The sequence below is a fragment of the Bos indicus x Bos taurus genome, chromosome 15 (assembly GCF_003369695.1).
Source record: "Bos indicus x Bos taurus breed Angus x Brahman F1 hybrid chromosome 15, Bos_hybrid_MaternalHap_v2.0, whole genome shotgun sequence".
NCBI classification, from domain to species: Eukaryota; Metazoa; Chordata; class Mammalia; order Artiodactyla; family Bovidae; genus Bos; species Bos indicus x Bos taurus.
The window spans coordinates 2,271,535-2,334,724 of NC_040090.1; the positions used below are offsets into that span (position 1 = coordinate 2,271,535).

Here is a 63,190-nt window from a genome sequence, read left to right on the forward strand (position 1 = left end):
TTGATTCAGTTTGGAAAATTACTTCATATGCTGAATGTATAATTAACTCTAATAACTCTAAGGGCTTCCCTGGTGGCTCAGATGGTAAAGCATCTGCCTGCAATGCGGGAGACGGGGGTTCAATGCCTGGGTAGGGAAGATCCCCTGGAGAAGGAAATGGCAATCCACCCCAGCACTCTTGCCTGGAAAATCCCATGGACGGAGGAGCCTGATAAGTTACAGTCCATGGGATTGCAAACACCCATATTGAATGTAAATATAACCTATATTCAGTAAACTAGTATGAAATATAATTATCACTTGATTTTTGCCTTCCAGTGATCTGTAATAATGCTACACAATGGTATTTGTTCCTTTGCCTTCTCTATCTCTATGCAATTAGAAGCATTCAGCATCTCAAGGTTTATAAGACTGTGCTTTAATGCCTTAAGGCAGTCATGCTGATTCTAGCGGGACAAGCATAAGTTTATCTCACCAGCGTGTGTTGATGGGATACTAGAGACATTCCCTCTAGCCCTAAAGTCCATGCGACGAGGAATGTTTCTCTTGCTAGAATCATTTTGTTATTATTATTTTAAATATTTTTAAAATTTTAGAGTACTCTAAAATTTTAAAAACAGTTTACAGAGGTATTACTGACAATTCCCATATACACATTCCCTGACCCAGTTTCCCCTACTGGGACTCTCTTTACCATGTGTGAAAGGGAAACTCTGTCAGTCGTGTCCTTCTCTCTGTTTCTTCAGGTCAGAATACTGGAGTGGATAGCCCTTCCCTTCTCCAGGGGATCTTCCCAACCCAGAGATCGAACCCAGGTCTCCCGCATTGCAGGCAGCTTCTTCACTGGCTGAGCCACCAGGGACCTTTGTCAAACCTGGACATCAACATTGGCATTACTACTATTTAAGCTTCAGATTTTACCTGGATTTTGCAATTTTTTCCAACCACATTTTTTTCTCTTCTAGGAGACAACTCAGGAACAGCATTGAGTGGACATCTCACGGTTCCTTCATCCCTTCTTGTCTATAACAGTTTCTCAGTTTTTCCTCATTTTTCATATTCCTAAAGTTTGGGGGAATACTAACTAGATGTTTTGTAAAGTCTCCTAACTTGCATTTGTTTGATTTTTTTTTATCATCGTTAGATGAAGGTTGGGGTTTATGTGAAGAATAAGACCCCTTTTCATCGTCTTATATAAGGGGGTACATGTAAACAACATGATTTGAGGCTGTGATATTAACTTCAGTCACTGGCCCAAGATAGCTTTTCTATGTTATCCAGTGTCAAGAAAATTTCTCCCTTTTCTATTTTTTTTTTTTGTAAGCAGCTCACTAAGTCTATTTGATCCTCCAGGCTATGGAGGACTAAGGTTGACCTCCTGCAGAGGAGGAGAATATACCAATAAATTATTTAGAATGCTTATGAAGGGAAAAAATGATCTCTTCTTCACCACTTATTTATTTATTCAATTATTTGTTTATGTAACCATAGGAACACATACTTACTGTGCACTTTGTATTATAATCCAATATTATATTGATTTATTTATTTTGCTTAAATTGTTCCAAGTTTAGTCATTGGAAACTCTTTAATTTTTTTTCTTGTTTCCTTTTGACATGTCCCCTATCCTTTTATATTTGAACACTTATTTATATTTGAGAGTTACAAGACACTCAGGGTCATCTTGTATTTAACCTGCTCAGTCCCAGAATTAATAAATTATTTCTTCAAAGAGCTCTGCTTTAATCTATTGGAGGAAGATATTTAGAAAATAGGATCCAGGAGCCAGGAAGGCTCATTGTTACTGGGGTGCCACTTCTAGGCACTCTTAGAAGATAAAACTAGTAAATATATATGTACACTAACAAACATCTGGACTCCCCTGGTGGCTCAGTGGTAAAGAATCCACCTGCAATGCAGGAGTATGGGTTCAATACCAGGGTCAAGAAGATCTCCTGAAGAAGAAATGGCAACCCACTCCAGTATTCTTGCCTGGGACATTCCATGGACAGAAGGAGCCTGGTGGACTACTGTCCATGGAGTCACAAAAGAGTCAGATTTGACATAGAGACTTAATAACAAATATATACATCCAAAGGTGTGTTTCTTTCTATATCAATCTATCTATGTCTTCAGTAGTAGAAGGCAATGGCAACACACTCCAGTACTCTTACCTGGAAAATCCCATGAATGGAGGAGCCTGGTAGGCTGCAGTCCATGGGGTCAGTAAGGGTAGGACACAACTGAAGCGGTTTAGCAGCATATCTACAGTAAGCTAAATAATACATTCATCCTGCTGGTTCTTTCAGCCTTCTCCACTTACTTATGTGTGACTTCCCCTCTCTATTCCTGGCTTTCTAAGGGTTTTTATCATGAAATTGGATTTTATCAAATAATTTTTTCTGCAGCAGTTGATATGATCATGTTATTTTCTTTATAAGCATATTAATTTGCCAGATTACAGTGACTGATATTTAAATGTTGCATCAGCCTGGCATACATGGAATAAATCCCATTTAGTTGTTGTGTATAATTCTTTTTATACTTGGCTGGATTTGGTTTGGTAATATTTTGTTGAGGACTTCTGCATTTATGTTCATGAGAAATAGTGGTCTGTAACTTTCTTTGATTTTAATGTATTTTTCTGGTGTTAGCATTAGGGTACTTTCTATACTTTTTTTTTTTTTGGTCACTTGCAATTAAAAAACTTATTAAAACTTGTATTTAAATATTGTTGAATTAGAAAACCTGAGACTAGATCTCCACGTGCTTTTAACTCATGGCTTTTATCTTTATTTTCTTCCCCAGCTGAGTTGGAATGCTTTTGCTGGGACAAAGTTGACCCAACACCAAGGGTAATGTGTGACTCGGCCAAGGTAATGTGAGTAAGTAGAGACAAAGAAGCATGTCTTTTCCTCCTGTATTTAAGACCTAAAGTCCACAAACTTCTCCATATTTGGCGTTGTGTTAAGAAGCCTGGTTGTGACCCCAGGACAGCTTGGGAACCTGACCCCCAACCCCTTGGGAAACTGAGCGACCGCGGTGGCGGCGCCCTGCCCCTTCTGATGGAGTTTCCTCCGGCGTCACCAGCCCCACCCATCACGTAGATGTGGTTGCTGACACACGATCGTGGATGGACAGAGCAGAAGTCAACTCTGGCCAGCGTAACAGAAAGGAGTTTATTGGAAGAATAATGAAGTACTCACAAAACCAAGAAGAATGATGGCTAATTAAGTTCAGGAAATCAGTGTTAAAGAAAGGAAACCAGAAGGCAGTGTTTTCTAACACAGGCAAGATTAAACCCCTGACATAGTTTTCTTAAGACAGTTCCTCTGACACACCCATCACTTCTACCTTAGGCTGTCATAATCCCAGCTGAAGGCCCTTTGCTAATGTCAAATGCCACAGCACCTGATATCAACAAATTCTGACTCTCCCAACCTCCGTATGTTACCTGTGGCATCCCCTTGACTGAGATGAGTACTTCCGTTGCTGGCTGAGCAGTAAGCACGGTAAGTATAATGACAATAATAAGTGTAAGTGTAGTCGCCCAGTCATGTCTGACTCTTTGCGACCCCATGGACTGTAGCCTATCAGGCTCCTCCATCCATGGGATTCTCCAGGCAAGAGTACTGGAGTGGGTTGCCATTTCCTTCTCCAGGAGATCTTCCAGACCCAGGGATCAAACCTGGATCTTCCACATCACAGGCAGACGCTTTACCCTCTGAGCCACCAGGGAAGCCCAATGACAATAATAATAGCTCTCATTTATATAGTTTCTTAGAACATTGATGCTGTTCTCTGTGCTTTACATGTCTTAACTTATTTAATCCTCACAACAACTCCATGAATAGGTACTATTATTCCCATTTTATGTAGGAAATGGATGCTTACAGACACTAAATAATTTGCCTGAGGTCCAGGGCAGTTTGGACAGAATCAGGGCTTGAAACCATGCCTCTCTAGAGGTTCTCTAGGAGACCCTTGAACATGCTGTTGTATAGATTTCCACCAAGTTTCACATACTGGGGAATTATCAAAAATAGGAAAAGTTAGGGTAAAGAATGTCCATTTCTGGAAGAACAAAAATGGTATGGACCTAACAGAAGCAGAAGATATTAAGAAGAGGTGGCAAGAACACACAGAAGAACTATACAAAAATGATATTCATGACCCAGATAACCATGATGGTGTGATCACTCACTTAGAGCCAACATCCTGGAATGCAAAGTAAAGCAGGCCTTAGGAAGCATCACTAAGAAAAAAACTAGTGGAGGTGATGGAATTCCAGTTGAGCTATTTCAAATCCTAAAGGATGATGCTGTGAAAGTGCTGCACTCAATATGCCAGCAAATTTGGAAAACTCAGCAGTGGCCACAGGACTGGAAAAGGTCAGTTTTCATTCCAATCCCAAAGAAAGCCAATGCCAAAGAATGATCAAACTACCACACAATTGTACTCATCTCACACGCTAGTAAAGTAATGCTCAAAATTCTCCAAGCCAGGCTTCAACAGCACGTGAACTGTGAATTTCCAGATATACAAGCTGGTTTTAGAAAAGGCAGAGGAACCAGAGATAAAATTGTTAACATCTGTTGGATCATAGCAAAAGCAAGAAAGTTCCAGAAAAACATCTATTTCTGCTTTATTGACTATGCCAAAATCTTTGACTGTGTGGACCATAACAAACTGAAAAATTCTTCAGGAGGTGGTAAAACCAGAGCACTTGACCTGTGTCCAGAGAAATTTGTATACAGGTCAGGAAGCAACAGTTAGAACTGGACATGGAACAACAGACTGGTTCCAAACAGGAAAAGGAGTACGTCAACCCTGTATATTGTCATCCTGTTTATTTAACTTATATGCAGAGTATATCATGAGAAACACTGGGCTGGAGGAAGCACAAGCTGGAATCAAGACTGTTGGGAGAAATATCAATAACCTCGGATATGCAGATGATACCACCCTTATGGCAGAAAGCAAAGAAGAACTAAAGAGCCTCTCGATGAAAGTGAAAGAAGAGAGTGAAAAAGTTGGCTTAAAGCTCAACATTCAGAAAACTAAGATCATGGCATCTGGTCCCATCACTTCATGGGAAATAGATGGGGAAACAGTGAAAACAGTGACAGACTTTATTTCTTTTGGGCTCCAAAATCACTGCAGATACTGGCTGCAGCCGTGAAATTAAAAGATGCTTGCTCCTTGCAAGAAAAGTTATGACAAACCTCAGTTCAGTTCAGTCGCTCAGTCATGTCCGACTCTTTGCAACCCCATGAATTGCAGCACGTCAGGCCTCCCTGTCTATCGTCAACTCCCGGAGTTCACTCAAACTCATGTCCATCGAGTCAGTGATGCCATCCAGCCATCTCATCCTCTGTCGTCCCCTTCTCCTCCTGCCCCCAATCCCTCCCAGCATCAGGGTCTTTTCCAATGAGTCAACTCTTCTCATTAGGTGGCCAAAGTATTGGAGTTTCAGCTTCAACATCAGTCCTTCCAATGAACACCCAGGACTGATCTCCTTTAGGATGGACTGGTTGGATCTCCTTCCAGTCCAAGGGACTCTCAAGAGTCTTCTCCAACACCACAGCTCAAAAGCATCAATTCTTCAGTGCTCAGCTTTCTTCACAGTCCAACTCTCAATCCATACATGACCACAGGAAAAACCATAGCCTTGACTAGATGGACCTTTGTTGGCAAAGTAATATCTCTGCTTTTCAATATACTATCTAGGTTGGTCACAACTTTCCTTCCAAGGAGTAAGCGTCTTTTAATTTCATGGCTGCAATCACCATCTGCAGTGATTCTGGAGCCCCAAAAAATAAAATCTGACACTGTTTCCACTGTTTCCCCATCTATTTCCCATGAAGTGATGGGACCAGATGCCATGATCTTAGTTTTCTGAATGTTGAGCTTTAAGCCAACTTTTTCACTCTCCTCTTTCACTTTCATCAAGAGGCTTTTTAGTTCCTCTTCACTTTCTGCCACAAGGGTGATGTCATCTGCATATCTGAGGTTATTGATATTTCTCCCCACAATCTTGATTCCAGCTTGTTCTTTGTCCAGCCCTGTGTTTCTCATGACGTACTCTGCGTATAAGTTAAATAAGCAGGGTGACAATATATAGCCTTAACGTATTCCTTTTCCTGTTTGGAACCAGTCTGTTTTTCTATGTCTGGTTCTAACTGTTGCTTCCTGACCTGAATATAGGTTTCTCAAGAGGCAGATCAGGTGTTCTGGTATTTCCATCTCTTTCAGAATTTTCCACAGTTTATTGTGATCCACACAGTCAAAGGCTTTGGCATAGTCAATAAAGCAGAAATAGATGCTTTTCTGGAACTCTCTTGCTTTTTCCATGATCCAGCAAATGTTGGCAATTTGATCTCTGGTTCCTCTGTCTTTTCTAATACAGCTTGAACATCTGGAAGTTCACGGTTCACATATTGCTGAAGCCTGGCTTGGAGAATTTTGAGCATTACTTTACTAGCGTGTGAGATGAGTGCAATTGTGTGGTAGTTTGAGCATTGTTTGGCATTGCCTTTCATTGGGATTGGAATGAAAACTGACCTTTTCCAGTCCTGTGGCCACTGCTGAGTTTTCCAAATTTGCTGGCATATTGAGTGCAGCACTTTCACAGCATCATCTTTCAAGATTTGGAATAGCTCAACTGGAATTCCATCACCTCCTAGATAGCATATTAAAAAGCAGAGACATTACTTTACCAACAAAGGTGTATCTAGTCAAAGCTATGGTTTTTCCAGTAGTCATGTGTGGAAGTGAGAGTTTGACTATAAAGAAAGCTGAGCACTGAAGAATTGATGCTTTTGAACTGTCGTGTTGGAGAAGACTCTTGAGAGTCCCTTGGACTGGAAGGAGATCCAACCAGTCCATCCTAAAGGAGATCAGTCCTGAATATTCATTGGAAGGACTGATGCTGAAGCTGAAACTCTAATAGTTTGGCCACTTGATGCGAAGAGTGGACTCATTGGAAAAGACCCTGATGCTGGGAGGGATTGGGAGCAGGTGGAGAAGGGGACAACAGAGGATGAGATGGCTGGATGGTATCACTGACTCACTGGACATGAGTTTGGGTAAACTCTGCGAGTTGGTGATGGACAGGGAGGCCTGGCGTGCTGCAATCCATGCGGTTGCAAAGAGTCAGACACGTGAAGTGAGGGTAAAGAACTTCCACAAAAATGGAAGCTCCTAGTGGTCATGTTACAGTTTCCACATAGAAATATATTTGAATTTTTGTTTTGGTGGAGTCCCAGAATTGTTCAGCCTTGTCCATAACTGGAGGAAAAACAGCAAACATGCTACTGATGAATCCTTGCTTTGCGATTTTTGACACCTTAAGAAAGTTCGTGTTTTGACCCTCCTCTGTCTTATTTCTTGGTTTGTTACTTATTCACATGCATCCCCAATCCCACAACTATATGTTAAGGTCTTTGAAATTAACTCATGGTGACTTTTAAGTCTCCTTGGACTGCAAGGAGATCAAACCAGTCAATCCTGAAGGAAATCAACCCTGAATATTTATTGAAAGGACTGATGCCAAAGCTGAAGCTCCAGTACTTTGGCCACCTGATGTGAAGAGCCATCTCATTGGAAAAGACCCTGATGCTGTGAAAGACTGAGGGCAGGAGGAGAAGGGGACGACAGAGGTGAAAGACTGAGGGCAGGAGGAGACGGGGACGACAGAGGATGAGATGGTTGGATGGCATCAGTGACTCGATGGACATGAACTTGAGCAAACACTGAGACATAGTGAAGAGCAGAGAAGACGGTCGTGCTGCCGTCCACGGGATCAGAGTCGGACGTGACTTAGTGGCTGAACACCACCACCACAAGGGATAAATTATTTATTTCAGAGAAAATCACACTTTCAGAAATGGAGGCTCTTTTACAAAGAATATTAAGACTTTGTGTTTTATAGTATTTGATGAGTTTACCATGTACCAGGCTGTTCGAAGAACTTTATGAGCATCAACGAATACGTTCCTCATAACATCCATAAGAAGTAAGCACTATCATCACCTCCTTTTTATAAATGAGGGACTGACGTGCAGAAGGGTTATGTCGCCTGTAACAGTTTTGTTGTGAATTTAGGAAGTCATATCGCTGTGAGATAATGGAATTAATGCCCTAGCATAGTTTTCATTACTCCTCTCATGATTCTGTCTGATTCTATCAGGAAAGTTAGTGACAAATCTCTTCTAAAGATATCTGCACTATCAAAAGAAATAACGTCAAGTGATGTAGATATATCATGTTGTGCCTTCACAAACTAAGGTAGGTCTCTACAGACAGTTTAATTGCTTCTTCTCCAGGTGGAATGAGAGATGGTGGCTTCCCTCCTGGGTACGTGATCCCCTGATAACTTCATGTACGCATAAATCCATCTGGTTTCCATTCACTGGCCTGTAACATCGCAATGACTCTGACATCGTTTTAGATGGACCAGTCTGTTTGTCAGAGGCCCTTTGGCATTCTTCTATAAATCTTAAGGTAATAGTTTGTCCATTTTACTAAGTGGACTTATTTCCCAGGCATATTACTCTGAGCCTGTAACAACAATCAGGGATAAAACCCCAAGCTAAAATGTCCATGGTGAGTACGATAATCCTTTCTTGACATTGCTCAGCCCTTTAGAGAGTGCATGCAAGGATGTTCTCCTATTTGTCCTCACAGCAACATCCCTGTGTGACACATTTGAAAGTATTTTATCATCCTCACTTAAAAATTACATTTTCCTTATATCTCCCTGCCTCTGGAGAACTTCAGTCTTTGTGATGAGACATGTAGAAAAAGCTTCAATAGGATACTTTCTCTTTGAGTGGGACTAACAATTTGAAGGTCACAAGGGAAGTTGTGCCACTTTCCTTGAAAAGTAAGGTAAATTTCTAGATCAGTTCTATGGCCTAGTTTAGACTGTGGTCTTACAAGATGTGCTGTGTAAAGTTACAAAGGCAGTGTGTCCCCGTGAATTTCTTTGGAGTTTAAAATCCTGAGTTTTAATGCTCTCATGTTCCCAAGCTAGAGTCCAGATGTTTCAACAACTTTCATTAACTAATAAATGACTTTTCTCAAGTAATAGAAGATGATATTTTTCTGAGCACAATCCCTGTTTTTAGGGCGGCACTCAGAAAATGGTGGGTACTCAGTAAATGTTTACCAAAGCACTGAGTGGACAAATGAAGACATGAATAAGTCACTAAATGAACTCCATGGAACCACTATGAAGTACATGGTCCTGTGTTACTGGAGCAGTCTCGGGTGTAACTTTGCACGGGATTTTAGGAAGCCCGAGATCAAAAGATTTAGGCTTTTTGAATAAGAAATCTACATGAAAAAAAAAATGATTTACATTGTCGCTCAGCACATCTACCCACCTAATGCGTACAGTAGAAATAAAACTTTCATGGAGCCCTAGCGTATTTTTATCTGAAACATACCTTTACTTCCTGTGCTTTTCTATCTTCTCTATTAGTTTCAGGCACACAACACAGTGGTTTGATATTTGTATATATAGTAAAATGATCATCAGAGTAAGTCTTGATAACAGCTGTCACCATGTATAGATACAACTTTTTCAAATATGCAGTGTAGCATTATTGCCTGTAATGTACATTATATTCCCATGATTTATTTTGTAACTGAAGTTTGTCTCATCTGACTCTTTCACCCCCGTCACCCACCCTCCACTCCCCCGTCTCTGACAGCCATCAGGATGAACCATCCTGGATTCATCTTGTGATCTAAACGTATTTCACTAAGTAAGACTGACTCTTGAACAACATGAGATTTAGGGGCAGTGACCCTCAGCACAGTCAAAAATCTGCATTTAACATGCGATTGACTCTATTTCTTAGACCTCAGATAAATCATAGTTGCTTGGTTGATAATCTCATTCTTCACACTGTTCACCTCCAGAAAGACAGTGATATATCACTTTTTTCTCAGGTGATAATCTAATAGGAGAGCTGAGAAGATCAAATGAAATATTTATTCTTCTCAGACTACTTGGCATATGGTAAGTGCTCAATGAATAGGAGTGATGTCTTGCTTAGGAACGACAGTGATAAAAGTATAAATGGGGACTTCCCTGGCAGTCCAGGGGTTCAGATTTTGCCTTCTAGTGCAGGGGGTGTGGGTTTGATCCCTGGTCAGGAAGCTAAGACCCCACATGCCTCAGGGCCAAAATAACCTATATGTGAAACAGAAGCAATATTGTAACAAATTCAATAAAGATTTCAAAACTGGTCCACATCAAAAAAAGTCTTCAGAAAAAGTAATCTGCAGAGGAAGCACAACTTTCAACCGGTATAAAAATAAGCAATAGACATTAGCAGTATGTATGTGCTCAGTCACGTCCAACTCTTTGTGACCCCAGGGACTGTAGCCCGTCAGGCTCCTCTGTCCATGGGATTCTCCAGGCAAAAACGTGGGACTGGGCTGCCATTTCCTCCTCCAAGTCATCTTTCCTTCCCAGGGATCGAACCTGCATCTTCTGCACTGCAGGCAGGTTCTTTACCTGCTGAGACATCAGGGAAGCCCAAGCAATAGGTATTTTGTACATAATGAAGTGGTTGTTTGGAATAGCTGAGTGGGGTCAGGAACTAATGAATACAGTGCATGCCTTTACAGATGGCAAGATGCAGGTGAGAAGCTGCCAGTCTCAGGGTTATTGGGAACCTTATATTGATAGATACAATGGTCATCTAGGTTAAATGCACCCATCCCAGCCCATTTTAGTTCACTGATTCCTAAAATGTCAATGTTAAGTCTTGCCGTCTCCTGCTTGACTGCTGCCAATTCGCCTTGATTCATGGACCTGACATTCCGGGATCCTATGCAGTATTGTTAGAACTGGACATGGAACAACAGACTGGTTTCAAATCAGGAAAGGAATATGTCAGACTGTATATTGTCACCCTGCTTATTTAACTTATATGCACAGTACATCATACGAAATGCTGGGCTGGATGAAGCATAAGCTGGAATCAAGAGTGCTGGGAGAAATATCAACAACCTCAGATATGCATATGATGCCACTCTTATGGCCAAAAGCAAAGAACTAAAGAGCCTCTTGATGAAAGTGAAAGCGGAGAGTGAAAAAAGTTGGCTTAAAACTCAACATTCAGAAAACGAAGATCATGGCATCTGGTCCCATCACTTCATGACAAATAGATGGAGAAGCAATGGAAATAGTCACAGACTTTATTTTTTGGGGCTCCAAAATCACTGTAGATGGTGACTGCAGCCATGAAATTAAAAGATGCTTGCTCCTTGGAAGAAAAGCTATGACCAGCCTAGGCAGCATATTCAAAAGCAGAGACATTACTTTGCCAACAAAGGTCCGTCTATTCAAGGCTATGGTTTCTCCAGTGGTCATGTGTGGATGTGAGAGTTGTACTATAAAGAAAGCTGAGTGATGAAGAATTGATGCTTTTGAGCTGTGGTGTTGGAGAAGACTCTTGAGAGTCCCTTGGACTGCAAGGAGATCCAACCAATCCATCCTAAAGGAAATCAGTCCTGAATATTCATTGGAAGGACTGATGCTGAAGCTGAAACTCCAGTACTTTGGCCACCTGATGCAAAGAACTGACTCATTGGAAAAGACCCTGATGCTGGGAAAGATTGAAGGCAGGAGGAGAAGGGGATGACAGGATGAGATGGTTGGATGGCATCACCAAGTCAATGGACATGAGTTTGAGTAAGCTCCGGGAGTTGGTGATGGACGGGGAGGCCTTGTGTGCTGAAGTCCGTGGGGTCACAAAGAGTTGGACACGACTGAGCAAATGAACTGGACTGAGCAAATGAACTGGACTGAGCTATACTGACAGTGGTGTCAAGGCGTGCTCGAGTCATTCAGGTGACGGAATGTGCATGAGTCATTTTCCATGCATCAATAATTCATCCATTTTGCTTCCCTTGTTCTGAAGGTGAAACATCATTTCAAAATGCCCTTCATGGAGAACAGCACTGAGGTGAATGAGTTCAGACTCTTGGGACTGACGGATGCCCCAGAGTTGCAAGTCCCCCTGTTTATAATATTCACGTTCATATATCTCATCACTCTCACTGGAAATCTTGGGATGATCACGTTGATCCTGCTGGACTCTCGTCTCCACACCCCCATGTATTTTCTCCTCAGCAACCTCTCTCTGGTGGATTGTGTTTAGTGACTCCCAAGGTGATGGCTGGGCTTCTCACTGGAGATAAGGTCATCTCCTACGGGGGGTGTGTTGCTCAGATGTTCTTCTTTGTGGCCTTTGCCAGTGTAGACTGTCTGCTCCTGGCTGTCATGGCCTGTGACCGGCATGCCGCCATGTGTAAGCCTCTACATTACGCCAGCACTGTGACCCCCTGTGTGTGCGCTCAGACGGTCACGGCCTGCTACGTCTGGGGCTTTGCTGAGTCTGCCATCCACACTGGATTCGCTTTCTGCCTCTCCTTCTGCCGTTCCAATGTGGTCCATCACTTCTTCTGTGATATTCCTCCAATCCTGGCTCTTTCCTGCTCTGATATCTACGTAAATGAGATGGTTCTCTTTATTCTAGCAGCTTTCAATGTCTTTTTTGCCCTGATGGTAATTGTGAGCTCCTATCTGTTTATATTCTTTGCCATCCTGAGAATGCGCTCAGCAGAGGGACGGAAGAAAGCCTTTTCCACCTGATCTTCTCACCTCACTGCTGTCACCATCTTCTATGGAACTGTGATCTTCATGTACTTACAACCAAGTTCTAATCATTCTATGGACACCGACCAGATGGCATCTGTGTTCTATACAATAATCGTACCCATGTTGAACCCTCTCGTCTATAGTCTAAGGAATAAAGAGGTTAGTAATGCTTTCAGGAAGCCATTGAGAAGATGAAGCTTCTGTTCAGTACACAGATTTAATTAAAGAGATTATACAATATGTATTGCTAATCCATTATCTATTATTTTGTGATAAACTCCCAAGAAACTTAGTGGCTAAAGTAGTAGTTAAAGTGAAAGTGTTCATTGTTCAGACGTGTCCAACTCTTTGTGACCACAAAGACTGTATCCTGCCAGGCTCCTCTGTCCATGGGATTCTCCAGGCAAGAGTGTTGCAGTGGGTTGCCATTCCCTTCTCCAGGGGATCATCCTGACCCAGAGATTGAATCCAAGTCTCCTGTATTGCAGACAGATTCTTTACCACTTAAGCCACCAGGGAAGCTTAAAACAACTGTTTATTATTTCTCTTAGTTCTATGGTTGGCAGGATGTTTATTTTTCTGCTTTCACATGGACTCATGAGGATGCCTATTTTCTGCATGGTTAGCTGGGCTGAAAGTTTAAAGATGTCCTTATATATCTGGATGCTGACTCTGGCACTCTCTATCTCTTCTACACATGGTCTTTGATCCTCCAGAGGCTGGAAAAGCTTTCTCTCATAATATTTTCAGGCTAACATTCTCACAGTGTGATAGCAAAACTAAAAATCTTCTTAAAGTCCAGACTCCCAACTCATGACATTTTTTTTTGACCATGTTATACTAATCAATGCATGTCAAAAGGATGGTCAAGATCCAAACATGAAGAAAAAGACTCTGTCTCTTGAGGAAAAGAACTGCAAAGAATTTCTACCCATAATTTATTTATCACAATTAGGTTAAACTTCTGTAACAAAGAGAGACAAAATACAGTGGATTTTAAACTAGAACTATTTATTTCTCAAATAGTGGTAGCTAATGCAGCATGGTGAAAATGAATTATCTAGACAACTTGTGTGTCTCTGATATCCTGGGACCAAGTTCATTCCACATTGTCTCTTTCCACCATTGCCTAGAGTCTTGAAAGTCTGTCTTCATTATAATTATTATATCTAGAGGAAAGGAGAAATAGGTAAACTAGAGGAAAAATAATTTCTTTTCAAGAAAGTGATGTAGATGCTGTACACATTATTACTGAATACATTCCATTGGCAAGAATTTACCATAAGCTGTAGCAACATGAATGTATTTGGGTAGTTTCGGCTCAGTGGTAGGGATTGCATTGAATTTGTAGACTGCTTGAGGTAGTATGGCTGTTTATTTTTTATTTTTTTAATATAAATTTATTTTAATTGGAGGCTAATTACTTTACAATATTGTATTGGTTTTGCCATACATCAACATGAATCCACCATGGGTGTACATGTGTTCCCCATCCTGAACCCACCTCCCACCTCCCTCCCCATATCATCCCTCTGGGTCATCCCAGTTCACCAGCCCCAAGCATCCTGTATCATGCATCGAACCTGGACTGGCGATTCATTTCATATATGATATACATGTTTCAATGCCATTCTCCCAAATCATCCCACCCTCGCCCTCTCCCACAGACTCCAAAAGACCGTTCTATACATCTGTGTCTCTTTTGCTGTCTCGCATACAGGGTTATCGTTACCATCTTTCTAAATTCCATATATATGCGTTAGTATACTGTATTGGTGCTTTTATTTCTGGCTAGGCCTGGCATGCTGCGATTCATGGGGTCGCAAAGAGTCGGACACAACTGAGCGACTCATCTGATCTGATCTGATCACTCTGTATAATAGGTTCCAGTTTCACCCACCTCATTAGAACTGATTCAAATGTATTCTTTTTAATGGCTGAGTAATACTCCATTGTGTATATGTACCACAGCTTTCTTATCCATTCATCTGCTGATGGACATCTAGGTTGCTTCCATGTCCTGGCTATTATAAACAGTGCTGTGATGAACATTGGGGTACGTGTGTCTCTTTCAATTCAGGTAGTATGGCTGTTTTAACAATATTAAGTCTTCTGATCAATGAATATAGACTATCTTTCGTTTTTTTGTATCATCTTTGGTTTTTTTAAACAATGCTTTGTAATTTTCAGTGTACATCCAAGTCTTTCAATTCTTTGATTAAGCTTATCCTTAAGTATTTAATTCCTTTTGATGCTATTGTAAATCAGTTGAGCCTCAAACACTCCTCAACATTAGAGGCATAGGCCCTCTGCACAGTTAAAAAATCATATATAAGTTTAAAACAAATTGTGATTCTACATCTGCAGATTCAAACAACCATAGATTGTGTACTACTCTTATACATACTTAGTGAAAAATAATCAACATATGAGTGGACCCATTCAGTTTAAACCCATGTTGCTCAAAGCTCAACTGTACAGCTATTAATTTCCTTTCCAAATTGTTCATTGTTGGTGGGTTGGGAAAAGGAAGAGCTGTTTTCTGCAAAAGAGACACATAAGGAAATATTTAGAGTGATAGAACTAGTCTATATAGTACTGGGATGATAGATACTTGACTATGCATTTGTCAAAACAATGAGACTATCTTCCTGATGGTTCAGACGGTAAAAGAAACTACCTGCAATGCAGGAGACCTGGGGTCAATTCCTGGGTCAGAAAGATCCCCTGGAGAAGGGAATGGCTACCTGGCTCCAGTATTCTTGCCTGGAGAATTCCATGGACAGAGGAACCTGGTGGGCTACAGTCCATGGCGTTTCAAAGAGTCAGACACGACTGAACAACTAACACTTTCACTTTCACTTTTCCTTTCATGGAACTATCTATATCTATATAAATATAGATATCTATTTGTCTCTATATATCTATATCTATATCTATATATCTATACTCCAGGTTTCTCTGCTTAGAGGGCCAGTAATAAGTGATGCCCAGTAGCAATAACTATACCCAACACACCACTCAATACTAAATATCATTATCTAATAAAAGGAAGGAGAGAAGAGGAGGAGAAGGGGACAGAGGATGAGATGGTTGGATAGCATCACTAACTTGATGGACACGAGTTTGAGTAAACTCCAGGAGTTGGTGATGGACAGGGAGGCCTGGCGTGCTGCAGTCCATGGGGTCTCAAAGAGTCAGACATGACTGAGCAACTGAACTGAACTGAATAAAAGGAAGTCCCATGGATGGAGGAGCCTGGTGGGCTGCAGTCAATGGGGTCGCTGGAGTCGGACACGACTGAGCGACTTCACTTTCACTTTTCACTTTCATGCATTGGAGAAGGAAATGGCAACCCACTCCAGTGTTCTTGCCTGGAGAATCCCAGGGACGGGGGAGCCTGGTGGGCTGCCGTCTCTGGGGTTGCATAGAGTCGGACACGACTGAAGCGACTCAGCAGCATGGTTCTTTGGAGAACTAGCTGATGATAGGATTGGGACAAGGATAATACAGAATGAACCTGGAATACCTTGTAGTTCCAGAAAATAAGGAGGAACCCAAAAGACAAAAGGGTTGGGGCATATTAGAAGGAAACAGGAGTAAAACTGAAAGTGCTCCCAGTAGCCAAAGATGGAGCAATTTGAACAATGCAATAACCATGGTACCAAAGTGTAACCCAAAGTATAAAACAAATATACATGACTCCATGCTGATATAAATAACAAACAAATAAATAATTCTTCCTTATATAGAAAAATTCTAAGCTATATATTTAGACTTCCATTAGAAGGTAGAGTATATTCCCTTCTACCTTAAAGGTGGGCTGAACTTAATGACTTCTCTCTGGAGTACAGATTGAAAGGAGAAGAGTTAGCACTACATTGAAGAACCTGCAAAAGTATCTTGAGCAGGTGGTCGAGGTTAACATCCCCCAGTGACAAGTCTTGTTGGTAAAATGCATTATCTGATAGGATGTGATACAAAGGCCACTTATCCTTTCTCAAACTTATACATTCTGTATAACTGGGACCAAAAAATCAGCAAACATATGTTGAAAGACTTTCAACAAAACACTGGTCCAGTACTCCTTAAGGATATTAAGTTAAAGAAAAATAAGGAAAGACTGAGAAACTGTCACAAATCAGAGGAGAATAAAGAGAGATAACTAATATATGCAGTGTTGTGTCCTTGATTAGATTTGTGAGAGCAAAATGACATAATTGAAAATATCAGTAATAATCTGAATAAATTATTGAAGTTTTAGATAATAGCAACATGTCAATATTCGTTTCTTAGTTTTGACAAATATGATAAAATGTTAAAAATAGAGGAAACTGGGTGAGAATTATGTAAGTCTTAGAATCATTCGAGTTAAATGAATAATTATTTATGAAGAAATTTTGCAAATTGTATCAGGTAGGAAACTTATAGTCTCATAGTTTGCCTTTTTGATTTACTAAATAAAATTCATTTCATGTGTTATTTTCCCCTTAATGAAAAATCACTAATGAAAAATTTAGATGATTTGATATTAATCATTTAATACTGTTGGTTTCCAAAAAAATTAATTTGTCCAAAAGTACAAACAGTGAGTGAGAATATAGATAAAAAAGCTGTATCTCCTGAAATGCTCTAAAATTATTATCTGAAGAATTCTCTAAAGAGTAGTGAACTATAATTATCAGTGATTCAGATATATTGACTTCTGGACACCAAATTGAATTCTTTAAACAAACGTTTATTGAACTATTAGTATGAATCCGGTCATTATTCATGTACTGTGCATGAAGTTGTTCATAAAGAAGACAAGGTCACTCCTCTTGTGTACTGTGTGTTTTAAGGAGAAAGGTAAATAACTGAATCAAGAAGGAAATAAAGTTCTTTCCTGGTGGTGCAGTGGCTAAAACTCCATGCTCCCATTGCAGGGGGCCTGGGTCCGAACTCTTAACAGATCCTACATGCCACCGTGAGGATCTCACATGCCTCAGCTAAGACCTGGCACAGTCAAATCATTAATTGTAAAAAGCCTTAAGAAAAGAAATACATAGGGTTTGGGCAGTGACCAGAGCAAAGAAAAATAAAGCAAGGAACGTAAGAAGGGAACAGTGTCCACGGGCCGGGCTAACTATGACATGGTAACCATGAAGCAAGCCTGAAGGAAGAGCGGGAGCCTTTGGTCATTACAAACAGCGAGTACAAAGACCCCGGGGAAGAAGCACGCTGAGATTGTCCAGGAACAGCGAGGAACGCGGCGTGAAAGAAGCGGGTGAGTGCCCGGAACAGGGAGGGCACCACGTGGCTCATCTAAAACCGGAGGGTTTATGAGTGAGCGGCTTTAGCCATTGTATAGTCTTTCCAGGGAGGAAAATGGATGACATGATTATCAGTGCATTTTTTTTCAAAATGTTAGAGACTGTAGTCATGTACGGGACAGCTGGAAAGTTCCGTTATTATTGACTGATCACCTTTTCTTGTACTGTGGGCTTCTTGCTTCTCAAGATTATCCTGTGACCTTACTCTTTGTACCAGATGACACACTAAAGACAGAGATTTTGATTTCTGTAAAATGTTACATATATGTGGTGCTGAATAAATCATCCAATAAAATCATATATTTTTATTAAAAATCCATGTCACAATTTTCCTCATTCTGGACTCTGGAAACAGTTTCTCAGCTAGATAAACAATGTCAGACATGAACATATATTGATTATTTTAAATTTTTATTTAAAAGCTGGCGATACTCCAACTCCTTTAACAAATTTCTCACTCCTGTGTGTATGCGCACTTACGAGATTCTTAAATATGCTTCTGGTAGTGGGTTTCTGCGTGCAGTGTTTTCATATATGCTAGCGTTGCCACTGCAGTACTCTTGCCTGGAAAATCCCATGGACGGAGGAGCCTGGTGGGCTGCAGTCCATGGGGTCGCACAGAGTCAGACGCGACTGAGCGACTTCACCTTCACTTTTCACTTTCATGCATTGGAGAAGGAAATGGCAACCCACTCCAGTGTCCTTGCCTGGAGAGTCCCAGGGACGGGGGAGCCTGGTGGGCTGTCATCTCTGGGGTCGCACAGAGTCGGACACGACTGAATCGACTCAGCAGCAGCACCATTGCCACATGATAAAGATAATATCAACATGCGAATAAATCAAATATAATTAACAAAATTCACTACAAGCAGGATTTTAATATTCTTAAGGTCCCCTCTGGCCATCCTCAATCAACTATCACATATTTGAACTTAATTTTTTTGTTTTTCTAGACGATAGGTTTTCAAAAAAGGAATGGTGTTACTGTAGTAATTTAGGTGCAGTACAAGCCTTAAAATGTGAATTACTGCATGATGACGGTCTGAGGGGAAAGAAACTAAGTCATTTGGATCCTACAACTTTCAAAGGTGTAGCTTCGAAAATTATGCCTTCTTACCCACCTTCTTGAAAGCGTTTTTGACCTCCTTGTTTATAGACCAAGGGGCTGAGCAGGGGGATGACCATGGTATAGCACACAGACGCAATTTTGTCTGTGTCCATGGGATGACTGGAGCTGGGCTGAGAGTACATAAAGATGCCTGTCCCATAGAAGATGGAGACTGTGGTGACGTGAGACACGCAGGTGGATAAAGCCTTCTGATATCCCTCAGCCGAGTGCATCTTCAAGATGGTGGTAAATATGAACAAATAGGAAATCAAGATAACCAGGAGGGCAAACTCAATACCGAAACTTGCCACCACGTGGAGAATCAGCTCACTGATATGTTTATCAGAGTAAGAGAGAGCCATGACTGCTGGAATATCGCAGAAAAAGTGGTGGAGCACATTGGCCCTACAGAAGTAGAGCCGGAAAACGTCTCCCGTGTGGACGGAGGCATTCAGGAAACCACAGAAGTAGGGACCCATAGCCATACAAGTACACACACTTGCTGTCATGGTGGTGTTATAACATAGGGGGTTGCACATTGCTGCGTAGCAGTCATAGGCCATTGAGGCCAACAGGTAACTTTCCACAGTGGCAAATGCTGCAAAAAAGAACCTCTGAGCAGTGCATACATTGTAGGAGATGACCTGGTCTCCTACAAGGAGCCCAGCCATCACCTTGGGAGTGACAGCTGTGGAGTAGCAAAAGTCCACCAGAGACAGATTTGTAGGGGAAAAGTACATGGGAATGTGGAGACGAGACTCCAAGAGAATCAGCAGGATCAGTCCCAACCACATTGACAAGATAAATGAGCAGGAATATTATAAAGAGGGGGACCTGCAGTCCGGGGGCACTGGTGAGTCCCAGCAGGATGAATTCAGGCACTCCTGTATTATTCCTCATGGATGCAGTTTTTGAATCACAGGAGGTCCTATGGCAAAGAAAAAGAAAGGAGCACAGTGATAAACAAATGGGAGATTGAAAGTGAAATTAATTCAGCATTGTGGGCGCATATGTGCATATATACACATATACAAATATTTCGTGAATGGGATAATTTGAACTTCTCCACATCTGAAGTACAGACTAAACAAAATTTAAGCCACAAAGTATCTGTAGAGTTTCACACTGTTGAAGCTGAGGGGTCTTCATGGACCATTTTCCAACTTTTAAATTTTGTAAGTTCGTGAACTGAGATGTAGAAAATATTATGTCCTGACTAAGATGAGCCATCTTGAATAAATATATCTGTTAATTAAGTTTTTCTCAGCCTAGTAAATACTTAGGTCTAAATTGCTCAATTTCCCCAAACTGCTCTGAACACTTGACACGTATTTTCTTTTATTTCTCTCAACAACCCCATGAGATTGATTGTTATCCCCATTTAACTCATGAAGCACAGAGGCTGAGTATTGTATTTAAGTTTATAAAATTATGACTGCCAGAACAATGTCTGTACCCAGCTTCCGGCGTGGCTCAGATGGTAAGGAATCTGCCTGCAATGCAGGAGACCTGGGTTCGATACCTCTGTCAGGAAGATCCCCTGGAGAAGAGAATGACTACCCACTCCAGTATTCTTACTGGGAGAATCCCATGGACCGAGGAGCCTGGAGGGCTACAGTCCATGGGGTCGAAGAGAGTAGGACACGACTGAGCGACTTTCACTTTCAGAGTGATTCCACTGGAAGTGTGAGTGATTCACTGGAAGTGTGAGTGATTCACTGGAATTGTAAGAGATTCCACTGCCAGTGTAAGTCCACTGTCTTAACTGAGTTTAAAATCAAGTTGAACTTAATTCAGTTTACAATTACTCTGTCTCCAGTGTTCTAACCCAGCCTTTGCAGTTTTACAGTGAAGTAACTGAGAGACACATGCCCAGTGCCCGTGGTGGGATAACTGGGGCGGGAGGGGCTGTACGACCTGCAGAGACAGTTCAGCGAGGTGGGGTGCAGCATCCAGCAAGAAGCCTGGGCTCTGAGATGCGGTGCACACAGCTTGCCTCCCACTACCTGGGAATCACTGAGCCTGACCTAACTCCCCTGAAGTGATCTTTTTCATTTACAAAGTGACAATCGTAATGAAACTAAAAAAGTGTTAGTTGCTCAGTCATCCGACTCTGCAACCCATGGACTGCAGCCCGCCAGGCTCCTCTGCCCATGGAATTCTCCAGGTAAGAATACTAGAGTGGGTTGCCATTCCCTTCTCCAGGGGATCTTCCCAACCCAGGGATTGAACCTGGGTCTCCTGTATTGCAGGCGGATTCTTTACCAGCTGAGCCACCGGGGAAGTCCCTGTGTAATGAGACTTAACAAGGTATTATTATGAGAATTAAAGGAGATAAACATATTAAAAACGATGAGTAGAATGCTGGGTATTGAGTACAGTCTGATCACATCAGATGTAGTGTTAGTATTAAGATGAACTGGTCACCTCCATGATTGCTTGAGAAGCGTGGGTGGTGAGGTGCGAGGTCCAGGCGGGGGTGAGCGCTGTAGTGCTGTGGCTTCCTCTCGCCTTTGGCCCACTGACATTTTCCTGTGTCCTCCAGGCTTTCCCAGGCTGTCCCGCTGTACAGAGAGGCTCTTCTGGTCATTCCATGCGAGTGATTCTTTTGCTCAGGTTGCTCCTTTAAAATCCATGTTTTAGCTTGGGTTGAAAGGGTCTCTTTTTTATTTTTATTTCCGCCATTGCATGTGGCTTGTGGGATCTTAGTTCTCCAACCAGGGATTAACCAGGCCCTCGGCAGTGACAGCCTGGAGTCCTAACCACTGGACTGCCAGGGAATTCCCAGAGCCTCTTTTTAGAAACTCATCCTTTCTCTTATTACTGTCTTCTCATAGTTGAACCACAGAGGTCAAGGGTTGAAAATTTCCTAGTTTGTTGGCAGTCTTCAGCCTGCCAACAGGTCTGGTTTGGTGGTGAGCCCCATGTTTGAAATTTTTATATCAACATGTTCTGGTGTAGGAAGAGTGCCTTAAATATTTCTTACTTGAATTTAGTCCTTTAACAGGCCCATCTATTATTCTTCTCTACCATTGTACTTCTAATTATCAGATATATATTTAATTTATTTATTCATGTGTTTATATGTATATATACAAATACATACCTCTTTTCATTTAGTCCTCAGTCATGTTGTAAGGTAGGTATTATTATTCCTATTCTACCATTAAGAGAACTGAGGATTTGAGAATTACATGAAGCTCTACAATTACATAGTTAGTATGAGGAAAGTTAAAGATTCAAAATTCAAACTCAGCTGTGATCAAATCAAAAGCCTTATTTTTTAGCCCCCTCTCTATTGGCCTTTATAAATGTGCTAGTAATAATCATGAGGATGAGGTTATTGGGGAAAGATTACAATGGAATATTGATCTTGCTAATTCAATTATAACATTTCTGTGGTCTAAAGAAGAATTATTTCACTCTGTTCTGGTGTTTTAGTGTTTTTTATTTAAGTTTCTTTTTTAGCTTCCAATAAAAGGACAAGAAATAGTAAATAAAATGAAGTAAGACTTACAGCAGCACTTACATTTTTTTGCTAATTTTTTTTTTTTAGGAAGGCAGTATAATGGATATTCCTTGTGTCACTAAATTTCCTATTGATGGAAGTTTTGACATTTAAACTGCAGTCTCAACTTACTGTTTTAGGGAAGAAAATTGTCAAAATATCTATTTCTATGCTCAAATAGTTCATAGTAGCTAAAGTTGCCCCACAGATTTTTGCATGAATTACACTCACCAAAAATTTATATGAAACATAAAGTCTTACCTTACTGCTGGAAAAAACAGTCAGTCCCAAATAGTGAGTCTAGAGTCAGCATTTAACCATGGAATAATGCATGTATATAGCGAGAGATGGATGTTCTCTGTCAGGCACTGGTCAAAAGATTCTAAGACCTCTAAGACAAGTAAAGATGGAGGAAAGAATCCAGCAGTTAGAAACAGGAGAAAGTCCTGAACACTTCACTAATTCTTTGCTCTTGGCAGAGTCACTGTCTTCTGCTTATTTGAAAAAGAAATAATAAAATGACCTCTTCCATATATTTCACAGAATTGGGCCTATGATTAGCAAATGAAGGAAGTTCTATAAAGTGCCTTGCTGAAGTGCTATCATTTTAAAGTCAATCAATATATATTTTAAAAATTATTTTTTTTAATTGGAGGATAATTGCCTTACAATGTTGTGTTAGTTTCTGCCGTAATCAGCATGAACCAGCCACGGGCATACATACGTCCCCTCCCCCTTAAACCTCCCACCTCCCACCTCCCACCCCATCCCACCCCGCTAGGTTAACACAGAGCACCAGGATGTTTTCTCTGGACATGATTGCAGCATCACAGCAAATCCTCAGGTTGGGGGTTCGGGAGGAGAACGCCTGCATGTACTTACAACTGCTAACAATCAGAGGAATAGATGACAGCCAAGGGATCTCAGCTAAAATGATGTCATACTGAGTCAGATGGGGATTTCAGAGACTAGCTCGTAGGAATCATGAAGGAGTTATAGATACATGGAGCTCTTCGGGGATATTCCCCATGAGGGCATCTATAGCTCTCATCTCTTTCTTAGGGAAGAAAAAATTGAATTACCTGTGTGATCTAGCTGGATATGTTGATGGTTCACACATTATCATATCGCTTGTTATTTCTTTTTCTTTCTCCATTTTCTAATTAAAATATATGTGCACTCAGTTGCTCAGTCATGTCCAGCTCTTTGCGACCCCATTCAATGTAGCCCCACAGGCTCCTCTGTCCATGGGATTTCCCAGGCAAGAATACTGGGGAGAGTTGCCAGTCCCTTCTCCAGGGGACCTTCCCGACCCAGGGATTGAACCCTTTCTCTTGTGTCTCCTGCACTGGCAGGCGAATTCTTTACCACTAGCAACAACAAGCACTTAATAGCCACAGTTTTTGTGGTGTGCTAAGTCACTTCAGTCATGCCCAACTCTTGGCCACTCCATTAACTGCAGCCTACAGGCTCCTCTGTCTGTGGGATTCTCCAGGCAAGAATCCTGGAGTGGGTAACCATTCCCTTTTCCAGGGGATCTTCGAAACCCAGGGATAGAACCCAGGTCTCCTGCGTTGCAGGTGGATTCTTTACCATCTGAGCCACCAGGGAAGCCCAAAACTCATAGCTTTTAGTGTGTGATTCTAATTGTTCAAATTAGAATCTCATAGATCAAATCTCATAGGTCAACTTCACCCACATGTTGAGACCCTACATGCCACCACCCACATTTCCTAAACCAAGATGGAGACTGCCGTTTTATCATAATGAGAACACACAGTAAATCACTAGGATTGCGGTGCACATCCGTTTGTGGTTTTTTAAAAATGTATTCTCTCATTTAACTATTATAATAATCCAACTTTAAATGTCCTATTAGACTTTTCATTTTGTATATAGAGAAAGAAAGGCTCTAAGAAGTTATTTTATGGATAATGTCTCCCAAATAGTAAATGGTGGGGCTGCTTTTTTAATATATATGTACTTTTTTCCAGAGTCCAAGCTCTGCCTTTGATTCAAAGCTTCACTCTGTCATGTGTAAAGGTCCACAAAACACTTAACTGTTTGTATGACTGTTAAGAGGATTAAGTAGTTTTTAACATCAACCCCATGGACTGTAGCCCTCCAGGTTCCTCTGCCCACAGGATTCTTCAGGCAAGAATATTGGAGTGAGTTGCCATTTCTGTCTCCAGGTAATCTTCCTGACCTAAGGATTGAACCCAGGTCTCCTGCATTATAAGCAGATACTTTTCCATCTGAGCCATTAGGGAAACCCAACATATTAAATGTAAATGTGTACTGAGAATGAGCACTATATAAATGTAAATTGTTAACAGATTCAAGTTATCGGACTTGGGAGATGAGTTTATGTAAATATGTGATTAGACAGATTATAACCTCTTTCTGCACCTTAGTTTGCTCATCTGCACAAGTGGGAAGTTGTGCAATGCATGTACTCTGTATGGATCTTGCAGCTTCAACAGGATGTAACTATCAGTTCAGTTCAGTTCATTTCAGTCACTTAGTCATGTCTGATTCTTTGCGACCACGGACTGCAGGACCCCAGGCCTCTCTGTCCATCACCAACTCCCGGAGCTTACTCAAACTCATCTCCATGGAGTCAGTGATGTCAGCCAATCATCTCATTCTCTGTCATCTCCTTCTCCACCCAGCCTTCAATCTTGCCCAACATCAGGGTTTTTTCAAATGAGTCAGTTCTTTGCATCAGGTGGGCAAAGTATTGGAGTTTCAGCTTCAGCATCAGTCTTTCCAACTAATATTCAGGACTGATTTCCTTTAGGATTGACTTGTTGGATCTCCTTGCTGTCCAAGGGACTCTCAAGAGTCTTCTCCAACACCATGGTTCAAAAGCATCAATTCTTCAGTACTCAGCTTTCTTTATAATCCAACTCTCACATCCATACATGACTGCTGGAACCATAGCTTTGACTAGACAAACCTTAGTTGGCAAAGTAATGTCTCTACTTTTTAATATGCTGTCTATGTTGGTCATAACTTTTCTTCCAAAGAGCAAGTGTCTTTTAATTTCATGGCCACAGTCACCATCTACAGTGACTTTGGAGCCCAAAAATGCAAAGTATGTAGCTGTAAGATAAATCAGTATGTAACTATAAGATATTTGCTAGGTTTTTTGCTTCAAACCTATGCTCTAGATCAGAGAATTGTGAAGAATAATTTATTGCCATCATAAAGTGATAAAATAACAGGGTGTTTATATAATTCCAGGGCAAACTCTTTGCTGTTTACCAGATGCTCTTTGCTTTCTCATTACTACAGAGAATTTAGAAAATTCCCATGAAGAATGGTATACAGGTGATGGATTTCACCTGGTGGATCTAACCAATGCTCCAGAACTTCAGATCCCCCTCTTTATTGTGTTCACCCTCATTTACCTCATCAGTGTTTTGGGAAACCTGGGGATGATCACACTGATCCTGTTGGACTCCTGTCTCCACACCCCAATGGACTTTCTCATCATTAATCTGTCTTTGGTGGACTTTGGCTACTCCTCAGCTGTCACACCGAAAGTGATGGCTGGGTTTCTTAGAGCAGACAAGGTCATCTCATACAATGCCTGTGCTACTCAGATATTCTTTTTCGCAGCCTTTGCCAGTGTGGAAAATTTCCTCTTAGCTGCAATGGCCTGTGATCGCCATGCTGCAGTGTGTGAACCCCTACATTACACCATCACCATGAAGATGAGTGTGTGTGCCAGTCTGGCCATAGGCTCCTACGTCTGTGGATTCGTGAATGCCTCCATCCACGTTGGGGGCACGTTCAGTCTTTCTCTGTGTAAGTCCAAGCTGGTCCATCACTTTTTCTGTGATATTCCAGCTGTCATGGCTCTCTCTTGCTCTGATAAACATGTTAGAGAGGTGGTTCTCATTTTAATTGCAGGCTTTAATGTCTTTTTTGCTCTTCTGGTAATATTTATTTCCTACCTTCTCATATTTATCACTGTCTTGAAGATGCACTCGGCTAAAGGATACCAAAAAGCTTTGTCCACCTGCGCTAGTCACCTCTCAGCCGTCAGCATCTTCTATGGGACAATCATCTTCATGTACTTAGAACCCAGCTCCAATCACTCCATGGACACAGACAAAGTGGCCTCTGTGTTCTATGCTATGGTCATCCCCATGCTGAACCCTATGGTCTACAGCCTGAGGAACAAAGAGGTGAAAAGTACATTCAAGAATGTTTGGGGGAAGGCAAAATTCTCTCTAGGATTTGCATTTTAATGTATTATACATGTAGTTTCATTTGTCTCAGGTCATTCTATTCTCTCTTTTTAGCCATACAATGCATTTAATTCCTAATGTTATAGCCTTACCACTTCAAAAATATGTTGTTTAGGGATAATAAAATATGTCTGGAAATGTAATACTTGAAATAGTATAGCTCGGGGAAAGAATAAGATGTTTTGGGTCTTGCTTCTCACAAACCTTAGTCATGGATTTGATTTATTCACTTGTTACACAGGCTTTTTCTCTACCACATGTCAGTGCAAATGTACATGTAAATCAGTGAGACAAGCAAGGCTATGATGAGAAACACATACGTGTGCTCTATGTGGGCATGAGACATGTGGTCACATACATGGCAGTGGTGTAGACGTCAGTGATACAGCATAGGTAGCTTTTAATAAAATAAGTTAGGATGACTGTAACCTTATGTTTAATTTATTTATTTAGCTGAATATCTCTTCTACGTGTCTTAATTAGAGAAATATTTTGTAACTCTAAATGAAAGTATGTGCCTTATTGGCATACATTATTGCTGCTGCTAAGTCCCTTCAGTCATGTCCGACTCTGTGCGACCCCATAGACAGCAGCCCACCAGGTCCTCTGTCCCTGGGATTCTCCAGGCAAGAACACTGGAGTGGGTTGCCATTTCCTTCTCCAAGGCATGCATGCATGCTAAGTTGCTTCAGTCGTGTCCAACTCTGTGTGACCCTACGGACAGCAGCCCACCAGGCTCCTCTGTCAACAGGATTCTCTAAGCAAGAATACTGGTGTGGGTTGCCATTTCCTTCTCCAACATATTATTGAAAGACACATAAATATCACATTTAAATGGAGCTATATTTCTGTCTTGACTGAGTCATTTTGAAGGACCAAAAACCAAACATTTGGTTTTATGAAAGGATGAAAACCCTAGAAGAAAAATGGAGGAAAATAAAAGCATGTTCAGTTCTTCACAGATGAAGAATTTTTCATCTGTGATATTCACCACACATTTTCACAATGTTTAAAAATGTCCTGAGAGTTGTTGTTCAGTAGCAAAGACGTGTCTGACTCTTTGTGATCCCATGGACTGTAGCATGCCAGGTAGCCTACTAGGCTCCTCTGCCCACAGGATTTCCCAGGCAAAAATACTGGAGTGGGTTGTCACTTCCTTCTCCAGGGGATCTTTCCAACCCAGGGATCAAGCCCGCGTCTCCTGCATCGGCAGGTGGATTCTTTACCACTGAGCCACCAGCGAAGCCCAGTCAGTACATTTTTCTGCCTACAAATGCTGTGAAATGGTTAATGTTCATACTTTGGCTGAATTAGGTCATCTCTTGTCACTCCCAATGTCTGCTTCCCCACTCCATTCATTCTGTGATCCTCTTGCTGTTTCCTGACAAGTCTACACATGCTTCTGTTTCATTGCTTTTGTGCCTGAGGTTCCTTCTGAATGGAATCTCCACTTTAAGTGTCTTTAAGTGTTATCCTAACATGGAGAGCTTCCCTGATCATTGTTAAAAGTAGTCACCTCTCCTCCCTATGCACACATACTCCTCATCCTGTTGAAGGAGGAAACAGAACAGGCTGTATCTTGAAAGTAGGACTCCATCTTGGGTTGGACTGTGGACTTTGAGCTCTATGCCAAGTATCTCTGGAAATGACAAACCAACTGGAAAACCAGGCCCCTGAAGGAAGAGCCCCAGGGCTCATACCTAGACTCTCCCTGGCCTAAAAGAATACCCTAATTATTTGTGTAACCAAATAGAATCATACATTCTATTAAGCTCATTAGGGTATGACCACAGGCCTATTGATAATTGTCCACGGTTAACTACCTAGGCTTAAGGCATATGAATCACGGGTTAACTTTGATTGTCAGGGAATTTGGGGAGGTGAGTTTGGGCACCGTACACTTAGGGTATATAAGGTTTTCACAAAAACTGGTCGGAGTCCTTGGCTAAGAGGAGACTGCCTTGGGCCCGCCTGTGTAATACACTGCACTCCACTATCTGCATTGTCCTTCTGAGTGAGTGTGTTTCCGAGAACGTGTGGCTACAACAATGCCTTGTACAACGACAAGTAAGCAGCAAATGAATTCTGTTTGGAAAATCATAAAAATACATTAATAAGATCGTATAAAAGTTTACTCAGTTAATTTGGAAAACTACTTCATACATACTGATTATACTTCTAACTGAAATGCTTCATAATATTCATATAAAAATACCTGTCAGTAATAAACATAACATACATTCTATATCATTATGCATTTAATTTGATCCTCAGGGAACTCGGTTCTATACTAAAACTTCAAAGGGAACATGCACCAGTGGCTCCTTTTTCTGTCTCTATCTGATTGTAGACTTCACCATCTCAGCATTGGTAAGATCCTACTGGAACGTAGGAAGACGATCATGCTGCTACGTGTAGGCAGTGAAGTATATCATAAGGTTCACATCTGTCTTTATTATGATGTTTCTCTGTTGAAACTTTATTTAATGTTGAGCTATTTTTGAGTTATAGCCAGTTTTTGAAGATCATGTAGAATGTTCCCATGTGAACTTGTATAGGCTGGGAACCGTGCAGCTGTGGTTATGTTAAGGGTTTCAGACTGAGCAACTGTCCTGGATTATACATGTGGGCCCTAAAGGAAATCACCTGTATCCCGTAAGAAGTCAGAGAGCGATTGGCTCACAGAGGAGGGGAAGGCGGTGCAGCTATGGAGACAGAGATCGGAGTGGTGCAATTAGCAGAAGTGGAACAAGCAATAATGGATCCGATCCTACAGCCTCCAAAGGGATCACCACTAATTTGGCACGGTGAAACTGACTTTGGATGCCCAGCATTTGGAACTGTGAGAGAATAACTTTCTGTTCTTTTAAGCCGCCAAGTTTTTAAGTATTGATTCTGGTTTGGGGGAAGAGGGAAAACAAGAGCATTATGCCTAGAGCATTCTGTAGTGCCACCAAGTAGAGAAATGCTCAAAGAACAGAAGGCTCGTGCTATGTCAGGGAGACAAAGGATCCAACTGAAAAAGTTTCACATGGTGAAAACGGGAATAATTAGAGCAAAAAAATAACCTGGGATTGGATTACAACCCAAGGCACAAATGTATGAGAACACACTAAAAAAATACATGACTAAGTAATTAATAAATCAGGAAGAAGAGACAAATCTCACTAACAGAACTCTTGTTAGAACATTGCCCCTCTAGGAGGTGGAGCTTAGTTCCACAACACCTGCAGTTCAGTAAGCTCGACTTAGTGACTCATTTCAAAGAATATAATATAGTCACAACCTGAAAGTAAAGAGCTATTTTATTTGGTGGGAATGTTTAGGCCTCCGAGCCAGGGAAACAGCATCTCAGTAGCTCTGAGAAAACCGCTCCAAGGAGGCAGGAGAGGAAGTCAGGCTGTATACAAGTTTGCAACATAGGGAGCAGGCAGCCTGAACATCAAAGATCAGGTATCAAGTTAAGGAATTTAGCATTCTATGCACAGAAAGATGCAAGCCTCTGGGCTCTGTGAATTCTTTCCTTTCATATGCACCTCCGCTCTCTGGGGCCACTCCTGTTTCCTGGCTCCCCCTAAGGGGTGGTGGATGTGCAGATGGCTGCTTCTTGCCTTCCCCAGGTCCTCGGCAATCACCCTGAGGGGTGGAGGCATCTGGGGGATCCCAGCTTGGGGAGCCCTCAGTCATATTTGGAGGCCAGAAATCGCTGATGGCTGTGACATTTCTTGCTTATTGATATGGCAGGAGATATTTTCATTTCACCATAAAAAGTGAAAAGGCTAACACTGCAACAGAAAGAGCCACCATTCTACTACCTGTTTCTTTCTATTTAGTTTTCTTAGATCCACACAGAAGTGAGATCAGGCAGCCGTGTTCTTTCTAGTTCTGACTTATTTCACTTGGTATAATGTCCTCCAGGTTTATTTATGCTGTTGCAAAAGGCAGTATCTCCTTTTTTAAGGCTGGATATTACTCCACTGCATGTATATATGCCACAATTTCTTTATATATATATATATATATACATTTTTTGCTTTATTTTTTATTTTTTAACTTTACAATATTGTATTGGTTTTGCCATATATCAACATGAATCCGCCACAGGTATACATGTGTTCCCTATCCTGAACCCTCCTCCCTCCTCCCTCCCCGTACCATCCCTCTGGGTTGTCCCACAATTTCTTTATCCATGTATCCTTCAGAGACACTTAGACTGTTTCCTTAGCTTGGCTATTGTAAATAATGCTCTGAAATACACACATAGAAAACCAAGTAACTGTGTGAAAAAATGTTTATGTCGATTACATTGACAGCAACAATCATTTCACTGTGTACATGTACATCGAAACATCATGTTGCACTCAAATACACGCAACAGTTATTTTTTACATTTTAGTAAATAAGTAATACAGGATATGGAGAAAACTGGGTACGGGTTTATTAGTTTCATATGGCTTCTATTGCAGATTACATATTTTTATTGTCTGTTTTCCTTATCTCTACTCGAATCTGTACTATTTCCTGCTTTCTTTAAATTTTGGTTTTAGTGAGCACTTCTTTTCCCTTGAGATCTTTACTCATTCCTGAAATAAACACTCACAGCTGTAAGGATCTCTATGAACACTGTTTTTGTTAACTATTCAATATTTGATATGTAGCGTTTTCATTTTTATTTGTCTTAATCTATTTTTTATTTCTCTTTATTTGTAATCCCTAAACACTAGAACCAATGTAATGTCTCTGGCACTACTGGTAAAGAACCCGACTGCCAACGCAAGAGTTGCAAGAATTTGACCCCGGGGTTGGAAACATCCCCTGGAATAGGAAATAGTAATCCCTTTCAGTATTCTTGCCTGGAAAATTCCATGGACAGAGGAGCCTGGGAAGCTACAATCTGTAGGGTTGCAAAAAGTCAGACATGAGTGAAGCAACTTAGCATGCATACACACACCAACAAGGAGCTGATGAAAATGGAATACTATTCAAAAAATTCCACTGATAGTCAAGTTAACAGCACTGATGGATGTTAATTGCATTATAGTAAGTGAAAGAAACAAGACTCAAAGACCAGATATGCTAGAATTCTAATTAAGGATATTCTTGCAAAGGCAAAGTTTGTACACAAGGCATTTGTGAGGTTTCTAGGGGCCACAGGTAGGAGAAGGAGTGGATCAGAAAGAACCACAGGTTTGTCTACATGATAGAACGGTTTTATATCTTGATTGCAGTAACACATAACCATATACATTAGGCCAAATTTTAAAAACTATATACAAAAACAGTATATTTTAATATTTGTGAATTATGTATTTAGAAAAACTCAAGAGGAAAGAACAAGTAATACAAACATGCATGCACACTCATATGCAATAACGTCCCCACAGGGTGTTCAATTGCTTCTTCCCTGGGAAGGTGGGGTGAGGAGCTGTAGATGGTCCCATGGGGGCATCCCCGAGAGCTCCATGTCTCTATAATTCACTCCTGGTTCCCTTGCACCCACGTCTGAAATACCAACACTCCACGCAACATCGTTTTAGAGGGGCCTGACTGCATGCCAAGCTCCTTGGTCATTGTATACTCACCCAAATGTTAATCATCGTCGTTGCACACAGGTCTCCCTACTACCTGAGGATTTGCTATGAGCCTACAACCATGGCCGAGAAAACTACCTCTATGTAAAAATTATGACAACCTTCTCTTATTTGCTATTTACAGTGACTAGGTCTGTAAATTATGTAAGAGAAGTTATTTTATTATGTTTATCCTACAAATAAGGAGAGGCTAAATGACTCCTTCCAAGGCACAATAAGAATCAATCATGGATTTGAAATTTGAACCCAGGCTCCTCTGTCTTTGTTAGTCTTTTTCCTCCGTATTTCTCTGCTTTAGAGAATTCGGAACCTTTTGACCACTACCCTCTTTCATTACTGATGAACTATTTTATGGCTGAATTTCTCACTTCACACTCACTATTCAAAATTGATTGTCTCTTCTTGTCAAGGATCAAGGTAAGCTACTGTATTCCACGTATATCAACGTGTGTGTGCTCAGTCTCTCAGTCATGTTTGACGCTTTGCAACGCCATGGACTATAACCTGCCAGGCTCCTCTGTCCAAGGAATTTTTCAAGTGGTTGCCATCTCCTTTTCCAAGGGATGTTCCTAACCCAGGGATTTTTAGTAAAAAGTACAATCCATGTAAAAGCCTTGAGGAGACTATGCATATGATGGATTATTAGAGTACAGGAGAAGATGCTTTGATTATTTTTATAATAGTAAGTAGAACCTGGAGTATAAATGTCAAAACTTTGGTTAGTAAGGGATTTGGTGATAATTATGAATCCTGCTGCTTCCTGAATAAGTGAAATTGAAAGTCACTCAGTTGTGTCCAACTCTTTGTGACCCCATGGACTATACAGTCCATGGAATTCTCCAGGCCAGAATACTGGAGTGGGTAGCCTGTCCCTTCTCCAGGGGATTTTCCCAACCCAGGAATCAAACAGGGGTCTCCTGCATTGCAGGTGTATTCTTTACCAACTGAGCTACCACGGAAGCCCTGAATAAAGAGAAGTTAAAAAAATAAGATAAATGATACTTTGATTGTGTAGGCGTTAATTTCAGCTGGTCTCCCATTGGAGGTTTAAAACAAAAGCATCCCTAGCAAGATCAAACTGCAGTGTAACCTTTTCCCCATAACCTCATCCTTATTATTACAGGCACCTTTAAATATGCTGACAATGGAGTATATAAACGCACACATATTTTTTATTATATTAAAACTGGATTTCAATCTTGAACCCCGAAATTTCTTCGTACAATGAAATTGTAGAATATCACATAACTTCTCAAATCTCTAATTCTTGCAACGGTAAAATAAACGTGATAACACTACCCACCGTACATACACGTATATATACACACACACATACATATACACACACATACACACACTTGTGTGCATGCTAAATTGCTTCAGTTGTGTTCGACTCTTTGCAAGCCTACAGACTGTAGCCCGCCAGGCTTCTTGCCCTCCAGGCAAGAACACTGGAATGGGTTGCCATTTCCTACTCCAGGGGATCTTCCCGACCTAGGGATCAAACCCACACCTCTTATGTCTCCTGCATGGGTAGGCGGGTTCTTTACCACTAGCGGCCACATGCACAAACTTAAATGTAAAGCTCTTAGCATGAAATCAAGATAATTTTGAAGTACAAGTTATTAATGACATAATGTACAAGCTAATTGGGCACTTCCATTTCATTACAATTTATTATTTTGGGGGTCACTTTTCCCTTTATTTCTCGTTGCTCCAGGACATCTCATGGTTCCCAAATAGCACTAATGGAAAACATCGCGGAAGTGACTGGGTTCATCCTCCTCGGACTATCCAGTGCCTCCGAGCTGCGGAGCCTCCTCTGTATCATGCTCACTCTCATTTACCTCGTCACTCTGGTCGGAAACCTGGGAATGATCACACTGATTCTCCTGGGCTCTCATCTGCACACACCTATGTTCTTTTTCCTCAGTAACCTGTCTCTGGTGGACTTTGGCTACTCCTCGGCTGTCACTCCGAAAGCCGTGGCTGGGTTACTTATAGGAGACAAGTTCATCTCCTACAATGCATGTGCTGCTCAGATGTTCTTCTTCGTCGCCTTTGCTACTGTGGAAAATTACCTTTTGGCTTCAATGGCCTATGATCGCTATGCAGCCGTGTGCAGACCTCTGCATTATACCACAACTATGACGACAAGTGTGTGTGCACATCTTGCCATAGGCTCCTACATCTGTGGGTTTCTAAATGCCTGCTTCCATGTTGGAGACATATTCAGTCTTACTTTCTGTAAGTCCAACACGGTCCATCATTTCTTCTGTGATGTTCCAGCTGTCCTGGCTCTCTCTTGCTCTGAAAAACACGTTAGTGAAGTAGTTCTTGTTTTTATGTCGAGCTTTAATGTCTCTTTTGCTCTTCTGGTTATACTGATTTCCTACCTGTTCATATTTGTAAACATCTTGAAGATGCACTCAGCTCAGGGTCACCAAAAGGCGCTGTCCACCTGCGCTTCCCACTTCACTGCCGTCTCCATCTTCTATGGGACCGTTATCTTCATGTACTTACAGCCCAGCTCCAGGCACTCCATGGACACAGACAAGGTGGCATCTGTGTTTTACGCCATGGTCATCCCCATGCTGAATCCTGTGGTCTACAGCCTGAGGAACAAGGAGGTCAAGAGTGCATTCAAGAAGGTAGTGGAGAAGACAGATATATCTATAGGGTTGGGACTTTTAACATTGTAGTATGCACAGTAACCTCACTTAACTCCTCTCAGACTTTCCCCATGTAACGTTACTTTTCAAGTCTGTGAAAAAATTGAAAAGTCTTGAAAAAGTCTTGAAAAAATTTACACATTTGAGGTGACATCTTTATCTTTAAAAATCTGTCATCCAGTAAAAAATAAAACATTTAAAATCTAAAACCTGAATGAGAATGGCTAATGGCAAGCTTTAGAAATGTTAAGACCCACTTGTCAAAACGTATTGATGCTATTTGATTTATTCACTGTTTCACTTACATTTGGTTGACTACCTGTCAGTGCAAACATAAATGCTAAAACAGGGGTACAGTCAAGCCCATAAACAAAGGTGCAGGTATGTGTCTCATGTGGGCAGAGACACACTGGAAAGAGAAATTTGTCACAGGTAAATGAAACGTGACTGGCACGAGAAGAACAAAATAATGCCCTTTGCAGCAACACAGATGGGCCTAGAGACTGTCATGCTGAGCGAAGTAAGTCAGGCAGAGAAAGACAGGTATGTGATATCCCTTGTATGTGGAATTGGAAAAAAAAGTGGTAAAATGGACTTATTTACGAAGAAGAAACAGGTTCTCAGACTTTAAAAGCAAACTCATGGTTACTAGGAGGGAATGGGGAAGAAAGGGATAAACTTGTCAATTGGAACTGACATATGCACACTACTATATGTAAAATAGAGAGCTAATAAGAGCTTACTGTGCAGCACAGGAGCTCTACTTAACATTCTGTAATGACCTACATAGGAAAAGAATCTATAAAAAGTGGACATATGCATATGCATAACTGATCCACTTTTCTGTATAACAGAAACTAACAAAATATTGTATCAACCATACTCCAGTAAAACTTCTCTTAAATGAAAAAATGGACTGTGGCTAGTTTTTAATAAAAGTAGTTTTAGCAGTTATTTGACATTAAATATAGAATTATGTCTATTTGTAGTTATTTCTTTTGTTGAATAACTGTTCTGTGATTCTGAATAGGAGAAAAATCATTATTTTAAATGAAACTATGTACTCTTTTGGCACATTTTATTAAAAGATATATAAACATCTTGAATTAATATTTCTTCTTGACTGAATCACAACACATTCACACTACAATTTTCAATAAGATAAAATAATCAACCCAAATCCATAGCTCACCCTAATGGTATTCTACATGCTAATGGTTTGGACAAATGTATAATGAACTGAATGCATCATTATAATACCATGAAGAGTATTTTCATTTTCCTAAAACTCCTCTTTTTAAATTTAAATTTTTATTTTATATTAGAATGTGAAGCTTGTGATAAAGAATCTGCCTGCCAATGCAGGAGGTTCAGGAGACATGGGTTCGATCCGAGGAAATCCCCTGGAGGAGGAAATGACAACCCACTCCAGTATTCTTGCCTGGAAAATTCCATGGACAGAGAAGCCTGGCAGGCTACAGTCCATGGATGTGCAAAGAGTTGAATACGACTGAGTGACTGAACACACACATAGTTGATTTAACAATATTGCGTTAGCTTTTGGTGTACAGAAAAGTGATTCCGTGTATACACATTCTTTTTCAGGTTGTTTTCCTATATAATTTATTACAGAATGTTGAGTAGAATTGCAGGGCTACACAATAGGTCCTGGTTGATTATCTGCTTCACATATTCTAGTGCGTTCATACTAAGCTGTTTCAGTCGTGTCTGACTCTCTGTGGCCCCGTGGACTGTAACCCTCCAGGTTCCTCTGTCCACGTGATTCTCCAGGCGAGAATACTGGAGTGGTTGCCATGCCCTCCAGGGGCCCTTCCCCACCCAGGGATGGAACCTGCGTCTCCTGCGTCTCCTGCACTGGCGGGCAGGTCCCTTACTTCCAGCACTGCCTGGGAAGCCCCATGCATAGTAGTGTGTGGGTATTAATCCCAAGCCCCTAATTTGTTCCACCACTTCACCTTTACATTCTGATAACGTTAAGTTTGTTTTCAAAGTTTGTGAGTCTGTGTTGTAAATAAGTTCATTGGTATCATCATTTCTTAAGATTCCACACGTGAGTGGAATAAGACTCCACATATATCTTTCTCTGTTTGACTTACTTCACTTCGTGCAACAATCTCTAGGTCCAGCCATGTTTCTGCAGATGACATCATTTCATTCTTTTTTGATGACTGAGAAATATTCCTCTGTATATACCTACCACATCTTCTTTATCCATTCATCTGTCAATGGACATTTAGGTTGTCGCCATGTCCTGGCTGCTGTAAATACTATCTCAGTGAACACTGGAGTGCGTGTATCTTTTTGAACTATTGTTTTCTCTGAAATGTGCCCGGGAGTGGGATTGCTGGATCATGTGCTGGTTCTACGTTTAGCTTTCTGAGGAACCTCCATACTGCTCTCTGTGGTGTACGAATTTACATTCCCACTGACAGTGTAGGAGGATCCCGTTTTCTCCCCATCCTCTCCAGATTTTTTGAAGGTGGTCATTCTGACCATTATGAGAATCTAAAACACAAACAGCACAAAATGAAAACAAACTCATAGAGAAATAACTGATGGCTGCCCGTGGGGTGGGGTAAGGCTGCAAAAGAGGTGAAGGGAATGAGAGGCACAAACTTCCGTGATGAAACGCAGGAGCCATGAGAACGTGATATACAGCAGAGTGAATATGGTAAATGATATTATAATACCTTGGAAAAATGACATGACATAAATTTAAATCTAAAAACAAATACCAAATGATGGTAAAAATGTAAAATAATTTTGATGCATTGCTGGTAAGAAATTGAAATAGTAGAACACTTCGGAAAATATCTTAGCAACGTTTCATTTAAATAAACACATAGTCACCCTATGATCAAGCAACCCATCTCCTAGATATTTATCCAAATGATGTGAATGCTTGTGTTCAAATATCTTAGGCAAATGTTTATATCAGTTTTATTTGTAATCACCAGACCCTTGAACCAACACAAATGTTCCTCAGCTACGAAGCAGGATGAACCTGTAATGTCCATTGTGCAGAGTATGATTCTGCAATAAAGCTTCCGTTATGACACACGTAATAACAAGAGTGACTCTCAAATGCTAAGTGAAAGATTACCAACTCAGAGTATGTATTCCGGGATTGCAGTGAAGGACATTGTTGCAAAGGCAAAATTCTCTGATTGTCAGGGGCACTGGATAGGAAAATGTGTTTATCCAAAGAAGTTTATAGGAATTTATTCAGGTGATAGTGGTTCTTTGACAGTAAATTTGACAAAAGTCTTAGAACTGTACACTAAAATTTTGGATATTACTGTATGTAAGTTATATGTTCATAATAAATTGACCAAAATAACAAGAAAAAAATGAGTAGTAAAAAATATGTGTGTACAAAGGAAATAATCAGAATGGTCCCCACAGACAGTTTAATTGCGCCTTTCCTGGGAAAGTAGGGTGAGAAACTGTAGATGTGCCCACAAGGGAAATTCCTGGAGAGCTCTGCGTCTCTATAACACCCTCCATGTCCCCCAGCATCAGCCTTTGAAATCCCGGTATCAATGTGACCTCATTTTAGAGGGACGGCTCTGCATGCTGAACCCATACAGCCATCATTTATTCATCTGACTATTCATACTTGTCAGTACACAGAAGCTTTACCCCAGAATTTTATATGTACCTGTACCCATAGTCAGGGAAACACCCCAAATAAAAATGAAATTGACTGGCGCTTAAAGGATAATCTCTTATTGGGATTTGTTATTTACAGAAACAATTCTGTGAATTATATGACAGAGGTAATCTTACGAAGTTTATTGTTCAAAGGACCAGGAGATAAGGAGACAGAAAGAATGCATAGGAAGTTCAGGAATTAAACTATGTTAATATTCTTTCTTCCATTTTCCTGCCTTAGAGACTTTGGAATCATAAGACCATTATTGGAAGGAGAACTCCTCTGACAGTATTTCTGCATCATTCTACAGCTGATATCGAGGTAAGACTGGGATGCAAACGTCAAACTTCCATCAGTAGAGTTTACTGATACCCAGGAAACCCCATCCTGCTTTCCAAAAGACATGAACAGAAAAAAAACCTAGGTAGATTCTCTGATTGATTTAATGGTAATTTCATCTTGTTCATCAAATATTGGCTGCTCAATAGAGGTAAGAAACAAATCAATACTAACAAATGAACAAAAAAAGCAGAGGTAAAAAAATCCGCACGTTACTGAGTCCAAGCTTGCTTGGCTTGCCGCGAGAAAAGTCAGTGAATCTGAGATGAGGTGCTGGGACCAGGAAGGGACCTTATTTGGAAGCTGGCTGGTGGAGAAGACCGCAAGCTAGTGTCTCAAAGTAATCATCTTGTCGGGGGCTTGGGGGCCAGGTTCTTTTACGGATCAGAGATTTGGGGGGCAAAGGGGAGGTGAGGAAACAAAGTAAAAAGACTGTTTAATTCCTGCAAATATCTCCTAGACTGGCAAGCCTCAGGTAGGGGGACGCGTTCACTTCACTTCCTTAAGTCATTTCATCGCTGGCGTGAAATGGAACATCGCCTGCCATATCGGCTAACAAGGATGCCACATCTATCTGTGATTCTGGCCTCCCAAAGTGAATTCTGGGGCCAAGACAGTTAGCAGCACGTGAGGGGCACCGTCACCGCACCTTGGGACACGAAGGCCTCAAGAGTGTGGCACCCTTCACGGGCGGCCGGATCAGGATTTCTCTCTGGGGCAGGCCATTGTGCATGTCTGTAATAACAAAAGTAGCAAAATAGGGGTTAAAGTCACAGAAGCAGATCCAGTGTAAAATCAAAATTAACCCTTCCTGGTTACACTTGAACTGTAACAGTACCTGGGCTTCCCTGGTGGCTCATTGTAAACAGGCCCCCTGCCAAATGAATTCTTCAGTACCACTTTTCTAGATTCCTTATATATGTGTTAGAACGCGTTATTTATCTTTCTCTTTCTGACTCACTTCACCGTGTATAATAGGTCCTAGGCTCATCCACCTCATTAGAGCTGACTCAGATGTGTTCCTCTTATGGCTGAGTAATATTCCATTGTGTATATATCCACAACTTCTTTATCCATTCATCTGTCAATGAGCATCTAGGTTGCTTTCATGCTCTAGCTATTGTAAATAGTGCTGCAATGAACAGTGGGAGAAATGGGAGAAGGAGACATAGAGAACAGATGTATGGATGTGGGGAGAGGGAGGAGAGGGTGAGATGCATGGAGAGAGTAACATGGAAACTTACATTACCATATGTAAAACAGATAGCCAACGGGAATTTGCTGTATGGCTCAGGAAACTCTAACAGGGGCTCGGTGTCAACCTAGAGGGGTCGGGTGGGGAGGGAGATGGGAGGGAGGTTCAAAAGGGAGGGGATACATGTATACCTATGGCTGATTCACGTTGAGGTTTGACAGAAAACAACAAAATTCTGTAAAGCAATTATCCTTCAATAAAAAATAATTTTAATTTTAATTTTTTAAAAAAGAAGCTACCTGCCAATGCAGGAGAAGTGGGTTCAATCTCTGGGTCAGGAAGATCCCTGAAGGAAATGGCAACCCACTTCAGTGTTCTTGCCTGAAATCCCATGGACAGAGGAGCCTGGAGGGCATAAAGACTTGAACACATCTTAGCGACTAAACAACAATCAGATCAGATCAGTCACTCAGTCGTGTCCGACTCTTTGCGACCCCATGAATCACAGCACACCAGGCCTCCCTGTCCATCACCAACTCCCGGAGTTCACTGAGACAATAGCAACATGAAAGTGTCTAATAGGAATTAACAAAATCCAAACTGCATTTTGACCTTTTCTTCATAATTTCATGCTTATTATTACTAGAATGTGTACACATGTAAGCAGTGAATGGCTAAAAGCATAGACTTTTAATTTGACCAAAAGTGGATTTAACTCTTGAATCTTGACTCTCATACTAGCTGTGCAATTTTAGAGCAACACATAACTTCTTAAGTCTTTAATTTCCTAATGGTAAAGTAGAAATCATAATGCTACTTACCTTACACACACACACCACACACACACACACACACACACACACACACACACCACTCGTTTATCTATAAAGAACTGGTTGGTAGCAGAACATAGTATATGCTAAAAGTGGTCATGTGTGTTTGGGCTGGTAAACATAATATCTTCAAGGTACAGGCTCGTAAAATGAAGTTGCAAAAGTTTTAGGACGAAAATGTTCAATTCAGTTCAGTTGCTCAGTCCTGTCTGACTCTTTATGACCCCATGGACTGCAGCACGCTACACATCCTTGTCCATCACCAACTCCCGGAGCTTACTCAGACTCATGTCCATTGAGTCAGTGATGCCATCCAGCCATCTCATCCTCTGTCGCCCCCTTCTCCTCCCACCTTCCATCTTTCCCAGCATCAGGGTCTTTTCCAATGAGTCAGTTCTTTGCGTCAGGTGGCCAAAGTATTGGAGTTTCAGCTTCAGCATCAGTCCTTCCAGTGAATATTCAGGATTGATTTCCTTTAGGATGGACTGGTTGGATCTCCTTGCTGTCCAAGGGACTCTCAAGAGTCTTCTCCAACACCACATTTCAAAAGCATCAATTCTTCGGCGCTCAGCTTTCTTTATAGTGCAACTCTCACATCCAACTCTCGCATGACTACTGGAAAACCCATAGCTTTGACTAGACGGACATTGTTGGCAAAGTAATGTGTCTGCTTTTTAATATGCTATCTAGGTTGGTCATAGCTTTACTTCCAAGGAGCAAACGTCTTTTAACTTCATGGCTGCAGTCACCATCTGCAGTGATTTTGGAGGCCCCAAAAATAAAGTCACTCACTGTTTCCATCGTTTCCCCATCTATTTGCCATGAAGTGATGGGACCAGATGCCATGATCTTAGTTTTCTGAATGCTGAGCTTTAAGCCAACTTTTTCACTCTCCTCTTTTACTTTCATCAAGAGGCTCTTTAGTTCTCCTTCGCTTTCTGCCATAAGGGTGGTGTCATCTGAATACCTGAGGCTATTGATATTTCTCCCAGCAATCTTGATTCCAGCTTGAGCTTCATCCAGCCCAGCGTTTCTCATGATGTACTCTGCGTATATGTTAAATAAGCAGGGTGACAATATACAGCCTTGATGTACTTATTTCCCTATTTGAAAACAGTCTGTTGTTCCATGTCTAGTTCTAACTGTTGCTTCTTGACCTGCATACAGATTTCTCAGGAGTTAGGTAAGGTGGTCTGGTATTCCCATCTCTTTCAGAATTTTCCACAGTTAGTGGTGATCCACACAGTCAAAGGCTTTGGCATAGTCAATAAAGCAGAAATAGATGTTTTTCTGGAACTCTCTTGCTTTTTCCATGATCCAACAAATGTTGGCAATTTGATCTCTGGTTCCTCTGCCTTTTCTAAATCCAGTTTGAACATCTGGAAATTCACAGTTCATGTACTGTTGAAGCCTGGTTTCGAGAATTTTGAGCATTACTTTACTAACATGTGAGATGAGTGCAATTGTGTGGTAGTTTGAACATTCTTTGGCATTGTCTTTCTTTGGGGTTGAAATGAAAACTGACCTTTTCCAGTCCTGTGGTCACTGCTGAGTTTTCCAGATTTGCTGGTATATTGAGTGCAGCACTTTCACAGCATCATCTTGTAGGATTTGAAGTGGCTTGACTGGAATTCCATTATCTCCACTTGCTTTGTTCATAGTGATGCTTCTTAAAGCCCACTTGACTTCACATTCTGGGATGTCTGGCTCTAGGTGAGTGATCACACCATCATGATTATCTGAGTCATGAAGATCTTTTTTGTATAGTTCTTCTGTATATTCTGTATAATACTTTTTCGTATTATCTTCTGCTTCTGTTAGGTCCATACCATTTCTGTCCTTTACTGAGCCCATCTTTGCATGAAATGTTCCCTTGGTATCTCTAATTTTCTTGAAGAGATCTCTAACCTTTCCCATTCTATTGTATTTCTTTGCACTGATCACTGAGGACAGCTTTCTTATCTCTCCTTGATGTTCTTTGAAACTCTGCATTCAAATGGGTATATCTTTCCTTTTCTTTTTTGCCTTTTGCTTCTCTTTTCTCAACTATTTGTAAGGCCTCCTCAGACAGCCATTTGGCTTTTTTGCATTTCTTTTCTGTGGGGATGGTCTTGATCCCTGTCTCCTGTACAATGTCACAAACCTCTGTCCATAGTTCTTCAGGCACTCTATCAAATCTAATCCCTTGAGTCTATTTGTCACTTCCACGTACAATCATAAGGGATTTGATTTAGGTCATACCTTTGTTAATAGTTAGCATAAGATAGATGTCCTTTCAAAGGCGTCCAATTCAAAGTATTTAAAATACTGTCCCTGCAGCAGAAGAGATTCTAATGAAGTATTTTACAACATGGTGCTTGCCACCAGAATAGTGTTGAGGGGAAGAAGATGAAACTGTTTCTTTGACTTGTCTGTGTTGCTTTTATTAGTATAATCGCACATCAAGGCCTGCCTCAGAGAACCCTGCCCCTCTGCCAGACTCAAACTGAGGTGCCTTTGTTGAGAACCCTGTCCACCTGTGGATGGCAAGAAGGAAGAAATTAACACATCCCCTGCCCGGGGCTTGCCATTCTAGGAGGTATTTACAAGATTAACGGCCTAGATTAACGGCCTCCTTAGTTTGCTTCCTCACCTCTCCACCATCTCTGATCTATGAAAGAACTTGGCATCCAAGCCCCCCAGTAAGATGATTATTTTGAGACATTTGTTTGCTGTCTTCTCAGTCAGCTGGCTTTCCGAATCAAGTCATATTCCTTGCCTCAACACCTCTTCTCTCAGATTCATCCCCCTGTCGTCTGATGAGCAGAGCGAGCTTGGAGTCAGTAACAGCAGCTCCAGAGAATGAAGACGGCCCGCAAACAAGGGATTTCCATGCTAGATCCCTGTGGTTCTGCTTTGAGACGACAGTAATAAGAGAAAGAATGAGGTTTTAAAAAGGGACTGTTTCAAATAAGGTATGTATCTCGAGGAAGAAATTAAGCAAAAGAATGGGTCACATGTGATTACTGAAACAGTCAATCATATCTGCAAAGCAAGAATAGCAGAGAAACACTGGCGAAAACAGAACAATCTCAGCAGCCCTTGTGTGTGAAAACAGGCAAATTGAGGGGGAAGGCTGTAAGGCTAGAACTTGTGCATTCCTGAAGCCCTCGAGGTCACCACCCAATTTTCACAAACCAACATATCGATGAGCATCCAATCCTCATAACAGTATAATGACTATTACTCTTAGACTGTGCTAACCATCCAGAATTTTATTTTTTAAATGTATTACTTTATGTAATTTTCACAACAATACTATAAAGTAGGGTCATAATGGCCCTAATTTTGCAGATGGAAATACGAGCTTCAGGTGAGTTAGGTTAGAGTTACTCCCAGGTAGTAAAAGGCTGGGGTCACATCTACCTCGTCTCCGACCCTCAGCTCCACGCATAATGCTCTGTCTTCCCCTCAGAGCTGCCTGCTGATCGTACAGCCCCTACCTCTCCGGTTATCTCATCACACGCGCTGTGCAGCACTTCTCGGTTACTTCTCTGAAACATCAAACACTGAGTTCAGACCGATGAAGGCAGTGAGTAACCAGGAACGGAGTTAAACTCAGTTTGATTTAAACACAATAAAGACCATTATTTCTGGAACCACTCCGTGTGGGTTCAGAGATTGCCTTCGGTCCAAAGCATGCCTTGTTAATTAACACTCATTTAAAAATAGACAAGATTACTCAACCTCTTATGCATTATAAATTAAATGAAGGCAATATCATATCAAGATATGATGTTCTTGAAGGGATATAATTAATATATATTTAGAGTCAGACACAACTTGGTGACTGCAGGACCACAACAAAAGAGGTGTCTACAGAAGTTCCTGACAGAGGAACAACGTGCAAGGTAGGCTTTTACTGGGCTTGGGAAAGAGTGAGTTGGCAGATGTATTTATTCTGGACTAGTTGTTGATCAAGTTAGTTTTCTTTTTTAAAGTTTTTATTTGATATTTATACTTTGGGCTGTGCTGGGTCTTCATTGCTGCAGGGGCTTTCCCTGGTTGTGGAGAGCAGGGGTTACCCTCTAGCTGGGGCCCACGAGCTTCTTGCTGTGATGGCTTCTCTTGTGAGCCCAGGCCACAGCGTGCACAGGCTCATAGCTGCAGCGCCTGGGCCCAGTAGTTTGGCTCCTGGGCCGTAGAGCACAGGCTGAGTAGTTGTGGTGCGTGGGCTTAGCTGCCCGCAGCATGTGGGATCCGCCTGCACCAGGAATAGAAGCCGTGTCTCCTGTGTTGGCAGGTGGACTCTTTACCACGGAGCCACCAGGGAAGCCCCTAGCAAGTTAATTTTCTGTATCTCAGCTTACAAACTCATACACTTTAAAAATTGAGGAGATTATCTGTGAAGACCCGTCAGATTCAACAGCATGTAAATCTCTATGGAATGAACGGACTAAGTCTTGTTGACAAGAGCATCTTTATCTGGAGTATATTGAAATACAGGCTATCACTGTAATAAAGTAATACTGTAATGAAATATTGCATGTACACTTTTCAACTGAAGTTTCTTTGTCTGTCACTGCTTCCGTTTTCTCATAGCCACAGAGCGCTTTGCAGTCCTCTTCATGATGAAGAATACGACAGGAGTGACAGTTTCTTCTCCTGGGACTAACCAGGGACCCAGAGCTACAAGTTCCGCTCTTTGTAACGTTCACCCTCATCTACCTCACCACTCTGATTGGGAACTTGGGCACCGTCACGTTGATTCTCCTGGACTCTCGTCTCCACACGCCCGTGTACTTTTTCCTCATAACCTGTCTCTGGTGGACGTTTGTTACCCTTCAGCTGTCACTCCCACAGTCCCAGCTGGATTCATTCCAGGAGACAAAGTCATCTCCTATGACACGCGTGCTGCTCAGATGTTCTTTTTTGCAGCCTTTGCCACTGTGCAAAGTTACCTTTTGGCCTCAATGGCCTATGATCGCTATGCAGCTGTGTGCAAACCCCTACATTGCACCACCATCATGACAAGAAGTGTGTGCGCTAGCCTGGCTACAGGCTCCTATGTCTGGCTACAGGCTCCTGGAGCCTGTAGACTCTGGAGCCTACTGGAGGCTCTGGAGACACCTTCTGGAGACACCCACTGGAGACACCTTCAGTCTCTCCTTCTATACGTTCAGTGTGGCCCGTCACTTTTTCTGTGATGTTCCAGCCGTCATGCTTCTCTCTCGTTCTGATAGACGTGTTAGTGAACCGGTTCTAGTTTATGTAGTGAGCATCAATGTCTTTTTTGCTCTCCTGGTTACCTTGATATCCTATATATTCATGTTTATCACCATCCTAAAGATGCCGTCATCTGCAGGGCACCAGAAGGCTTTGTCCACCTGTGCTTCCCACTTCACTGCCATATCCATCTACTGTGGAACGATTATCTTCATGTACTCACAGCCCAGCTCCAGTCACTCCATGGACACGGACAAAACGGCCTCTGTGTTCTATGCTATGATCATTCCATTGCTGAACCCTGTGGTCTACAGCCTGAGAAACAGGGAGGTCAAGAGTGCATTTATGAAGCTTGTTGTAGAGGCAAAATTGTCTCTAGGATTATGATTTCAACAATGTAAAATGATATCCTGACCAATAAAAGGTCTCTTGTCCTGAAAAAAAAAAAGAAACACTATGTCCAGAAATATAATACCTAATAAGAATGGCTAAGATGTCTTGTCTCTGACTAATTTAAAACCTTATTAAGGACATTGGTTTATTCATTTATCCTGCATGCGTTTTTAACTAAAATATTTAATTCATGTATTAGAATATACATACATGTATAATAGATTTCTATTTCTTTGGTTAAATGCTAAACTCTTAACTTACCATTTAATTTAAATGTTAAATTTGAAAATAAAATGTTGTACTATTAAATACAAGTATACCATTTGGGGGAGCACATATTATCAAGAGATAAATAGAGCATCTTAAATACATTAATATTTCCATCTTGACTGAGTCATTTGATAGAACCAACATGCTCATTTTTACAATCTTCAAAGGATAATGTAGCCAGAGTGTAAGAAAAATGGAGAAAATGAAAAGTATTTAAAACCCGAGATTTTTTTTTAAATATTTACTTACTTATGTGGCTTAGTTGTGGATCTTAGTTGCAGCGCTCTGGATCTTTCGGGATTGGTAGTTGTGGCATGTGGGTTTAGTTGTCCTGTGGCATTTGGGATTTAGGTCCCTGACCATGGATTGAACCCACATCCCCTGCATTGTAAGGCAGATTCTTAACCACTGGACCACCAGAGAAGTCCCTTAAACACAAGATTTTGATGCTGAATATGCTTCTTATATTAGAGTTTCAATTCTAGACCCTCTTTCTGCAGAGGTAGGAAGTATACACACACGTGGCTTGTATGTATTCATCAGTTCAGTTCAGTCGCTCAGCTGTGTCTGATGCCTTGCAACCCCATGGACTGCATCATGCCACACTTCCCTGCTCATCGCCAACTCCTGGGGCTTGCTCAAACTCATGTCTATTGAGTTGGTGATGCCACTCAACCATCTCATCCTCTCACATCCCCTTCTCCTCCTGCCTTCAATCTTTCCCAGCATCAGGGTCTTTTTCAATGAGTCATTTCTTTGCATCAAGAGGCCAAAGTACATACTCATACTTATTTCTCTACCTATCCATCATACCCATATCAATTAAACATGAGTGCTTACTGATATCTCTGACTCTAATCTATTTCATCCCCTTTCTTATCTGTAACTTCCATCTCTGACAGTGAGAAATTTGACTCCCAACAATTTTCATTCATTAATTTACTTGTGTGACTTCAGTTTAAAAGAAACGCAGTTCAAAAATTGCTGATCTATACTCTCCTGAAGAACAATTTGAGTAATTAAAGAACAGTATTTTATAGATCTTTTTTTCATTTTTTCCCTTACAACTCCCTATGAGCACACTGTTTTCCAACGTTAGCTTATTTTTTCCCTTCTCTTCAATGAGGCTAAGTCACTTGTAGTACAATTAATTTTTTTAACAATCTGTGTTCACTCCTGTGATTCTCCTATGCTCCTGGCCAATGCTTTTAAATTTGTATAGATTAAATTTCAGTCTATGCTAAGCATAGTTCTATGGGTTTTAACAAACCCATAGAATGAGTCCATTGCTCCATGTCCGGTTCTAACTGTTGCATCCTGACCTTCATACAGATTTCTCAGGAGGCAGGTCAGGTGGTCTGGTATTCCCATCTCTTTAAGAATTTTCCACAGTTTGTGGTGATCCACACAGTCAAAAACTTTGGCATAGTCAATAAAGCAGAAGTAGATGTTTTTCTGGAACTCTCTCGCTTTTTCAATGATCCAGCAGATTTTGGCAATTTGATCTCTGGTTCCTCTGCCTTTTCCAAATCCAGTTTGGACATCTGGAAGTTCACAGTTCACATACTATTAATGCCTGGCTTGGAGAATTTTGAGCATTACTTTGCTAGCATATGAGATGAGTGCAATTGTGCCATAGTTTGAGCATTCTTTGGCATTACCTTTTTTTGGAATTGGAATGAAAACTGACCTTTTCCAGTCCTGTGGCCACTGTTGAGTTTTCCAAATTTGCTTGCATATTGAGTGCAGCACTTTCACAGCATTATCTTTTAGAATTTGAAATAGTTCCTGGAATGCAAAAGTAGGAAGTCAAGAAATACCTGGAGTAACAGGCAAATTTTGCCTTGGAATATAGAATGAAGCATGGCAAAGGCTTAATAGAGTTTTGCCAAGAGAACGTACTGGTCATACCAAACAACCTCTTCCAACAACACAAGAGAAGACTCTACACATGGACATCACCATATGGTCAATACCAAAATCAGATAGATTATATTCTGTGCAGCCAAAGATGGAGAAGCTCTATACATATACATTTTTACTATAAAGTGAACAATTGTTCTAAATTTTGACATATGTGCAGAGATAGCTGGAGGAGAATGAAAGGCAAAGGAAGGAAACTCATGATGACAATTTTTCTTGTTATCTGTCATTGTATTAGAAGGTTTCTATGTAAGCTTAAATTTAATATTTATAGCTTTGGTAAATAAGTATACTGGATATTATATGCACAGGACTTTTAACAGGAATGAAACTAGGATTCAAGGACTGGCAAATAATATTCCCAAAACCAACTCCATCTAAGTTGCTAATTGGTCACACTTATCTGTATAATCCAGGAAAATTACTAAAGTCCATGCAGTACCCTTGGGTAAATAGTCTCTGGGTATCTTCTCCTAAATGATTATACTACACTTATAATCAGACAAATTGTTCCTTCTAATTCTTCTAAGTTACCATATTTTCTCACTTTATCTCTCTTTTGTCTCGCTCCCTCTTCTCTCTCTCATTCCCTCATTCAATCTTTAAATGAGTTTTTGATTGTGACTTATACTTTGTTAGTACTATAATATTATCAAATTTTATATTTATAGCATTTTTATTACTTTATACTTTTGTCAATACAATCCATTGCCAGGGTCCAGCCCCGGTGGATCCAGGGAATTCAAAGCAGGGACGGCGTCAGCGAAGATCAGGAAACAACTGCTTAATTAAACATTAATTAAAGATATAAAGAGTAATAGAATAAGGATAGCTCAGTGAGAAAACTTAGTGGAGAAAAGAGGCTGAATAATTCAGCCAGAAGGTGAGAGAAAGAACGACATGGGGAGACCAAGTTTCGGTGAACAAGGCCCGCACTTTATTTTCCAAAGTAGTTTTTATACCTTAAGTTATGCATAGAAGATAATGGGGGAAGGGGTAGAGTCATGCAGTAAGCCAGGCTTTCTTCCTGCAAACTTATCATATGCAAAAGCTTAGGTGATTTGCATCATCTTCTGGCCCAGAGGCCTGTTAACATTTTAAGACCCTTTCTTCAGAAAACTTATTTTTCTCTAAAGGATTAGTCAGGCGCCACCCTCCAAAAGCATTAGATAAAGTTGCATTCCTATAGGGCAAAGGTGTGGTGGGCTATAACAAGAAAAAGAATTAACTCAAGGGTCCAAGGTTACAAACATTAAAGCTACTACTTACACCAATTATATTAATCAATACACTGCCAGGGACATAGGAGGTAAGGGATACGGAAACTTAGCAGCAAACATCGGCCTAACAAGTGAAAAACCCTTCACCAATACAATTTCTAATCAATCTTTTAACTGATCAAAGGAATCTGTATTCAGACAGTTTAGAACATCTCATGCCTCTCACAGTTTGGAGGCTCTGAGCAATCACATGTGGCTGGAAGAACCTATTCAGGCAGGCTAGAGGACTTCCAAAGGAGTTTGTAGGTTGAAACACTGTCACACCCAGGAATTATTAACTGGAGCTGTAAGTTAACTCTTTTTTCAGAGAGAGGTGGTGGGGGACAGCCCCCCGTAAAGTCAGAGGTGTAGGTGAAAGCACAAAGCAGAAAGTAGGCAGACTCTGGTTTTGGGGGTAGATGCTCGAGAATTTCCAGGGGGACTCCTGAGGCTCGATGCCGCCTTTGCGTATGCCAAGCCTCCTTCCTCATGACCTTTACCATGGGCGGAGCTCCTCACGCTGGCTCCCGGCAATCCATTGTCTGCTATGTTAGTTCTAAGAGCATTAATAGTACTAATAATAACAGCAGTACTATGAGGAATAGTAGATTTCTCTACTACTATGGCTTAATTTACTCCACTCATCTAATTTAAGTGGGGAAAATGTTATTATTCTGATTGTTTGGATGAGAAAAGTGACTCTCAGAAAAGTTATTTAATTTGAACTGCATATTTAAAAGGACAATTAAGATTGTGGATTTTAGACAATTTAGACAATTCTGCATGTATTCTAACATCATTTGAGAGCTGGAAATAAATGAAAGAAAAATAAGTGGTTATCATTTAGCAACACACAATATGAAAAGGAAACCAAGAAATCTTCAAAATAAAATACACATTAATAAAATATGCAGAGATTAAAGAAATACTTTTAAAAAATGGATCAAAGAATAAATCTCAAGAGAGATTTTAAGATATTTTGGGCTAAATGAAACTGATAACACAACTTATCAGAATTTGTGGGATACAGAAGAAATAGTATTTAGAAGGAGATTTACAGCATTGAGTGTATATACTGGGAAATAAAAGAAAGATTTAAAATGCATAATCTAAGCTTCCACCTTAGGAAACAAGAAAAGAAGAACAAACTAAATCCAAAGTAATTAGACAAAAATAAATAATAAGAATTAGAGCAGAAATCTGGTGGCTCAGATGGTAAAGAATCTGCCTGCAATGCAGGAGACCCAGCTTCAACCCCTGGGTCAGGAAGATCCCCTGGAGAAAGAATTGGCAACACACTCCAATATTCTTGCCTGGAGAATCCCACGGGCAGAGGATCCTGGTGTGCTACAGTCTGTGGGGCCACAAAGAGTCAGACATGACCGAGTGACTAACACTTTCAGAGCAGAAATCAATGAAAGTGAAAACAGGAAGTCAGTAAGAGAAAATCAAGAGAAGAGAAGTCAATAAGAGAAACTAAAAGCTATTTCTTAGAAAAGATTGATAAAATCAATAAGCATCAAACCAGACTTACTAAAACACAAAGAAAGAGGACACAAATTATTCACATCAGAAATGAAAGCTGGGATATCACTTCAGATCCTATGGGCATTAGAATGATAATAAAAGAATAGTAGGAAGAACTCTGTGCATACAGATTTAGTTACCTAGATGAAACTGATTAATTCCTTGAAAGCCACAGTTTGCCAAAATCACACAAGAAGACATAGACAATCTCAATAGGCCTATATGTATTAAAGAAGTTGAACTAGCAATTAACAATTTTTCAGAACATAAATTTTCAGTCCAGTTTATTGAATTCTACCAAAGATTTAAAAAAAAATTATACCAATCCTTTGCAATCTTTTTCAGAGGGTAGAAGCAGAGGGAATGTTTCTTAACTCATTCTATGAATCCAACAATAACCTAATAACAAAACCAAACAAAAGTATTACAACCAAAAAAGACCAATATCTTTCATAAACATAGATGTAAAAATCCTCAAAAGATATTAACAGATCAAAGTCAATAGGTAAAAAGAGTTCTACATCATAGCCACCTGGAATTTATCACAGGCATGCAAGATTGTCTATCATTTGAAAATCAATTAATGTAATCCATCAAATAAAGAAGCTTAAAGTGCATTGTCATATCAATAGATAAAAAGCTTTTGACAAAATCCAATATCCGCTCATGATGAAAAAGTCTCAGTAAATAAGAACAGAATACTTTGGCCACCTGATAGGAAGAGTCGACTCATTGGAGAAGCCCCTGATGCTGGGAAAGATTAAAGGCAGGAGGAGAAGGGGGTGACAGAGGATGAGATGGTTGGATGGCATCATCGACCTAATAGACTTGAGTTTGAGCAAACTCCAGGAGACAGTGAAGAACAGGGAGGCCTGGTGTACTGCAGTCCACGCACATAAAGTCGGACATGACAGAGCAACTTAACAACAACAAAATAAAAAAGTTTAGCCAACTCAACTTGATAAAGACTACCTACAAAATGTCTGTAGCTAGCATTGTACCTAATGGTGAGAAAATAGATTTCTCACTAGGATCAGGAATGCCCTTTTATACCATTTCTTTTAACACTGTACTGGAAGTCCTAGCTAATGTGATATGGTAAGAAAGTGATATAAAAGGGAGAGAGATTGGGAAGGAAGAAATAGAAACTGTCTTTGCTCACAGATAATGTGATCATTTATGTAGAAAATCAGAAAGAATAGACAAAAAGCTCTCGGGACTAATAAATGATTAGCAAGGCTATAAGATGCAAGGTTGAGATGCAAAATGTTACCACTTTTCTACGTACTGGCAATGAGCAAGTGGAATTTTAAATTTAAAGTGCAAGATTTTTTATATTAGCACCCCAAAAATGAAACACAATCATCCCTACATATCAACAGGGGATTGGTTCTCCTTAGAGAACCAATCACTCAGATACCAAAATACACAGAGACTCAAGTCCCTTATGTGAAACAGTGTAGCATTTGCACGTGTACATTCTTTCATTTACTTTAAATCATATTTAGATTATTTAAAATATCTAATACAATGCAAATGCAATGTAAATAGTTGCTGTCATCTGACAAATTCATTTAGCTGTTTGGAAACTTCTAGAATTTCCTGTGAAACATTTTCAATCCAGTGCACTGGTCTGTACAGCAACAGTGAGAGCCAAGAGGAGTACCTTCAGAGAACCTCCAGGAGGGTGATTTGGAGGAGAAAAGAAGTCCCTCTGACTACAGATCTAACTTTCCCATTGACTTATCAGAATTAAGGCACAATATATTCTCTCTCTGACACGCATCCTATTTGTCTGCCCTTGGTAAACTTGGGAAAACACAGATAATATTTATCAACTTCTTAACATTTCTAGTAGCCTAACATTTAGTTGTAGCACATAAAAGAATGGAAAGGACACAAACATAATAAAAATGTGACAGATAAGAAAGAAATTAATTTTTAGAAATATATTTCAAGTATCAAAAATCAAACTAAATGTAATTTTTGTACTTTTGATCTTAATTTTTTAAGCGGGAGAAGAAAAGATACCAAAATTGCAAATACATGCATGTGCTACTCAACATATCAAATTATGTCCCTGCACAAAGTTTAATTGTTTCTTCTTTATATCAAGTGGGGTGAGGAGAAGGGATTGCACACAGCTGGGCCCTCACAGGTGCCCTATTCTCCTGAGAGACACGTGCTTGTACAGTTTTCTTCTTTTTCTCATTCATTAGTCTCTGAAATCCCATCTTGACTCCACTTGACATTGTCTTAAAAGGACCAGACTGTAGGCAGATCCCACTTGGTCATCACTGATTGAAATGAATGTTTATACTTTTAGTATATACCAGCTTCTTCCCAAACTGAATATTTGCAGTGAGTCTGAAACCACAGGCAAGGAAAACACTGTAAGATAAAAGTTAAATTTATTCATGTTGAAAAAGTTAAACCCTTCTTAAGATATTTTATAAAATTTACTTTCATCTGTTACAGGAAAAAAAAGTTCCAAAGTGTATAGGGGAGAGAATTTTATTATCTCTATATCACAAATAAAATTAAGATCCACAGATGGTAAATACTTTTCTGAGTACCCAGAAAAATCCGCAGTAGATGTAATCCTTAAATCCAGGCTTCTAGCTCAGGGATAATGATCTTTCCTTCATCTCTTCAGCTTCAAGGAACTTGGAATTTTTTGACCATTACATAAAAAAGACTTTCTCCTGTATTATTTATACATTCTTCTAAGGTTGAATTTCTGATTTCAGATCTACATTTCAGTATTGTCTTTTCCTTCCTTTCAACAGCAAGGTAAGGGTCTATATTCAATATATGCTTCTAATGAAAAATGCAGCTATGCAGAAGCAGTGGAAAACCTACATGTTCTGAGTCTTTGACCTCGTATCTGGTTGTTTGAACACCTTTTCTGAAACACTGGTAAAAGTGTAGAATTTAAATGCATAGCACTTTAACCAGCAGAGAATATTAATATTTATTAAATTCCATGCTGCTTGCCTTGTGCTGTGCTGGGCTTAGTCACTCAGTTGTATCCGACTCTTTGCGACCTCATGGATTGTAGCCCACCAGGTACCTCTGTCCGTGGGGATTCTCCAGGCAAGAATATTGGCAGAGGTTGCCATGCCCTCCTCCAGGCTGCTTTCCTTAAGTGGAAAGACCTACGAGTGGCTGTGCCATAAAGAAGCCTCCTGCTATACAGGAGACTCAGGAGATGTGGTTTCCACCCCTGACTGGGGAAGATCCCCTGGAGAAGGTCATGACAACCCACTCCAGTATACTTGCCTGGAAAATCCCATGGACAGAGGAGCCTGACGGGCTACAGTCCATAGGCTCTCAAAGAGTCAGACACAACTGAAGCCACTGAGCAAGCACTCATGCAAAGACCTACAGTAGATGACCGGCTGACTGAGTGGGTTGCAAATTCTTTTTGTTTATCACATGTTAACTTGTCACTGAAGGGACAGATAGCCAAACAGGGTGCGATGGCACTTCTTTAAAAACCAGAAAGTTTTTGGTACGTCATGAAAGTACCAAGATTCTTACTGCATTTTCAGTATCATTTCCCCACAATCTCATCCTTTCACTACTTGCTTATGTAGAAAAAAATCTGTCAATGCAGTGATTAAGTGTACAGGCATTGGGATCAGTTGACTTGAGTTTGTATCTTGGATAGCTCATACTATTTGTAAAATTTCAAGAAGCCACATTTTAACTGCAATTAGATTGTGTGTGTGTGAGTGTGTGTGTGTGAGTGTGTGTGTGTGAGCGTGTGTGTGTGAGCATGTGTGTGTGTGAGTGTGTGTGTGTGTGAGCATGTGTGTGTGTGAGCGTGTGTGTGTGAGCATGTGTGTGTGTGAGTGTGTGTGTGTGTGTGTGAGCGTATGTGTGTGACTGTGTGTGTGTGAGCGTGTGTGTGTGAGAGTGTGTGTGTGTGAGCGTGTGTGTGTGAGAGTGTGTGTGTGTGAGCGTGTGTGTGTGTGAGCGTGTGTGAGCGTGTGTGTGTGTGAGTGTGTGTGTGTGAGCATGTGTGTGTGTGACCGTGTGTGTGTGAGTGTGTGTGTGTGTGCATGTAGTCTGCATCTCTCTGCTAATTTCTATTTATTTATCTATCATCTATTATCAGTATCATCTGTTGTCTGTATATCTATCTCTCCATCTATGAGACAAACTACAAGTAAGTAGTAAATTTAAGCTGTTCGCTAACTTCAGGAGACCTGTTGGCCATCACAGGACACAGCGGTGTATATGTGTGTGTAGATATGGAGATCTACGTCTGTATCTATACATCTTATCTTACTGTGTGGGTGAGGTTTTGACAAACACAAATAATTTAAGGGGCAGACACGTAAAGTAATGTTTTTCAGGGCTGAAAGGAAAATGGTAGAGAATGGTGGTTACCAAGAATGTGTTCCTTTCTCCAATCTCCTTTTAGAATGCAAAGACTTATGCTTGCTCACAAATAGGTACGCAGGTTAGTATCACCCTCCACACTATGACTTTTCAACCCTCCACACCTCAGTACCTGTTTTCCAGCTAACTGTTGTTAGGAATGACAGCAAGACTGAGTCTAAGCTAGGAGGGCACTTTCAACACAAGCCAAACTGTGGATCTCAAGAAAGACATGAACAAAAAGAGGCTCTGAAGATGCCTGAGTTCTCACCCAAAATGATTGACCCAGCCAAGAGGACAGACTGAGAAATACAGGGTGAAGCAAAGTATCCGAGTGGACAGTATGTAGGAAAAGGCATATTAAAGATTAAGGTTGCTGCTGCTGCTGCTGCTAAGTCACTTCAGTCGTGTCCAGCTCTGTGTGACCCCATAGACGGCTGCCCACCAGGCTCCCCAGTCCCTGGGAGTCTCCAGGCAAGAACACTGGAGTGGGTTGCCATTTCCTTCTCCAATGCATGAAAGTGAAAAGTGAAGGTGAAGTCGTTCAGTCGTGTCCGACTCTTAGTGACCCCATGGACTGCAGCCTACCAGGCTCCTCCGTCCATGGGATTTTCCAGGCAAGAGTGCTGGAGTGGGGTGCCATTGCCTTCTCCGAGATGAAGGTTATCGGAGTTCAAAGCCCACCCATCTGCATCTGTCACCTGAATTTCCTAAACCAACCTAGAGACCCACTGATCTACGCTAATCCATAATATTATAGCTAGCACTCATCAGAAGTGTTTCAGACCCACATGGTGCTGTTTTCATGCATGAGTTCTTTTCACTTTTACAATAATCCATTAAGGTAGGTCTCAACACCACCTTCATTTTCTGACAGATAAAATGAGATGCAGGGATAAGTTAGGACCAGTGTCTCCTAGGCAGTAAATGGTAGGTCTGCTCTGTCTAACACATGTTTTCTCAGAGTAAAGCTTCCCTGCCCAATGCTGTATCTTCTCTTCAGACCTGGCTTTGTTTGTTGCAGATACCTCTAATGCTGCATTTAGCCCACATCTAAATGGGCTTATCTACTGTGCATTTATTTGTGTGTAAATCAACCATACGACTCTATGCATTAAATTCAGGACAATAAAGATAACTAAATGTAAACTGAATGAAGGGAAAATCAATTCAAATTTTTTTTAAGGTTTTTAAAATAACATTTATTTCTTAAAAGTTAACATGTGCATAATAGGAAACCAAAAAGCACAAGAAGCAAAAAACGAAGTCATTCATAATCACAAGCAGTTTACCGTGACGTGTCCTTCTAGGTCTCATTTGTGTATCTTCACAACTAAGCATCCATTTTTATGTAATTAAGACCATACAGTTATGTATCATGCTGTTTCACACATCATGAATATTTACTATTTCAAAGTCCCAAAGCTATGTGTATTTTGATAACCAAGAATACACTACAACAACTCAATCTGGAAGGAAAAAAAATGTAGTCTTGCCTTTCTTGGCAACAAAAATTTCAAAGACAAAATGGCAATTCAAAATTTTTAATGGCATTTAGGTTGAGAACTACTCAGGGTCTAAAGCTTGGCTTCATTCATTAATAGTGTAATATCTGGATAACCTTGAGTAAATTATTCCATCTCTTTGTTGTCAACTTGCCACATGCACCAATGAGAAAAATAAATAATCAATCATAGAACTGATAAGAGAATTAAATGAATATGTACACATAAAGCATCAAATAAGTGAGCACTAGAGAAGTGTAAACTATTAGAAGACTCAAAATAACTGATTTAGGAGATGGAATTCACTGTCAGCATATGAACTTAGAAAACTTTAGTTCTAGCTGCAACCCAGTTTACTCACATACAAAAACAAGAACTTGAGAAGGCGATCCATAAAGACCCTTCCTCTTCAAATGTCTGCTACTGTATAAATAAGATATCACTACACTGCGCTGTCATGCCCATGTTACAAAAATGGTAAATACTGATGAAAAACTGATTGTTCTAATAAAATAATACTGTGCATTTCAGCTTCCGTGCAACTGCTATTTGTTCATCCATGTGTCCCATTATTTCTCTTTGCCACAGAGCATCTTGTGACTCTCAAATCACGTTCATGGAAAATAATACAGAGAGAGCTGATTTCATCCTGCTCGGACTCACAGATGACCCGCAGCTGCAGGTCCCTCTCTTCATAGCCTTCACCTTCGTTTACCTCCTCACTCTGATTGGGAACCTGGGGATGACCACGTTGATCCTGCTCGACTCTCGTCTCCACATCCCTATGTACTTTTTCCTCAGTAACCTGTCTCTGGTGGACTTTTGTTACTCCTCCACCATCACCCCAAAGGTGATGGCTGGGCTCCTTATAGGAGACAAGACCATGTCCTACCGTGCATGTGCTGCTCAGATGTTCTTTTTTGTAGCCTTTGCCACTGTGGAAAATTACCTGTTGGCCTCAATGGCTTATGACCGCTACGCAGCAGTGTGCAAACCCCTGCATTATACCACCACCATGACCACAAGTGTGTGTGCACGTCTGGCCATAGGCTCTCATATCTTTGGTCTTCTGACTGCTGCTATCGATGCTGGGGACACATTCTGTCTCTCTTTTTGTACGCCCAATGTCATCCATCACTTTTTCTGTGATATTCCAGCAGTCATGTCCCTGACTTGTTCAGATAAAGGCATTAATGAGCTGATTCTTTTTCTTATTTCAAGCTTTAATATCTTTTTCGCACTTCTTGTTATTCTGATTTCCTACTTGCTCATATTTATCACCATTTTGAAGTTGCAGGCAGGGGAAGGATACCAGAAGGCTTTATCCACCCTGCTTCCCACCTTGTTGCAGTCTCCATATTTTATGGGACCGTCATCTTCATGTACTTACAGCCCAGCTCCAGCCACTCCATGGACACAGACAAAATTGCATCTGTGTTCTATACAATATTCATCCCCATGCTGAACCCTGTGGTCTACAGCCTAAGGAACAGAGAAGTCAAGAATGCTTTCAAGAAGGTTATTGAGAAGGCAAAGTGTTCTCTAGGTTTAACCTTTTAATGGTGTGAAATGCACAGAAGTTATTTCATCTCTCTTAGACCTACTCTATGTCATAACTCAATGTTCACAGCCATGTAGGGACTTGAACATAAAATTTTGTCAAATTTTGTTTATTTCTTTAGTTTTGGAACAGGTCCAAGCATTCAAAATGCAGAAATATGATAATCATTTTGAATAAAATATTTTAATGAAGTAAATGTGGGTTTTGACACATTTTAATAAGATTAAATAATAACATCATCTTAGAAGTTAAAGTTTGAGTTGTTACTGAGGGTTTTGGTAAGAGAAAGCATGTTCACATGACAATTTCCAAAGGATAAATAGTCACGTTAGACTAAAAGTGGAAAGAATATTAAGACTTTTTTTACATTAATTTTAAGACTACCATCTCTCTACATTATGTTAAAAATAGTGCAGTGATATTATTAAGGCTATTTTCTTTCATCTTTTCTTTTTTTCAGAAATGCTTTGAAGTGGCTGATTTCACCATAATACCTAAGTTGAGCTGTTACCTTGTCTTATCACTCTCCTACCCACTCACCCGCTTTACTCACACTGATTTCTTGCTTTCCTGGACAGTGCCATGCATTCCCCTGCCTCAGAAGCTTTGTATTTGCCCTTTTCTCTGCCTGGAATACTTCTCAAGTCATTTCAGATTGCTTGTTAGATGTTATCTGTTTAGGGAAGTCATATAGGCCTTCCCTGGACTACTTTATAAAATAGTCGCCTCACTCTCTTTACGGCTTCTTCCTCAGCCTGCTTCATCCTTCACAGTTGCCACCAGCACTCGGTTCTTTCATTTGTTCACCTGTTCGTCTATATCCCTCCCTGTGAGCTCTAGCGTAATCTAGTAATGTAACTGGAAATAAAACTTTGAATCTTAAATTAAAAGTCATTTTGTTTAGCATTAACAACTCATTAAATTTCAAGTTGTGTTGGTGGAAGTAAGCCATAAAAACTCTATAAACTTCAAGAGAGAGAAGGCACCCTAAAATCACTTGATAATGACTTCAAATTTTGTAATAAATTGGCATTGCCTGTCACAACAAATATTTGACACATGAAGCAAAAATATCTGGAAAACCAAATATCTATCTATAGATACAACTACTGTCTTAATCCAAAGAAATTTTCCAAAGTTTATCATTTATGTTGTCATCATTTTTCTTATTGTGTCTGTGGATTTTTTTAAATTTTATTTTATTTTTTAACTTTACAATATTGTATTGGTTTTGCCATGTGTCTGTGGATTTTGAATAATAAGAATAATATTAATGATGATGAGGATTAGGTAGAGACACAGGCAGATAGATGGATAGATTTAGATAGACAGCGTATTCATTAGGCAGTCTTTGCCTTCCAGGAATTGTGACATTTGCCGTTTCTCGTTGTTGCTGTTTGGTCGCTAGGTCACGTCTGACCTTTTGCTCCCCAGGGACTGTTTAGCCCCCAGGTTCCTCTGTCTATGGGGCTTTCCAGGCAAGAATACTAGAGTGGGTTGCTGCTTTCTTCTCCAAGGGGTCCTCCTGACCCAGGGATTGAATCCACATCTCCTGCACTCACAGGCAGATTCTTTACCACTGAGCCACCACGGAAGCCCATGCTTGGTATTTGCTATAGGACTTATCTCATTTGACACTCTCCAGAACTCTGTGAGGCATGTTCTACTATCATCCCTGTTTACAGGCAGATGAGGCACCTGGGACTTGAGTGCCTCATCTACCTGTAAACAGTAGTTGAGTGATTGTCCCAAGGTTGTCAAGGACATGCTAGAGTGGGGCTCCACTCTAATGCCTGAGCTCGTCACTGTCATAAACACAATCTCTTGCTATGATCTCCTACCTGACCTATATAAACACTCAATCTGACATTTACTGCTATTCCATTTTTCTTTTTCCTTTTACGTAGTAAAGAAAAGATAAAAGTTCAATCTGTAGAGACAGGAAGCCGCCAACACCATGTATTTTGCAGCCCTGATGTGCTGGCACTTTGTAACGTGTGCAGCACATGCAACTCACATACTCGTAGTTGTATGTGAGAAAATGAAGCTCCTAGATTAAATGGATAGTATCTTTTGAACTCTAGAAACTTTCATTTTGAGGACATAAAAATTTTAGAAAAGCGTTGCTTGGATGTGTCTAAGAAAAAATGTTGAGAAAAATCACACTGGTGGCCAAGAGATGGGAATTCACAAATCAGCCTTTGTTTTCTTTTTCTTGCCTTATTGTACTGGCTTGAACCATCAATACCAGGTTTATTTGTTTTTTATTCCAAATTTGCCCACCTGATGTGAAGAATTGACTCCTTGGAAAAGACCCTGATGCTGGGAAAGAATGAAAGAAGGAGGAGAAGGGGATGACAGAGCATGAGATGATTGGATGGCATCACAGACTCGATGGACATGAGTTTGAGCAAGCTCCAGGAGTTGGTGATGGACAGGGAAGCCTCACATGCTGCAGTCCATGGGGGTCGCAAAGAGTCATAAATGACTCAGTGACTGAACTGAACTTAATCCAAGTTTGCTACCATGAGTTCTCCTTGGGTACTTCTTTCTGAGCCTCTGGGATATTATTTTGTCTTACATGTCTTAGTTAATATTTTTATTTATTTACTTAATTTTTATAGTTTTATCGAGATGTAACTGACACATGACAAAAATTTAAAGTGTACAAAATGATTTGATATATGTGTATATAGTGAAATGATTGCTACAATTACTTAACATCCACCACCTGACATAGTTACAAAATTTTTTCCTTGTGATGAGAACGTGTAAGATGTAGTCTACTAGCAACTTTCAAATATACAGAATAGTATCACTAACTCTAGTCAACATGTTGCGCATTACATCCCAGGACTTATTTGTCTTACAACTGGAAGCCTGTGCCTTTTGACCACCCCCACCCCAGTTCCCCACCCTTCATCCTCACCTCCAGTGCCCCCACCCTCTATCCCTTGCCTCTGGAAGCCACAAATATCTATTTCCGTGAGTTTGAGTTTTTTAGATTCTACTTATAAGTGAGATCAGATAATATTTGTCTTTCTCTGGCTGACTTATTCACTTCTAATAAAGTATCGAAGAGAAGTGATGAGAATGAAAATCCCTTTCCTGTTCTTGACCTTAGGGAAATCTTCAGTCTCTCGGCTTTCATTATGCACAGATGACTTTTTACCAGGTTAAGGGAGTTCCTTCTGATTCTTAGTTCGTTAAGAGTTGTTGTTTTTTTCCCCTAAAATCAGGGATGAATACTAGGTTTTGTCCAAAATCAATTTCTGCATCCACTAGAATGATCAAACAGTTTAATTTTTTGCTTATTAATGTGGTAAATTAAATGGATTGCTTTTGAAATGTAAATAGTGTTCATTTTCTCTGAGAGAAACCATACTTATTGCAGTGTACTAATACTTTTATTGTCAAAGAAAGCAGAGGATGTTCCTGAGTATTCTTGGCTGGTTAAAAAAGGTCACCAAGGGTATTGCCTAGAGCCATAGGTCAGTTTTAAATGGGATTTGTCATTCTGAGTCATCTAAATTCCTCTGTTAAAAAGAGACTACAGAGAGAGACATAAGCCATGGAAGGAAGACAGAGGCAAATGAGAAATCTGAGATGTTTCCATCTTCTGAGAAATATGTTCTGAAGGGGGCATTCCCAATCTGAATTCAACCCTGAGGATGTAGATGTGGTGGGGAGATGGCTAAGGACGAGAGCAGCATGGACTGAAGAGGGCAGATGAGGATGTGTGGTTTCGGGAGTGATGGTGGCCCCTGTGGTATTTGAAACAGTTGATCCCCCCTTTCTTTGGAAGAGCTCTCACTTCCTTCCTCCATCTTCCCGACTCTGTTCTGTCTCCTGCCTCCTGGGCTGCTGTCCTCAGCCTCCTTTGCTGGCTCCTTATTTCTGAATATCAGAGGCATCCAGGACTTAGTCATAGGCCCTACTTTCCCTCTGAGGCCACTCCTTGGGTAGTTTCATCTCATCTCATG

At 40.6% G+C, this 63,190-nt stretch overlaps 3 protein-coding genes and 3 pseudogenes across 3 annotated transcripts; 5 read left to right on the plus strand and 1 right to left on the minus strand.

Moving 5' to 3' along the window:
- The first annotated feature begins 11,960 nt into the window (after nt 1-11,960).
- LOC113904629 lies at nt 11,961-12,877 on the plus strand (annotated as a pseudogene).
- A 6,230-nt stretch (nt 12,878-19,107) lies between these two features.
- On the minus strand, nt 19,108-19,896 carry LOC113904630 (olfactory receptor 5B2-like). The gene has a single exon (XM_027561757.1). The coding sequence runs from the start codon at nt 19,894-19,896 to the stop codon at nt 19,108-19,110; it is 789 nt and encodes a 262-aa protein (XP_027417558.1).
- A 652-nt stretch (nt 19,897-20,548) lies between these two features.
- LOC113905989 (olfactory receptor 5B2-like) lies at nt 20,549-26,869 on the plus strand. Its single transcript, XM_027564022.1, has 2 exons — nt 20,549-20,582; nt 25,908-26,869. Exons 1-2 carry the CDS (start codon nt 20,549-20,551, stop codon nt 26,867-26,869), a joined length of 996 nt encoding a protein of 331 aa, XP_027419823.1.
- Nucleotides 26,870-34,208: 7,339 nt separating this feature from the next.
- On the plus strand, nt 34,209-45,359 carry LOC113905990 (olfactory receptor 5B2-like). The gene is made up of 6 exons (XM_027564023.1): nt 34,209-35,111; nt 37,132-37,143; nt 39,049-39,129; nt 43,899-44,081; nt 44,630-44,746; nt 45,207-45,359. Exons 1-6 carry the CDS (start codon nt 34,209-34,211, stop codon nt 45,357-45,359), a joined length of 1,449 nt encoding a protein of 482 aa, XP_027419824.1.
- Nucleotides 45,360-45,785: 426 nt separating this feature from the next.
- LOC113904631 lies at nt 45,786-46,767 on the plus strand (annotated as a pseudogene).
- An 11,492-nt stretch (nt 46,768-58,259) lies between these two features.
- LOC113904632 lies at nt 58,260-59,206 on the plus strand (annotated as a pseudogene).
- Nucleotides 59,207-63,190: the final 3,984 nt, after the last annotated feature.

Bases quoted from the DNA above. Each gene is read 5' to 3' on its own strand.
- LOC113904630 (XM_027561757.1), bottom strand. From the start codon at position 19,896: ATGTGGTTGGGACTGATCCTGCTGATTCTCTTGGAGTCTCGTCTCCAC.
- LOC113905989 (XM_027564022.1), top strand. From the start codon at position 20,549: ATGTCTGTACCCAGCTTCCGGCGTGGCTCAGATG. The intron at 20,583-25,907 runs GTAAGGAATCTG...TCATTACTACAG, and splicing joins CTTCCGGCGTGGCTCAGATG to AGAATTTAGAAAATTCCCAT.
- LOC113905990 (XM_027564023.1), top strand. From the start codon at position 34,209: ATGGAAAACATCGCGGAAGTGACTGGGTTCATCCTCCTCGGACTATCC. The intron at 39,130-43,898 runs GTAAGACTGGGA...CTGTCTTCTCAG, and splicing joins ATTCTACAGCTGATATCGAG to TCAGCTGGCTTTCCGAATCA. The intron at 44,082-44,629 runs GTAATAAGAGAA...TCTTCCCCTCAG, and splicing joins GGTTCTGCTTTGAGACGACA to AGCTGCCTGCTGATCGTACA.